This window comes from Aythya fuligula, chromosome 5 (assembly GCF_009819795.1).
Source record: "Aythya fuligula isolate bAytFul2 chromosome 5, bAytFul2.pri, whole genome shotgun sequence".
NCBI lineage: Eukaryota > Metazoa > Chordata > Aves > Anseriformes > Anatidae > Aythya > Aythya fuligula.
Genome location: NC_045563.1, coordinates 26,569,974 through 26,640,136, shown reverse-complemented (window position 1 = coordinate 26,640,136; position 70,163 = coordinate 26,569,974). Strand labels below are relative to the sequence as shown.

The following is a 70,163-nucleotide window of genomic DNA, read 5'->3' as shown; positions in this document are numbered from 1 at the left end:
TCTAGAAGGTTGTGCATCTACATCTGCTCCGTTGGATAACCCAGCACATGGCTCTTCTGGAAACCCCACAGCCTAACCTTTATTTGTGGGGTTACTGTGTGCACTTTGTGAACCCCTGTCCTGCTGCTCGCTGCAGAGCCAAAGAGTCAGAAGTAACGTTACAATTCTGGGGATTTCTGGGGTTTTGATTAGGATGTACCATTTTATACCAGGATTGAAACTAGATCTGGTAATTAAGTCTGAGCTGTGAAATGGTTTGGATGACCTCTGATCACTACCGACATTTAATGGGAAAGCAGTGATGATATGGTGAACGCAGAGCACAGTTAAAACAGGTAGGAGTTTCATGTTTTAGGGTCACTCCCCTGGTTCAAGAAAATCCCTGCAGTGTGCCCTGCCAGGCAGGTTACCTGGGATCCTCCTGGCCTCTGAGGCTTCACCAGGTGGGCACTGTCAGGGCTGGACTTCACGGACAGATATTCCCCCTCCATCTGGTAACCCTGTGCTCATGTTTTCCGAAATTTTAAGGACGGAGTAGATCATCTTCTGTAGCTTTTTACATAATGCAAGCCCTGATTTTTATTCAGCTGGGATACACCCTATTCATTTTCACTTTCAAAGATAATAAGGATAAAGTATGTCTTTGCACAGTCCTAGTATTTGGAGCTGGAGAAGCCCTAATTGGTCTCATTTCATATGTCTCCTGGGGACTGGCAGCGGATCGTTTCCTTTACAAAGTAAGTGAGAAGTTCTAAATGATTCAAAAGATGGCATTTCCGCTGCTTTCCTGGAAAAAAAACCCTTCTGCATCAAGGTCTGGCTTAGTTTCTCCACTATTCCTAGTGTTAGCCCTGTAAACACCACCATTAAAACCTCTGAAGATGGTTTCACCTCAGTAGCGGCCACCAGCTTCCTTCACCCAGACTCTTGGCATTTGGCGCGGCTTTTGTGTGCCTCCAAATTCACCTCGGTCTGCCTTTCCCATACATTTCTGGGACCCAAATCCTAAACCCAGACCCTTGTGTCCATCACTGCCTCGTTCCTTGGCCGACCCGGCATGTCCTGGCCCTGCTGAGCGCCGTGGTTCAGCGCCCATGAGGCAGCGAGGAGCCGGCACAGGCCCAGGCCTCGGCATGGCGGCGGCCAGAGGCTGCTGCCGCCCGCTGGGCCCATCGGAGCTGGAGATACGGTCTCCATGGCGACGTGGGCTTCTTGTTTTTCTGGTGAACAGTCGCAAAGAAGAGGCAGAGCACATCTGGAGCTGCAGTATCCCTCTGCCCCCCCCCCCCCAGCCTGATGGAGCCAGCAGGCTGAGGGCCAGGAGACAGGAGAGAGGCGCAGTGCTGTGGGGTGTGCTATTTACCCGTGGGCTGCCCTACTACTGCCACACGAAGGGCTTCACAATGGGAGTACCTAAACCTCATCAGCCTATGTTGTCTGCCTGCTATATGCCTTGGCAAACATTAAAACGACGAATTTTTCTGTCCCTCATTTGTAAAGCCAGAGTTTTTACATGCCCCTAGCTCAGCTGCACATCTGAGAGGGTACAGAGCGATCACCTCACCCTTTCTGGTCAGTGCTTTGAAGAGGTTCTTTATGTATGTCACAGTTTTATTTTTCAGTGTCTAGAGCTAGCAGCAAGTGCCTTGCTGCTGTTGCTCATTAAGCACTAAAGCCTCTCGTTGCAGCACTTCGGGCTTATGAGATACAGTGTAGGAGAGCTGCTTCTGCCATGGGGCTGTACATAACACATTCTGGGCTCTACTTGCTTTCTTTAGCTTCTTTCATTCCTCCCAGCATCTTCTGTCAGGTAATTGTTGGCTCTGTTCTCGGAAAGCAGAGCAGATGATGCTGTTCCTGCTCCGTCCTGTTCCAGCTGTTGCACGCAGCCATTTCAGCCGACAGTTTACAAAGGAGGTGATACTGGCTGCAGGCATCCGTCACAGGAAGAGGCAGAGGGATCAGGCTGCATGCCATCAACCTCTAACTTCAGCAGGCGGGATGTGGGAAAAAGCAAAGCCCAACCCCAGCCAAATAAAGCTGGCCTGCAAAAGACCTTCATTCCTGAGGAATTTTTGAATTAAATACTGGCTAGAGCCGGCCAGATTCCATTGAAAATGACTATGTCAACTGGTTTTAAATAACAGTCTTTCATGTATATGTTTTTTATGTTGCTTCCCATTGTCTGTTGATTTCCCTGTAGACACTGGGAAATTAAATCTTTTGCTCAACACGTTTTTGTTCCTTCTCGCTTGGCAAACGCAGCGTCCTGAGCTGGACTTGGAGCACGTCGGCTGGCCGGGCACCGCTCCCAGCCGGCGGCCCGAGCGGTCGGCAGGAGGAGATGGCACCTGGCCTTTCTGGGCATCCCACACCACCAGTGCCTCTCTCACTTTTTTGGGATGCCTGCGGCTGGTTGCTGCAGCAGCCCATGGCACCACTCCTGCTGTGTTAGTGGGACTGCTGGGGGGAGCCCCGCCGTGCTTCCCGGGGGGCGGACCGGTCCTGACTTCACCACACTTCCTTTGTAAACAGAGGGTCATCGCTTAGCCTGCTCCTAAAAAATGCCATCTCCAGTGTGCACCGGTAGCTACAGATTGCAGAAGTGTTTTGGTAACTTACCTACTTCAAGCACTGGGCCAGGAAATGAGAATTAGTCCCTCCTGGGGACACAGTGCCCCTATTACACTGTTAAAAAGAACTCAAATTTCTTTGGAAAAAAAAAAAAAAAAAAAGGAACAACTAAAGCCACCTGAATCCCTCTGTCTGGAAGAAAGCCTGACAGAGACTTGGACAGGGTAGCTGCAGTATTCCTTGAAATTACTGAAAGCAAATGGTAATGAGGAGCAGCTGGAAGGAATGAAACCTTCCACATGGCTCTATGTGCCATCCATACTGACCCAGATTGTATGGCTGTGGCCAGAAAGTAAAAACAGATCCCTTACAAGCCCCCTGCATTCTGTACAGTTGTTACACTGGGGATTTATTTTTAATGGTACTCAGAAGTGCCACGAGAAGCACAAAAGGCTGCCTCTATACAGCGAGTCTGTTGCTATTGATGTTACTGCAGCACTTAAGAGACCTGCAGCAGACTCCTCCTGCTCCTGGAGCAGACTTCTCAGGGTCACTAGCACATGGTGCTGCTGTTAAGCCATTTCTGTGATACTGGAGGCCTTGAATATGGTTGGTTGTCTTCTGTCTGTGTCACTGCTTTGATATGTAACATTAGGTGAGCAGCACGTCCCCCTAGATGTGGCTGGCAAAGCTAAAATCATCTTCCTCAGCTCAGCTTGGGATGGGAGCATCTACAGGGCAAATCTGAAGCCCCCCTGCAGCCCAGCCCAGCCTCTGGTTAGCAGTCTTGGCCACGGACCAACTTCGCTTGGTGAAAGCACTGCAGTTGTGACCTACTGTTTGAGGTGATGATTCATTTCGGCAACTTGGACTGAAGTGAGCAAGAGGGGAAGAAAGAGCCAGAGCCCATCCCACCACCCACGCCAGGAGCAGGGCAGCTGGGGTCAGCTACAGCAGCCCCAGGCACTGGGCACCTCCATGGGGACAAGGACGGTGACAAGTTGAGGGCAAGGCTGTGGGAGCTGGAGACCAGCATCCTACAGCATTGCTGGGGCAGGGACTGATGGCCCCGGGGGCTGAAATGGGGTCCTGGGCCATGGGCAGGGTGGAGGGATTCCCAGGTGAGGGATCAGGGCCCCAACAGTCAGGACAAAAGCACCACGAGCCGTTTATAACCTCATCGGGATCCTTTGCCTGGTGTGGGGGTGTCAAGTGCCTGAGACTGGAGCTGGGTTCACTGACAATGCTCCCACTCTTCCTTTATGCTGAGTGAGTTTGGTCTGACTTAGCTGATTGCATTTAAATCTTTTATGCACCCGCTTTGTGTAACTTCTTTGTAAATCCAGAAGGAATTTAGCCTCTTCTAAGTGATTGCCATCCAGACACAAAACGTGCTGCTGGCACCCTTCCAGCGGAGAGAGCCACTGGTGATGCCTGGGTAGCACGGAGCAGTATCATCCAGAGATGTTCAAATTAGACAGGAGAGCCGATTTGGGTCAGAAAGAAATGTACCAATGCCGGGTGCGTGCGTTTAAAAGCGAGGGTAAGTAGTCCAGTGAGAGAGCTACATGAATGCAGCTATATTGCTTTGGGTACTAAGGCTGATTTAGATGCCTCTTAACTGCACGATACGGCGGACATCCCTCAGAGGCTTCAGTTTACTCTCCTGGCTGCACACCCCCCTAGGATGCTGTAAAGTGCTTCTGGCACAGAAGAAATATTCCCTTCTGAGTCACCCCTTTCACTTCCACAGGGCCACAACCTCGAGCCCTGCGTGGGGACACCGGGGACTAGCGCAGACTTTTCAGCAGCAGCCCCCCAGTGAATCATTACTGTGGAAATAGCCAGAAATCGTGTGTGACATTTGCAGAGCTTCAGAAGATGCATCCTGAAATATATTGGGCATGCACAGATCTGAGTTTGCCACGCTCTTCTGCCCGGGGTGCCATGTCTGTGAAACTGGGCAGCCTCTTGTTTTGACTGGAAGAGGCTTAGCCAGCTGAAAACTAAAAGTTGCCAAAATTTAACTGTCAGCATTAAAATATATATATATATATGTATAAAAAAGTAACTGCTAGTAGAAGAATATAAAAAATGGAGCATGTCAGTAAAATATTTTGGCATTTCATTGGTACAAATACCCAGACTCCCTAAGCACTTTCAATACATAACGTAGATTTACTGCCTTTTTGAGATGGCTGAAGTGGTAGATTCTTTAAAGCTTGACATGACTGACCATAAGCATGAATTGTACAAATCCAGAGTTACAATTTTACAGCCTGTGTGAACACTTTTAGCCATGTGCTTTCAAGATTTATTGAGGTTCTCAATGTTTGAAGTGCTTTTGTGAAGAAAATTAGAATGTCAGTTAAAAATGTGAAAATGACCCATAAATTCTCGTTGGTTTTGGGAGGTCGAAGGAAAAAACCTGTTGGTTTGTATCTGAAAGAAAGGAAGAAAGGAAGAAAGGAAGAAAGGAAGAAAGGAAGAAAGGAAGAAAGGAAGAAAGGAAGAAAGAAAAAAGCCCCCCTCAAAGGAAAATAATTTTTCCCCTCATCTTCTCTCCTGTTTTTTAAAGTTGATTCACGTGATGAAGCTTACCAGGCCAAGAAGTTGAGACCTGGAGGATGAAAAATGCCTACGCTTCACGCAGCCAGGAAAATGCAAGTAGCAGCAGGACAGGCTTCCCATGTGCGCTGCTCCCCAGCCAGGGCATTGTGGCTTTCATTCATGCAGCTCTCAGCTTCCTAGGCTGCTACCTGAAAATAGCCAGCAGCTGGATGGAAACCCTGCAGCTGATGGCAAGAGCCACAGTGTGTCATGAAGACCTGAACCGGTGGCTTAAATCGAAGCCACGTCTACGTCCTTCCAGTGCAAGGAGCCGTATTTCAGACCTGACTCAGCTCATCACTTCCCACCCTCTTTGTCTCGGATTCCTGCTGAGGCTGACTGCAGTATTATGCAAACAGCAAGACAAGGCGTTTCGTGTTGTATTTCTGGTATGTGAGGGAAAGCAAAGAATGAGAAATGTCAGGAGTAAAGCCAGCCTTAGGAGATATCCTCTTCCCAGACAAAAGAGATTTGGAACTACAACCACCTTTATTTTAAGGCTTTTTTGAATAAAACCTCTGAATCTCTTGATGCACGGGCCATCACTAATGTGATCAAATCATATTCAGTCTGTCTGTGGATTTCTAAAGCACCTATCACTGTCGTAGCTGGGTGACAGATTACGAGAATTAGAAGAGACATCACTGCGGTTCCATTTATACCCTATTCTCTGTCCCCCCTAAGGCATTTTGAGATAGATTCTCTGGTCTCTGCTAAATTTGCTTTGCAGTGCTTATGGAGCATAGAGAGAACTCAAACAGGCAGGAGATTCCCACAGGAAAACTCCCCCAATACAAGGGAGATTTGTGCCACTTGTATAGCTGTCTTGTCTCTGCAGGCTGTCCCTCATCCCTCTTCTCCCAGCAGGAACAGGATGAAACAAAGCGCTATATTACAACACATCTTTCTCTGGTATAAGGTCCATTACCTTGTTTATGCTGCTGGTGCGAACCGGAGCCTGTGATTTATTGTTACAGCTTCCAGTTGGATAAGGCGGATAGGATTTGGACGTCTGCCTCTCTGGCATGCCTTAGTCAAGGGTCAAGGTCTCCCATTCTGGCTGTTTTGCAGGACAGCCACAGGGAAAGACACCCACTGCCTGTGTGACACTGGCTTTACAGGGAAGGGTTCCTGTGTGCAGGGCACCACATATAGGTCTCAGCCCGAGGTCAGGCCGAGCTGTTATTCCACCGGAGAACACGACAAGACATTCCCATGGCTGCTTTTCCTGGCTCATGAAATCTTTTTGCCTCTGAGGATGGCAGAAGAGACCTGTGGGCTTCCCAGCCTCAACCTGCTTGCAGCGAAACCAATCATCAATTCTTTTCTTCTTTTCCCTTGTGTACAGCTTCACACAAACTGGTCACAGACTCTTCCAGGCTGTTGTTGATATTCTCCTCCTGCCCCCACAACCCTCCCTAAGTGAAGCCAGCCAGCACAGCCATTGGAGAGGGGTTAGTTTCAGGCTCCAGCTTGACCTGGATTGATAATCTGCCCCAAATACAATGAAGATTTGGTTTAAATTTCCCAGGTTTATTAGTCTTCCTGTTCTTCCCCACCTTGCTGGCTTTGGTTAGCCAAATCTCCTGCACTTGGAGCGGCCTGCAGAACCTCAGGGCATTCCCCTGGGCTTCTGGTCCAGCTCCTTGCTCGCCCAGGCAGCCATATCCTACAATCATTGCAGTAAATGTGTCTGACTCTTAAAGTCAGCATGGTTTTTGGCCTCCCTAAACCCACTGGGAGGCCTTCACAGAGCTTCAGTGCTCTGAGCGCTAGAAACCTGACAATCCTCAGCCTAAATGTATGCATGGCTAGTTTACACCCATTTGTTCTTATGCCAGCATTGTCCTTTATCTTTAAATAGCTCTTTCCTCCTCCCCATGTGTTCACCCCCTGAAGTATTTATTTATAGATAGCAATTACATCCCCCTTTGCTAGGCTAAACAAGCCAGGCTCCTTCGTTAATTAAGCTCTGGTGAATGATGCAAGGCCAAGCATCATGGATGCCCCAAATCTGCCTCAGTCAGGGCTGCGCGAACAGATCGGCGGGAGCCAAAAGGGACACGCCTAATTTTACAGGAGCTGATTCGAACTGCCCTCCTACTTCATGTGAGGCTTCTTAGTTCAAGCTGCGATCAAGGCCTCGCTGGCTCGTCCTCCGTTTTGTCTTTAAGGTAAGGCAGGTGTGGGGCTGCCTTTGGTGCACTCTGTTCCATCCCGCTTGACATCCCCAAGCAGCTGGGTAGCCTGTACTACATTACCATCACATCAGGCTTTATTTTTAAAGCAGAATTAAGAAGTGGAAAAAGTGGGAACCTCGGTTGCTTGCTTGTTCAAAACACGCCCAGACAGAAACTGAGGAAATGCGTGAGAGGCAACAGTCCTGCATCAGCTCCAGGAGATGGGCTGGAGGAGTTAACGGGGCTTTTCCATCCCCAGCCCGTAGCACTGCTGCAATTCATCACTTCTATAGCGCCATAAATTAGGTGGCACTCTGCAAACACAGAGGCAGTTCTTGCTTCCTCAAAATCTATAACAGGACTCTCAGGATGGGGTGCCTGGCTGAGGCATGCTCTTCCCCAGAAAGGCTTCCACTGTGAATACTGTGCCTACAGGACTGCGACAATGCCGCACCATTGTCCCCTTTGGAGTGGGAGTAAAAAGGCTGGGGAAGGCAGAGAGCTTTTTTCCCAACTCCCCCATATCACAGCTGGACTTCTTGTCTCTCCGTGGCCTGTTTTAGCATTGCCCGGATGGAGAATAGGCTGCTTGGGGCTTTGATTCAGCCTGGCTGTCCTCCAGCAATATCCACAGTGCTCCCTCCCCTCCCATATGCTCTCCATTAACATCCTCCTGTCTGCTGAATAAGGCAAGAAGAACTCTCCCAGCCCCAGTCAGAGCCCCTGAGCCAGGGGAGTTCATCAGTCAGACTGGTTTCTCCTGAACCCAGAATAGGCCTCGTTAATGGGCCAGGAGGGGATTTTATTTTGCCTTTCAGCTAGTGGCTGCCCTGCGCCAGGAGCAGAGTCAAGTTACTGTGTCCGGGAATCTCAGCTATTCCAAGAGTAGGAGCAAGTGAGCTGCTGACTCAGGAGGTTTCCTCGTATTTTTAAGCAGGGCTCAGGCCTGTCAGAGTGAACTGAACCGTCGGTCTTACTTTCTTCTAGCCCCAGGACTGGAATTAGCAAAAGTCACAGCTTATGGGAACAGGCTGGGGAATGGACCTGGAGCAGGACTCTGCATCACACCCTTTTCTGGCATGGACACAAGTCCTTGCAAGGACACAAACTAGTCCTTTTCCCTTTTTAACTCCTCTCCTGGGAGTGCTGTACAGTATAGCACAGACATTCACAAGCTCCGAGGCAGCTCAGCTTTATTTGCACCATTTTCTGAAGGCAAGGAAAAAAATAAGAGGGAGAAACAGACTTGCTAGACAAAATGTTCCTTTGTTAATCAGTGTCAAGAGGGAGGCTGCTGTTCAGAAATCCCTGCCTCTCTGCACACTGACATCAGCCAGGGACCACCCTGCTTCCATTTTGTGCAGGGATACAGACGGGTACCTCCTGTACAGCTGAATCTTCATTCTGGGGCTTTCCAGAGCCTGGAACAGAGTCACAGGCTGTGTTTGGGACAAGCAGTTAGACATCATACTGAGTTCAGGAGTCTCATCCTCATTTCAGGTCTGACTATGTGCTCTTGTCTCTTCAGCAGGATCCAGTTGCTAGAGGTTAGCAGAGAAGATGAGGCTACTAAAGCAGTCCTCTGTGCTCACCTCATGTGAAGCAGCTCGTACTGCTTTTCACGGAGGGTGAAGTCACCAGAGAGCATATGCTTGCACGTTAGCACCTCTCCATCTCCCAGCACTGCTATGACTCCATTCAGCCTGTTATAACGTGTCTCCCCTCAGCCCCTACAAACTTCTGTCACCAGAGACAGCCCCAGCTCTCTTCTTCCAAGTCCTGTTAGTCCTTTCTTCTTTGCTGCCCCATCTGTGGGCTGTTTTCTCTTGCCGTTTTTGTCCCATCCTCAAACTCACCCCAGCAATGAATAACCAGCCCAGTAGGGAACGGGCAACTGGTACTTATAAAACAGGAGGTTTCTGTCTGCCTGCTGATATTCCCAGCCATATCCACTGATACTAGGGCCTGATATAGGGGCAAAGATGGGTAAAAGCTTCTCTTTCCTTCACTCTTGAAGACATGAAGGTCCCTGGTCTGAACAGCTAAGGAGCCCTTGGCCTGTGGCCCAAATGCCACCTGTCCCTGCAGCATGGCCAGACGGGTAGGATGCCTCTCTTAGCTTAGCATCTTACAGAGATTTCCCTATGTAAGGGGAATTTTCAGCTACCTTTGTGAAGCACTTAATATCCCTTTAGAGATGCCTGTCATTGCGAAGGCGACAAGCTGCAGGCTGGCTCTGGCCCACATACCTTTGGCATGCTGCGTGCTTTAGATCATGAGCCCTGCAGAGGTCCACAGATGGTGCCCAGGAGTTGTGACGAGCACAGGGAAGCAGCAGGGGAGGAAGGGCACAGGCTGGGACATTTTCTTTTCTGGGAAGCTGACAAGTGCTGATATTTCGCCATCCCCTCTTCACACGCTATTTGGCTCGGGGAGTCTTGCCTACAGAGTTTGTCCATTAACAATGACCCCACTAAGTCCAAGTGGCGTCCTCCAAAATCTTGCAGCTGGGGGGACTGGACAGTTTTGTTTCAGCTATTTGGACGTGAATTAACCCTGTGGGTCTGGGATAGAGTGAAAACTAGCAGGAGAGAGCAATCCTTATAGGGACAGATTTCATTTGGCCCGTGTGCCACCTGTGAGACAGGGTTCACTGCAAAAAGGGCAGGAGAAACCTGCTCTTACAAACTTGACGAGGAAAAAGAACTTGTTCCTTGGTTTGTCATCTAGTTCAGTGAGTCACATGTTGTATCTCTAGAATGTCACCATGAAGTAATTAACTTAGCATAATACATGTTTACCTGAAGTTTTGTTTCATATTAACAGCAACTCCAACTAGGTTTGCATGACAGTAAAGTGAAGGGGGCAATTACCAACAGGTGCCTGAGAACAGAGCACTTATAACCCCTTTGTATCCAAGATGTCTAGGAAAAAGTCTGAGCCTTTGTATTCGTATCAAGGGCTTATATTCCAAAAAGTGATAGAGATGTGATAAAGAAGACACCATGTTAGATCATATTGGCTAAAATAGCAGCAATCCAGGCTGAGGGCAAAGGATAGGCACAGACTATGGGGGTGCCCTGAGCAGGATGGCTCCTATCTGGGGACAACGTTCAAGAAACAGGATGATGCAGTGAGCTCCAACTCTCCAGCTTCAGAGACAAAGGCTGTCTTGAGGGTGTCTGGATAAACACAGCTAAGCTATCAAGATGCTTTATCTCCTCAGAGGGAGGGAGTCCAAATGCTGCAGTGTTGCAGGCAGCCAGAATAACATGTGCTGTGTGACGTGAAATATTTAAGCACACATGGGCTTTGTGGTGGCTCCTGCCAATCTGCAGAGTATCAGTGACTTGTACTGCAAGGAGCTGGGTTAAGGAGACGAGTTCCGTGCGTAACCTACAGCCGTCCTACAAGGGGCATGTGGCTAAAAGGCCCAATTTGGCTATGGGGAGACCCTGAAGTGGGTCTCCGTCCCTTCCAAAAAGATAAAAGTATCTGCCCCATTCACAGAGCCCTGGTCCTTCTCCTCCAGGTGCACACCTGAGGAAACAGAAACACCTGGGCTGTGCAGAGCCGTGGCTGTGACAGGGAGGAGTACAGCAGGCTGGGGCTGTGTCCTGCGCTGAGTCCCTGCCCTTCCCTTTGGATGACTTCTCCCCCACGCACAGAGGTGAGTCCCGGCTCGGCAGCCCTCCAGCTGCCTCCGGTGATGCACATGTGCCCGCTTGACTCTCTCCTGGAAAACCTCACGCCTTCTTTAAGGGTTGCTCACACCCATCCATATACATACACATGTAAACAACACGATACCGCATTAACGCAGTCGAGACCTATGATAATGGCAAAGAAACATGAAAGCTTCTCCCCTCTGCTTTGTTTTTCTGGTTTGAAAGAAAGGTGCAGGTCCTGCTGTGGGATGGGAGCGGGGTAGGCGCTGCTGCTGCCCACCTAGCGGCCCTGCTCCAGCATTGCCCGGCCCAGCGCTGCCACGGCAGCTGCACTGCTACTGCTGGCGTGCCAGCAGGAGCTTCAGGACACTTCTGACCTGGGGTGGTGTTTGGTGTCCCTGGTAATCGTTGCTTCCTTACACAAAGCAAACACAAAGCCCTGCTGCACCAGCACGATCACCTGCTGTGGTTTACCCAGGGGGCAAGGAGTGGGTCCCACGGGCTGGCTGATGCAAGAAGAGCGCCGCACGCTGCTCCTCCGTGCCATTCGGGGAGATTAGTGACATCCAAAGCCTTTCACAGCCTGCGTCAGCCCAGCTTTCCTCTCCCATATGCGCACACCCCACCCTAAACATGGGAACCGTCTCCCTGCCGCAGTGCTGGGGGGCTTGGAGCACAGCAGAGGGGTGCTGAGCCCTCTCCCCTGGGCAAACCGGGGGGCGGCTGGAAGGGGCTGCCCTGGGTAGGGAAGCTGGGGGAGCCGACCACCCCTGAAGGTGAGCAGGCACCACTTGGTGGCTCCTTCTCCTCCCAGCCCCGGGATCTGCTGCAGCGGGAGGTGGCTGCCATTTGCCGAGCAGCCGGGGTTTGGGGTTTGGTGGCCTGGTTTCAGCAGGGCCAGCTGCCGCAGCCACCCTGCCACCGAAACCTGAGCCCGCCAGCAGTTGTGCTGGGGAGGGCTCAGCTCTCACGTTTCTGTTTTGTTTTGGAGCCTCCGATAAGTAGTGGGCTTGCTTTTTTATTTTATTTTTTCTCCCTTTCTTTTCTTTCTCTCCCTCACCCTCCCTCCCTCTCTCTCTCTCTCTCTTTTTTTTTTTTTTTTTTTTTTTTTTCTGAACGTATTTCCACAGCCACCGGGAATGAATTAAAAAAAAAAAAAAAAAAAAAAAAAAGGGTTCTGGAATGGGAACAAGTATGTTTCAAATTACAGAAAGGATGTTAAAGGTTCAAGAATTTGCGATCTGACTCCGCCTGTGTCTGTCTCCACCCCCCCAGAGAGCCGCTCGCCCCGTGGCTTCTCCACCGCGCTGCGGGGGCCGGGGGCGGCGGGGAGGGGGGCCCCTGTCGCGACAGGGGCCCAGTCGGGATCGGGGCCCTGTCGCGACAGCGGCCTTCGAGGCCTGCGCCGTGCCTGGCCGCCGCCCCCGGGGCTGAGGCGCCCTCAGCAGCGTGCTGCCTGGCGGCATTTCCAAGGGGTTCAGGGCGGCTTTCCTCAGCGCGCAGTTTGTTTTCGTCTTTTTATTTTTTATTTTTATTATTTTTTTGTCTCAGGGTGTGTGTGGCTGTGTGTGTGTGCGGGACTTTTTTCCTTCCAGCGGTTGGGCTCCGTCCCGGGAATGTGTTGGGCGGCCACTGCTGAGGGCGCAGCGCCCTCTGCTCGGTGGAAGCGGGGGAAGAGGCGGCGAGGTGCCCCAGCAGTTCAAAACCGCGTCTCCTTGTCCTGTCACTCCACCCCCTGACAAAAAGTCCCTCCCCAGCTTTCCTGGAGGCCACCTTTAGAGACTGGAAGGCCACAATGAGGTCCCCCTAAAGCTTTTGCCTCTCCAGGCTGAACAACTCCAGCTCTCTCAGCCTGCCCTCATAGGAGAGGTGCTCCAGCTTCTCGTCAACCAACACCCGCAGGTCCTTTTCCTCAGGGCTGCTCTCAATCCATTCTCTGCCCAGCCTGTATTTGTGCTTGGGATTGCCCCAACTCAGATGCAGGACCTTGTTGAACCTCATGAGGTTCGCACAGGCCCACCTCAAGCCTGTCCAGGCCTGTCTGGATGGCATCCCTTCCCTCCACCATGTCGACTGCACCGCACAGCTTGGGGTCATCGGCAAGCTTGCTAAGGGTGCACTCAATCCCACTGTCCGTGTCACTGACAAAGATGTTAAACGGCTGATCCCAGCACCCTGCTTCTATTTCTTGGCACATATGTACCTGATGTAACCAGCTCCATCATCTCTTCAGATTCTGTAAAGTTGCTGTGATATGTTCAGTTGGGGATTTACTCAGTGAGTAGACGGGGAGCTTAAGCATCTCAGTCACACGGTCCACTGCAGTGTGCACTGCATGCTTCCAGTCCCGTGATGCTGGATGTTGTGCACAGCTGCAGGACACCCCTCTGCACAAGGCTTATCTCCACTGATAAATGCAGAACATCTTTTGATATACTCGTTAGATGGATGGGAGGCCTTTGGAACAAAGAACTATTGATGCAAGCTTAAAGATGAAGACTGGTATCAGTGTACACACTTCTGCAGCTTGTGAGATTTCTTCTTTGAAAGAAAAGCCAAAACCCTTTCGGCCAGCTCAGCTAGACAGATCAAAGATCTTAAACATGAACAAGCTGAGATAACTGCATGTAGCATTAGATTTTGTAGTTACTCAGAGATTTCCAGAGATTCTGATTAGCAGTGTTTTTTTTTTTTTTTTTTTTTTTTTTTAATGCGATGCTGTGTTGTCATAGTTGTTGCAGTGGCGGTAGGAAATCAATCCGAATTGGGCCTCATTCTGCTGTGTGAAATCCGTAACAGAAATATGATTTTCCCTGTGAGATCCAGAGATTCATCTAAACTAGCTAGCACATTAAATACCGTGGTGTGCATGCTGTGTTTTCAAAACATGTTACTTAATGGTAGTTATTTGCTTTCTAATATCAAAGAGATCTGAAAATGTTACTCAGCTGTGTCACTCTCTCAGCCCATGGAATATGCAGAGATTTTGTTCTGCCAGCTTTCCACACTGCCCAATTTTGTGCTGGCAGGCTGAATTCCTGAAGTATGTTAGATGAGTCTCAGAGCTGCCTTAATTTATGGCAGCCAAAACATTTCCTTCTGCACCATTTCACAGGTGTGGGATCAACCGAGCAATTCATGTTCCACTCCCAGACCATCCCTGCTCAGCACCTACCTCAGTTCATCCCTGAAATGCCAGCACGGGGACAAATGCTGCCACCAAGCTTAAAAAAGCTTTATTGATCCAAGAGTGTTCAGAGAGACTCTGCAACACTGCAACCACATCCCTCCCCTGCACTGCTTGCTTGCATGTGAGTTTGGAGAATTAAAATTTTCACTGGCACTTACAGTTTTTTGCTATTTTAGTTGCATCGAGCCACACAAAAGGACATAAGGTTTCACCTACATCCTCCAGAGAGATTCATTTTCTTTAGATTTTGTGCATTTGGTGAAGTAGATAATTTTAACTTATCTAAACCCTTCTGGAGCTAGAAATTTGGGCACAAATTCATCAGCTTTCTCTTTCTCTCTTTCTGTGAAAGAAACCATCCAGTCTCCCTGGAGGTTTTCCGTGGTGTAAAGGTACAACCTAGCTGCCACATCATTGTTGAATCTGGAGTTTAAGTGGACACTCGAATAAATAAAAGTCACACCTGCCGCCGGCCAGTACCCATCTATATTTGATTATGTTGTTTTCTTACAGAAGACTGTGTTTTTGATGGCTGTATCTAATCTAGAATCTCAAGGGTGATAATTGGACAAATCAGTTTAGTTGGGCAGCCAGTTCTGTGCAAACCTAAGCAGAATAGTAATGCATGACTAATACACAACAGCACTGTGCATGAGATAAAGATTCATGTGTAACATATGCAAGACAAACCCAAGATGCTGCAGGAATAAAAGATGAAGATATTTCCTAGTATATACGTGCTACTCCCTGCTCAGAAGTGCACCCTTGAGCTGCAGAACAAACACGGTGCTCTCTGGACAGTGGAGCACAGCCCTCACTCTCTGCTGTCAGTACCCAGAAAGCCAATCTTAGTCTTTTTTTTTCCACACAAGTCTAGAAATGGTGAGAAACTTCTCACCTCTGATCCAGCTTAACTGACTCATAGAGCATCTGCGTGCTGATAAGCCAAGAGGTTCATTTTGGAAGAAAATCTGGGTTTTCCTAAATCATCATCTCTGTGAGGTAACAATGGTTGCCAGTCATGAAAAACAAAAACAGAAAACCACTATTTTTTGTACAGATTCAAATTGTTAGCTGCCCCCAAACACCTGATAGCCTCCAGCCTTAGTTCTCAGCCTGCACATTTTGGTGTTTGTAATGTACGCCTCTGAGGCTGAAAAGGAGACTCAAAATGGGAGTTTTTGGGGTTGCGGGGAAACGAGCCACATGGATATTTTACACTGGCAGTGAATGGTGACCACTTGGTCAACAAGCTTGGTGCTGCTGGAGAAGGGCTGAGAAATGACCCGTGAGTTTTAAAGAGCAGCCCCTCCAGAAATGCTGGGCAAGCGCACCCGGGCCTGTGGGCACCTGCAGCAGCCGCAGCGGGGCCGAGAGGGACCCAAACTGCCCTGCAGCGGGGACACCTCCCCGTGCACACCAGGGCGTGAAATTTAGCATTATTTTAGGAAAGAAGGCAGGGAGCCGTTTCCAGAAGAGGGGCTGAAAATGGCCTCCGGCCGCTGGGTCTCGGGGCCTGGCGCCTGCAGGGCAGGGAGGCCCCGGGCCGCGCTCCCCGCCCCAGCGCTGGTGCTGAGGGGACATCTGGTGGCCGGCGCCGGCAGTCGCAGAGCCCTGCAGCAGGAGCGGTGTCTCAGCAGCTCTGCCTTAGGAAGAAGAAAGTGCTCTTGATTGTAAAATGGCAGGCACGCCGCCCCTCTCCCTGCTTGTCACGTAGGAAAGGGTGGGCTCCACGGTGGGCCTCGGTATTCAGGAGGAAGATGCTGCAGGTCTGGTGTGTGGTGCTGTGGAAGCATGCCTCAGTGCTCAGTAATGGCTGAGGAAAGCTAACAGCATGCTCGGAATGATTAGGAAAGGAAAAGAGAACAACAACAAACCCCGCCGTGTTATGTCTGTGCAAACTCCCCAATGTCCTGAATGCTTTTTGCATTTCTTATTCCCATGTATTCCATCTGGGAACGGTTCAGAGAAGGGAAACAAGGACCATCAGAGTCAGTCCTCTGAGGAATGATTGAACGGGTGGCATTCTTCTGCTTGGAAGAAAGACGTGTGTGTACAAGAAGTGTCCATAGACTTGTGAGTAGCTGGGGGATTGTCACAGACAGCAGAGGACACAGACTGGCTGCGGTAATGAGATAAAGGCTAGGAGTCTGTCGTGTATTGAAGATGACTACTGAGCAGCCATAGCCCACCCTCATGTCAGCAGTCAGGCTGGCTTCTCGGGAGACACTGGAGCCACCTGAACTCTAATGGAAGATTTTTTTTCCAGTTGAGAATTCATAGAATGAATCATAGGATGGCTGGAAGGGACCTTAAAGGTCATCTAGTGAATGGATGGAGAGTGAAAAGGGTGTAATGAATGGGTAGTGAAAGGAGTTCTTCTGTTTCCTCTCCTCTTGCTGGCCAACATGTCTCAATTCTCCTAGTTTTTTTGTGGTATAGTCTATGTTGGAAGTTGCTCACATGGCAAAATGTACTTCCTGTGGATCTGCTCATCTGCACATGTATATACTGGCCAACCTGATCTAGTGAGTGGCATCCCTGTCTATGGCAGGGGGTTGGAGTTAGATGATCTTTAAGGTCCCTTCCAACCCGAGCCATTCCATGATTCTCTGATGATATTTTTTATCATTTATTTGTAAATATTAGTATATGCAGGGCTTTCATTACTTCTTAAGGGTTGGTGAAATCTTTCTTTGTTAGCTTTTTATGTTGATTTTAAAAAAGCAGTTCAGTATCTGAGCCATTTAAAATCAGTTATGGATCCCACCCTTCTAGCATATCTTTTCCCATGGAGCTATTTAATAAAATTCCTATTACCCATAACTTTTTAAAGCAGCATTAGCTATAGTTTCACATTAATTTAGTTCTTCTTGCAAAGGTCTCTGCATCAAAGCAGCTAAGTCTGGTAGGGGCCGTCTGCAGGGCACTTGCTCCAGTCTTTGTCCATGTGCTTTCCTTCTAAATGGGATAATAACAATATATGAATTTTCTTGGTTTCCCCATTCCAGCTTTTGCGCGCTGTTTCTGAAAATAAGTTCAGCTTTGTCAGCATGCAGAATGATTTGGTAACCAGCCAGTCTGTTCTGCTCCCAAACAAAAGGACCAGACCTGCTGTGCAGTGGAACACCAACTTTATTTCCACAGTCAATGACTTACACTATCAGAGCTCTCCAGCATCAGACCTCCCCAAGCCCAGGGCCACTCTTAGCTTTCAGTGTTTTAGAGTCAGTGTTTCTCCTACTACCTTTCACTGGGTGACACCTCCTTGCTTCATTTTTACTTATCTTCCTTCTCTTCTTCCTTCATTTTCCCTTCCACACGGTTCTGTGCTGGCTTCTGCTCTTTTAGGTGACTGATTCAAAAGAAAAAGATGAAAAAATATTGATCTAGTAAAGTGAATCTTGCCTGTCAGATTCTTTAAGCTGCTGATAGGACCCTGAGGAACCAGTCTGAGGTGGGCACAGTAAGGACAACAAAGGTCACAACTCTTCTGACTCATCTACAAAGTGATTACCATTAACACACATGCTACAGTGCTAAAATGCACATAAGGAGTAGAAATCTGTATTTTTTTTTCCCTACATATCAGCTCAGCAGCATTAATGGCACTGAATGCAGTCTTTGTCGTCCACTGGGTTTCAACAGTTCCTGGTTTGCTTACTGCTCAGCCACAGTTCTGTAGTTTGTGCCTAAAGTAACTGGGAACCCCATGTAACCTCTGATTCAAGATTAACCAGGCTAAGGCCCATGTAGTGCCTGAGAACAGATGCTTCTAGCACAGCACCAACAGACGCAAAGGAATAAAGACTGGATCTAACAAAGTCATTCGCTTCTCAGCTGCTCTTTGAAGACGTTAGGAGGCTAAGAGGTGAAAAGATTTGCAAAGCTGACCCATTGCTTCTAGCCTTAACACTAGACTGCAGCACACATTTAAACCCATCAGTATGTAGTGAGGGATGGGAATATTTGGCCACAGTTAACAGGGCTTTCAGATGATGAGTCACATGTCAGAGCTGACTGCAAATCTAAGGGGAAATTTGTGGTCCAATGACAAACGGCTTAGCCTGCAGCGACTGACAACCTCCAAGGAGTTTGCTGCTGACTGCTCAGACTCTCAGAACTTGGACATGATTGCTACAGGCACTAAGAAAGATGCACTTTCAAGAGATTGAAAAGTTCTGTAGTTTGAAGGTGGGTTTCCAGGGAAAACTAGGTCTCCTAAGAAGAAGGATCAGAGAGAAGGAAAAAATAGGAGTCCCCGAGGATGGAGGAAAAGGTCTGAAGGCACAGATATGCTGTCTTTGCAAATCGTACTGTAGCTTCGGGGGGAGAACAGTGTTGAACTGATGCTTCTCACACAGGCTTATGAGCGTGAATGAAAATGCCATTCAGCTCTGAGATCCGTGCGCTTGCACAGCAAGTTTATAGAACAGAAAAGTAATACTGACTTCTAGCTTGACCCAGTGGGGCTTCTAAGCATACAAGGTGTTGTGTGATCTGCCTTCCACTTAGGTAAGTGATGTCTGGTCACGTTGCAGGACAGGCCAAAAACACATGTCCCTTCACCTCCTAAAGTGAGTGAGGATGTGTTTACTTGGTATTGTGCCAAAGCAGAAAGGAAACACAGGACAGGACAGCAAGTGGAGTCACTCACTCACCTGTAGTCCACAATCCCTGTCTGATTCCGGTCCAGTTGTCGCACTAATTCCCTAATTTGGACTCGATCCAATGGAATGCTTGATTGCTAAGAGAAGAAGAGAAATGCTAGCAAACCTGGGTACGTTAAAGCAGAAAAATCCTCCATGTCAGACTGGGACCCGGTCGTCTTTTAATAGGCGAGGAGATAGCCTGATTCATAGAAAAAAATGGGATGTAAAAATCCAGAGTGATGCTGGGGAGAATAAAAATAGCTTTTTTTTTTTTTTTTTTTTTTTTTTTTTTGGTAAGGATGTAAAATAACATCATGGAAAGCTGACCAGTACTACTGATCCAAGCACCATAGTGGTTTTGGCAGGAAGAAACTTGTTTACTCAGTGTGCAGGGGCAAGGATTTAAATGTCTCTCATTCACTTTCCCATAGCAGTAAGACATAATTATCTTTCAAGATCCTGTAGGTATATCCTATACAAACATCTGAGCTCTGTTGTTACAAGGCTTTTGTGATATTCTAGAGGTGATCCATAATCACTGATGCCCTCTGCAGTATTTACTGGATGTCACAGCATTTCTGTTGGGTCTTGCTGAGGGCTCAACTTTGCAGTGGGTAAATTTGTGAATTTAGCCTTCTAGTTGGAACATCACCAGCAGGGCTGACTGGTGGCTGTGGTGCCGCAGAGGGGTTTCCCCAGAGCAGTACCCTGTCAGGAGAGCCTCCTGGCCATGCTTTCTGGGGCACACCTGAATCATGGCTCTCCGGAAGGCTGTCACAGGGATCTTCATGTTTCCGTCCTTGTCAATTTTCTGAAAAAAGTCCCAGAGTCGCAGGTTGTGCTCATTCAAGTATTTCTAAGAGAAGCAGAGAGAAAACACAGGCACAACCATGAGCTGAGACAGCTGCTGATAGGTGCCACAAGCTCTTCTCTTATTCCTCCGCCTGTCACCCTGCCTTTACTCAGCCCATCCCTGGTATAAATGAGTCCTTAACTCCTTATGCAGGCACCATCAGAAGAAAATACATTTACTCAGGCTAATCCCATTCTTCTCAGTTATACCCTCTCCCTCGAAACAGGTCACAGTAGTAAACCTATATCCAAGCTGTGCATGCTTATTTGGTCCTCATCCCACCAGCACCACTTGGCTAGGCTGTCCAACCTACAGCCAGTCCTTCCCTGATCACTCGTGCTCTTCTCTAATTCCTGTCTGCCCAAAGGAGAACATGTCTGAGTGCCGCAACTATTAAAAACTGCAAAGCATGCTAGCGTGTCGCTAGCCGTGAATGACAGAGGCACTGTTTGATGTGAACTAACAGTCCAAACTTTTACTTAATTTCAGCTGAAGCCATGTCTACAGCAACGTCTCACCCAATTAGCTGAAAATCTGCACAGCAGCTAGAAAAGCACAATGAAGCTGGTAATGCAGAAGTGTTACTAACTCAGCGGTGCTCCAGTGCCTTCCAGCAAGGAGGACAGCACCATCTGCTGCTATTCGTAAAAATTACAGGCCTTAAAAAGCCAAGCCATTTCTGTTTAGAGCAGGTTTTGTTTATATAACCATAGTCTATTTTTTACGAAGCGCATTCATTCGGATGCTAAATCACAACTACCAGGAAAGGGTCTGTTGTGGTGGGCTGGGTGAGCAGGATGCACGCTCCTTTGGGTCAAACCCAAAATCCATCAATTTGTTTTCCGCAGCTAGCAAACATCTACTCAGACAGAAATGGCAGACAATGCTGTTCAGTGATTACAGCAGTTAGGGTTTGCTTATATTTTCATCTTTGCCATTGCTTTTTGAAACCTGTCAAACTGTACAGCTCCTCTTTGTATTCTCAGCTGTAGAAGAAATAATTTGGATGCGCATTTTAAAGGGAACTATGTGGATGAATGATGTCATACAAAGGTATGGGATGATTGTTACTAAATCACAACTATGCAAATCAAAAAACACTTTTTTTTTTTAGACCAGTTCCCTCAGATCCCAAGGCATTCATCTTCTGAGAATCAAAGGATTTGCTTAGTCAATCTGCATGGACTAAGATAAATGAACATGCAATAGTGATTATGAATATACTTTTCTGAAGGAATTTGACTGAATTTCCCACATGGAAGAAAGCTTACCCCTTCCAACCTCCCTCCCTCCAGGTGCTTGGGGCTTGTGTACTGTGCACAGGGGAACTGCAGACAAAGTTCAGTAGCTCACCTGAATCAGTTTCATAGGACTTGGGTGCTGCTTGGGGATCTTGGAGATACGGCCTTCAACTTCACCATAGATGACATCTAGTTCAGGACGTATTTGACATACAAAATCCAGCAACTTGATAAAATTTTCATTCACCAACACATTCTGGTTCATAGGAGGAAGGAGATTGCAGTCAGCGTGCATGCCCAGAGAATGACAAAGATTTGCTTTCATTAACAAATCCATCTACAGTCAACAGTAAGCTTTCTCTCCTAAGGGTGCTGCCATTTCCCATCTCTACTCTTCACTTTGAGGAATCCCACAGAAGCCCAACCCTAAATAACTGTTCTTCTTCCTTCTCTTTTCTCATGTTTGAGTTAGAAAAGGATCTATTAATTTGTGTAGAAATTAATTTGACGCAAGGAAGATGTACATTAAGTAAATGTCTCCACTGAAGACCTCTTATGTTGGGTGATTCTTGTTCACCACTGAGATCCCTATAAGACCTCAGACTCAGTTTTCTGTTTTAGTAATTACAGAATGGGCAGCAGCACAGCGTCCTGTTGTAGATTTTTGTGAAGTTAGAAAATAAGCTAGCAATGAAAGTATTGTTGCCACTATAACTTATTCTTCCAAATTTAAGTTATAACAAATTTACTTTCATCTTGACTGATATTTTGAAAACATAGCTTAGATTTTGTTCATATCTGTGATGGTAGGAAAATATAATTGTTCATATATTATGTTAGTTACATATTTAATTGTGGGAAATTTCAAGGCAGTTCAGTATCAGGAAAGTCATGAAAGCTTCTCTTTTCTGACACTGTAGGAAGTTCCCATGCCATCAAGCATAGTATTTTCCCCTGAAGTATGTTTATAATGTATCCCAATGAATTCTTACAGCGTCTTTTTAGCTGAAGATTTCTACATTGCAGTGAGGTCTTGATTGCAATTGCTTGAGGACAGTCTTGAACTAGTCTGGGTCTGGCTGGGCTTACTGGCTTTCATTCAGAATCAACTCTTCTATGGGTGCAGAGTGGCTCATTGATGAGCTCCCTGCAGAGTGCAGGGTAACAGGGCATCTCAGTCCTGGGAGCCCAGCACACGCTCTGCCTGCAGCCAGCATTCTCCAAGGCTTACCAGCCTGGCCAAGTCCCCAGCAGAAAGCCAGCAGACCACCAGTGTGAGCTCAGAAGATGCACATAACAGCAATGTGCCTGGCCTGACAAACCTTGCTGGGGTCACCTGGAGGGAGCCAGGCGGTGGATTTCTGCATCTTTGACACAGTCAGCCAACAGCTTGGAAAAAACAACACACAGGCAGCTGCTAGGTAATGGCATTTTCTTTTGTACTATGGTGGGGAAGATGGGTACGTTAGCTGCTTTGATTCATGCCTCCCATAAAATATTTGATAGCCAGTAACTGCAAGCTGAAGCTCTATAAAGAGTAGATTATGGAAGGAATGTGGGGAACAGTTGTGCTTAGAAATGTTGTCAGAAACAATAAATTACATCATTAAAAATGTGCCTTTCTATCGCTTCACCTTTGCTAACGCTGTCAAACCCATGCAGAAGTTTCTAGATACGATCCTTATTTGAAACTCTTCTTACAGACACACTAATTATTCATTCTTTGAAAGTCAAGATAAACTTTTATCACTGGGAAAAGGGGCAGAAAAGGCTTTTGTTTATGTCTTCCCTTATGTTTCCTGTTAAAGATTACAACCTTTGCTAAATTCTTAAAGGTTTAAGACAGCAGCAGATCTTTGGAGATGTGTATTTGCAGATATTCTGAAATGAAATGCAAGACTTCCTGCATCACAGCTGGAAGGAAGTCTGCCAGAGAGATGAGGCATTTACCTACAAACATTTGATTGGGATCCTGTAATGTCATCATCAATTTATGCCATCAACTATTTATCTTAAGAAATGCCAGGTAGTTTAGACTTTTTGAGGGGTAAGGAGAAGAGAGCATCACTTAACCCTGACAAGCAGAAATACGTCGTGAGATTTCTGTTGTATTGAAGACTCTTTATGTTAATTAACTCCTTGCCTCAAAATTTCTCGGGTGGCTCCATTTAAATAAATGCATTTCAATAATTTGATTGCTCAGAATTTAACCAAAATATCTTACTCTTTCCAAGTTGATGAATTGTTTAGATTATTAGTAACTGAACGAACAGAACCATGGATACTATAATGAAGTCTTTTATCTACACACAGCCTGTTTTAGTTTTCTTACGTAAAATGAGGCCTGACTCCTTGCAGACTTGGCAAATAATTCTCTTTCATCTTAATTTATGCAGAAAAAAATGTCTGCCCTAGAGGAATACCCACTCTTCACTCTTTCTGTGTCTGTCATTTTGGAAGCAGCACATGAGGTTCCGACAATATGTCACACCACCATCCAGCTCCAGAGGGAAATGCATACTAAGGTTTGGCCTCTCTGATTTTATTTTCATTCCACATTAGCTTCTATTTATTTATTTATTTATTTATAATAAAATCACTTTGCTTTCAGTGCATCTTTCTGCTCCTCTACATCGTGACAGAGTATCAAAGCACTTTATGGTATCTACCATCTCAGGTTACCCTGGAGGGAGACAGAATTCATCCTCCACTGTGAATTCATTTCTTGCTCTTGCTCTGCTACTGCAAAATGGGAGTGAAACATGGTGATACTAGAGGTACATCTCTTCAGAGCTAGGCTAGAGTCCTATAATTTCCATGTGGTTCCCAGAAGGGCTGTCGTTTTTATCAATGGCTGTGCATAAATGAAGCAGGCAGCAAGTCTCAGAACAGTTTTGGAAGGGGGCAGCTCTGGGATTCATGTAGTTCCTAAAAATGTATAGTGTATGGACTTTGAGGCTTTCCAGCACATAAGCTCTTACTGAGATGTTGATCTCCTCCATCATGGAATTGGGGTTCTTTCTGACAGATGTCACTAGCGCAGTGGCACCCTCCACGGTCAGGGGATTATTGGCCATCTGTGGGAGAAGAGATGTAGACAGGCATAGTAAGAGTGAGGATTTCATGCAGGAGGCATGCTGTACCCTTAGCAGTGACTCTTTCTTCCTGTCCTTCAGTAGGTCTGTAGAATAACTGGTCCCTTGTGATGGGTTTATTCTTTATTTCATGACCTCGTCTCTGTCACCCAAAACTCTGCACTGCAGCCTCCCAGTGGAGTTGCCTTCTCAGCCTCCATCTGCCTCCACGTGTGAAGATTGCCATGTCAGGTCCCTTACATCTGTTGCAGGGGCGTATTGAAGTGGGTTGTGCTCAGCCATGTGATGGGGAGAGGCTGAGGCAATGGACTGCATTTGAAGATGTGCTTGCTATTAAAGTTCATCTGAATGGGGAATTTGCAAGGATGGTGATGTTAAATTTGGCTGAGAATCCAGCTCATAAGCAAGCTGACTTTTCTGAGCTGAATTCCTACAGAATGATTTTGGATTGAGAAGACATACTAGCTTTCAAGCTTAACCTCTGAAGCTAGTTTGGCTGTTCATTCAGCTTTGCCCCCTTTCAGGATTATTGATCCCTAGCTTACTAGGAGGCAATTTTGACTTCTTCCAGGACTTGATAATACTCCTTGGGGATAATACTACCAGTACCTCAAGGTAGTGCTGTGGCGTTGCTCTGGTGAGGCAGTGGAAGTTATATATGAAGAAATATATGAAAGAGCCCTGCCTGGGCTTTGTTTTACCTTCAGGACTTCGAGTTTTCCATTGACTTCAAGGCCCCTGCAGAGCTTCTTGGCTCCCTCGTTGTTGATCTGGTTGTTGCTGATGTCCAGGTGAACCAGTGTGCTATTGACTTTGAGAGCTTCTCCCAGGGCCTGTGCTCCCTCATTCCCAATGCTGTTCCAAGAGAGGTTGAGGATTTTCAGTGCACCATTGCCCTCCAGGAAGAGAAGAAAGATCTCAGCTGCTGCATGCCCACCATGTGTACCACTCTACCCTTTCTTGCCTGGATGAGACAGAAGCATCTCTGAAGTCACACCCAGCCCAGCCCCAGTGAACCCAGCAGCTCTGCAATGTCACCAGGGTTTCTCCATCCATGGGAGTCACCCGTCCTACTCACTGCTTTAGTTCTTCTCCTGGCACTGACTCCTGCTGTCAGTAGGATGAGCCTTACTAGAGCTACTGAACCCCGCTCAGACCTCAGGGATGTACGTTCCCAGTCAGTGTCTCAACCAGGGTGTCACAAAACAGGAGTGTTCCTACCTTGAGACCTGTGCCAAGTGCCACAGTCCCCTTCCTCTTCAAGTGGTTCCAGCTCAGGTCCAGAATCTCCAGTGCTGTGTTGTTGGCTAAGAGAGAGAAATGGAGGTGTTAGCTCCTGAAGAGTGGTCTAGACACAAATGCTGACCCATAGTTAGGGGCTAAGAGAAAGTTTGCAGGGGATTCAGCCTTGACCTTCATTAATTGCTGTAAGAGGAACCTGTACATACAGAGTCTTCCCTTCCACTGCATCCACAGAACAGAGAGTGGCTGCTGGTCACAAGCAGAGAGGGAAGACAGCCTTTTCCGACTTAATCACAGAATGAATTATGAAGTAGGGAGGGAGGAAGAGAGTGGAAGGATTTCTTCCACCAGTAGACACTGTCTGTGTTTCCCACTGTGAAAAACGTCTGGATTCTCCTTGCCACATCTAAAATACCAAGACTTGCTCTGCCTGTGTTTGATTAGCAGAGGAGAGGAATTCAGCTTCCTATAGTAGCTGTGCCCAGCTGTATATGTGCCGGTGCCAATTCACATGCAGAGCACACCTCGCAGTGTAAATTCCACTTAGAGCAGGGTATGTGCGAATTCATTCGGGCCTGCTGTGACACTGGGAGGGGTAGGACTTGCTGCCAACGCTTCTCATTCTCAGACAGAATTTCTCATCCAGATTTTCCATGGATGGGAGGATGGACGGAGGCAGATGGTGAATTTAGCTGGCTTAAAAATATTCCCTTAAAAGAAAAAGGAACACAGAAAAGTAACAGATTCTGCAATAATCTTCGCAGCTCCTGCCTCAAGTGAGCTGGAGGGAATGAAAGAAGGGCCGTAAGGCCTTCTGGTTTGGAGATGCATTTTTCTGGGCTGGGAAGGTCACGAGGTTTAGCACTGATGCTTCAGTTCCCTGCAGGCTTGTCCAGGGCAGGGGCACAGTGCCTTGTGTCCCTCACCGCAGATTCATCTTTTAAAGACACTGACTGCAGTTAGAAGCAGGTTCATATCAGTGGGAGAAGGAAAGTGCTGATTAATCTGAAGGCTTTGTATTACTGGAATGCGTAAGGCACACAGGATGCTCTGGTCACAGGCTTGTGGCTGTTACAATAGCAGGTGTGTGAAAAACGGTAGAGCATGGGACTCTTAATCCCAGGGTCGTGGGTTCGTGCCCCACGTTGGGCGCCAAAAAGGACTGTGGTGGTTTTACCGTGCTGGGCAGCTAAACCCCACAACCGCTCTCTCACTCCCCCTCCTTTAGATAAGGAGGGGGAGAAGTAAAGCAAAGAACAACTCACGGGTTGAGATAAGGATAATTTAATTAAAGGGAAATAATTATAATAATTAAATAAAGACTACCATGAACTAAACAATTTAACTAAGGGGAAATAAAAGGGAAAGGGGAAAAAGGGAGGAAAACAAAAAAAAAAAACAAAATAAATGAAAGCTATATGGAAGTGCAGAGGAAAGGAATTACTCTCTACTTCCCACAAATGAGCGATGATTGACCACGTCCTTGAAGCAAGGCCTCAACGCACGCAGCCGGTGTTCGAGAGGAGGACCGACGTCTTCGGGAAGAAATACCATCAGATATTCCTGCAAGGCTTTCCCAGTGCACTAACAGCACCTGAGATTCCTGAAAGACTTTTGCTGTTATTTTTCATTCCCTCTCCAGGGCTACTACACGCTCTGGAACTTACTTTGACCAGCTAAATAAGGCAACTTTATTTTATTTCTTTCTGATCTGTTTCCCTTGCTGCTTGCTGTACAATGACTCAAGCTATTAGGGTTTGGGCTATAAAAAAATAAAATATCTTCTGATATAGAAGTCAAATGTAGTTGCTAGTCACCTGTGCTGATGAGGGTGAGTAGGGGGACCAGCCAGGAAGCCCTAAGTCCAGTATTTTGCACTACCCACCAGGTCATGGCATGGGACATTTTGCTGGAGAAGGAAATACGTGTTCACGGTGCTGACCCCATCGTGTCTCCCAGTAAGCGTGCTGGCAATCCTGCCTCTGGGGGACTAATGGATTAACATACCGAGCATCTGTCCCAGGAGCTGTCCTCCCTTCTCAGAGAACTCATTGTGGCTGAGATCCAGCTTCTTCACTTGGTAATTGCCCTGAAAAGAGACAAATGTGCAGGGAGAATGAGATCTTCCAGCCAGCTGCAGCCAGCTGCCGTGCTGAGGCCCCCACATGAGGATGAAACAGAAGGATATCAAACACATTGACATCTCCAGCACATGGGGGTTCATCAGCATGGAGACGGCAGCACTGTGTACCCCGAGACAGAGCTTTGCCAGGCATATAACATCACAGCAAGTATCTTTCCAAGACAGCAAAAGCAATGGGGCTTTGTGTTGTGCAAACTTCCCTTACACGGCTCATGTCTGGTCTGCAGCACATCCTGCAGCTGTTCCTGCCCCCTATTTCACTCTCACCACTGCATCCCAACCAAGAGCACTTCCTATTATTAGTCCAAAGCTTCATGGCAGCTTCTGGTGGTGCCAATGGAACTTTGAGACGGGAACTAAGAAGAGAAGTCAAGCTTCTTTTTGCTGAAGAATTGCAAAATGCTGTGAAGCCGGGCTACTTATGTGTCTCAAAAATTTGGTATCACCCAGATGTTCTTCTGTTGTTGTTACACAACCCTGAAGGTTTGTTTCTCAGCCAGACTCATGCAGCTGTCCTGAGGAAATGTTAATTCAGTCTATCCTTCTCTCTGTCCTCCCAGCCTCCCTCATTTCTGAATTAAGCAAGAGGCACTTAGCAGAATTATGCCAGGAAATCATATGGGCATTGCCACGTGAAATCATGCCAAGTGAACAGCAGCTTCAGGACAAGGAGTCTGCTACACAGCCAGGGCTGCAAATGACCTTGGATTGCAGGTAACTCACCATCAATGCCTCAGCAAGGCATGATGCAGCCTCCTCTCCGAAGTTGTTTCCTGGGGAGGAAAATGTGTGTTAAAAATGTGCTGATATTTCCCTTGGCATTGTGTTGGGGTCTACAGGAGGTGGAGCATCCAGTTAATCATGGCCCATATCAGGCTTTGATAAGTTAGTCATTACTCCAAACCACAGAGGAAAATTATCCCAAGATGTAAGAGAGACACAGCAATTGTCTAAATTTCTCACACAGGACTGTTTTTCAGAGGTGCTGGAGGTTTAGCTGGCCAAATATTTATTTTGATCACATCACAAAAATCTAGATTTCCACACTGTCACTCTGGGTTCCTGTCAGAGCCATAACTGAGAGTCTGACTAATGTTCTTGGGATGAGAGACTGAAATGAAACACACAGTATTTCACTTCCACTGCTACCACTGGCTGCATGCAGCCCACCTGAGAGCTGAAGAGCATAGAGGTAGGATGCGTTGTCCAAAAGCAAACTGGCAATGGCTTCAGCTCCTTCTGTGCCTAGGTGGTTATTGGAGATGTTCTGTGAGGAAACAAGGAAGGATAAGGAGGATAAGCCCAGAGAATGAATTAGCCTTATTGTATCTTTAATGACCAAGATATTAAGGGAAAAATGCAAGATCAGCAAAAAAAAAAAAAAAAAAGAAGTGCCAGCCAGGCAGTAATTAATAAAAGTTACAGGTATGTTTGATCCCTGTTCATTCCTAGCAGGAACAAAGTCCAAGAGCCATCAGTTTCACATGGATCATTGTCTTCAGTGAACCAAGAGGCATTTGGCCAAGGATCTTTTTTTCCAATGTAACACATCCCATGGCCTAATAAAATGCATTTTGCATACCCCAGATTCAGAGTGAAGGAACATTCCTAAGGATTTATATCTGAAAGTTTTGCATTACTCCCTTAATCTATTTACAAAACTTTCCCCATATCATGCTGGAGAATAAAAGTTCCTGACCGAAACATATTTTCCATTGGCTAAGTATGACCTAGAAAGACCTAGTTCTGGTAATTATTGTCACATCTGCTAATGAAAAGAACAGTTCCAGGCTCCCAGGCTCTGGGAGCCTCACCAGGCTCATCACATGCACGCTTCCGCTTTTTAGAAACTTGCACATTTTAAAACTCCATGAGCATAAAATATGACTTTCAGAATGTGAATCTTTTTGCATGGAAGCAACCGTTATTTGGTTCAAACTTGGAATGGGATGAATTGGTTTTCTTTCATGAAATTCCTCAGATGATTGAACTTGGTGAGCAATACATTTGGCTAAACACTACGTCAGGTTGGGTACCAGTTCCTGAAGGGAGCAATTCTCTCGTAGCATCTCTGCCATGTATATGGCTCCTTCTGCCAGAATGCCGTTATCTTCCAGCTCTAGGTGGGTGACAGTTGCATTGGACTGGGAAGACACAAAGGTAAACAGAGACACACAAAAGACGCATTAAAAGTGACTGAAGTGGGTAGTTTCCTTAGTTCAACAGACACTGGACATTTCCTCCAAACCCCTCAAGGTGTTGCGGGTCCTGAGGAGGACAGTGGTCAGGAAACATGGCATAGCTAGAGCAGTGGAAGATGGCATACAAAAGAGGGACCCTTTTTTGTTGAGGCCTTGAGTAGATAGGACTTTCCATTGCTTTTTGCCACCATGGAGAGCCAGGTTCAGATCCAAGCTCAAATTGCCCAGAGAGGCATCCTGGGCCTGTCCATTGAGCAAAACTTGGGGTAACTCCAGCAAAGGCCAGCAGTTGCCACACAAAGCTTTCCTGTGCAGGTGATTAGAAATATAATGGAGGCTCGGGGTTCCCTTGTGGAAGGTAGGTCTTTTTCTCCCACACTGTGTATTCAGTGATGGCTTCCAAGGCTGAGAGAGGCCTAAACTGCCTACTGTCATTGGCAGCAGTGGTCCCAATCTTACTAGCTACTCACCACCAGAGCAATAGCAATGGCTTTGACACCTTTGGGTCCTAGACCATGATGGTTCAGGTTTATATAAGGCTTGGCCAAGTTCTGAGTGAAGTGCGAGACAGGCACCACCTCCATCAGCCTGCATGCTTCCAGATACAGCTCTGCACCCGTAACACCTGCAAAGGCTCTCCCAGGATCTACAGAGAAAAAATATATATTGATGAGTGGTGCATTCAGTGCTTGCCCTCCATATTCTGAGGTTGTTTCTCCCAAGCACTTGACTCCCTCTGGGTTCAGAGGGTCCCTTGCACAAGGAACAGCTGACAAGTATGAGGGAATAATTCCCCAAAGCAATCACTCTCACACAGGTTTCTTGGCATTTCTGTGCTAAGCACAGGACTTGCCCCAATATCTGTAACACTTCCTGATGCAGGAAAGTTGAGATGAGGAGCAGAGATGTTCTTACCTCAGCATCCACGACAACGTGGGAGATGGGGATAGCCTGCCAGTGGTCTGCAGAGAACTAAGCAGCCACCTCAACTGAACTCTTACTCTTGGCCTTCACGAGAACCTTATTTTTTGGGTCTTGATTCATGACTCAAACTGAACTATCAACAAGCTGTGCCAGACTCATTGCTTCAGGCCCTAGGTAAAGTTTTACATGGTGGAGCCAAATTAAGTAACACTATGCAACAACAGAAGGGTTTCACTCTTTGAAAGTTATCTTCCCTCTGGTTCTCCCCATCCCTTCATCCCACACCTCCGTGAGTTAATGTATTCTCCTTGCTTCTCCATTTGGCATCTGTAGCTTCTCATCAGTCTGCAATATGACTAAACCTTTCTTGGTGTAATTGAGAATTTCTGACATCAGGCAAAAACATTTTCATCATTTTTTTTTTCTTTTAAATTTTAATTGAAGCATACAGCTGATATTGCCAGCAGAGCTAGGGCAGCTCAGAACATCTTGGCTTACGAACAGCAGAAAGAATCCCAGCATTCGCAACTTGGCCACTGGGTGTTGTTGACACAGCTGCAGTGAGACATATCAATGCAGCTGGCGGCTGCCTTTCCATAAAAACCTGTCATTTGGAATTCCTTCATCAAACCCCATACTTAGAGCTCATATTTCTCCATGTTGTTATATGCTTCCAATGGTCTGACCTCAAGACAAATTCTCTTCTCGTCAAAACCATTTTTCCAGTTCAAACTGAGGCCTCTCACAAAAGTTTTTTTCCTTGCATTCTTATTTTATTTTTTTAAATTTTCTTCCATTTATAACAAATCAGCAAGCACTCATCCTAAATTATAGGCAAGTCCTACTGTGACAAAAATGAGTGCAAGACTTGTTTAGCCAGAGGACTGACTTCACTGGGCAGCAGATAAGAGCAACCAGCACAGTCTAGGACAATCATGGCAAATCTGTGGCATGCAGACCACAGCTGGCATTCAGCATTTCATCAGGAGCACACAAACAGGGTCTGAGGCCCAGCCCTGGCTTCAGCTAGCTGGTCTGGTAATGCTGGTTATTAAGGACTAGAGGAGGGAGGAAGGCACAAAGGAACAGGCCTATATGCAGGAGTTGAAGGAAGATGCTTGGTGTCAAAGGGAGAGCTCCTAGAGGGAAATTCATCCCCCCTGCCTTTCTCAATGGCCAGATAAGGAGTGGATGTCAGGTCATTTGTGTCTGTGGCCTCCACTTCTGATACATACCTGTTGGTAGGTGCAGCACTGACTGTGAGGGGAAAAGCTAGTGAGGGCAGATGAACGGAAAATATTCACCTTTAACTTCTAGGTCAATGTCAGAGCCTTGTGTGGCCTTCTCTGCTGGGGCTTCGGGCGGTGACAGAGGCTCTGGAGTCTCACTGGTGTCTGATATCTCCTCATTCTGATCTGCTGCGAAACCAAGCAGATTCATTTTGTCAGTGCCAGCACATTTGTGACTCCCAGCACGTGACAGAACTTCCCACTGCTCCCACTGAAGTCTGCACCCCTCTTCAACAAGCTGCAAACGAGCTCCTGCCCCAGCACAGCTTTGTGCCCACCGCTCCCCGTGCTGCGTACCCACACGGTGCTGGCTCTGGTGTGGGGACGGGCTCACGTCTTCACTCCCCATTGAGCTGCCTTCCTCCCCTTCCGCAGTTTTGGAGTCTGTCAGACAACAGCAAATTTCCCCTCTCCATCCCACTTTCCCACAAACCTACAAGCCAAAGCCCTGCCAGCTCCTTTCAGCTCTCCTGAACTGCCTCACGCTTCCCCAGGCACTGGCAGGACACTTGGCTGCCTGTGCTATCAGGCTGGGAATGCTTTGTTGTACTCTTCAAGCAGGGCAGAAGTGTTTGAATGCTATTGTACGTTGGGATTGAGTGTAACCAGACCCACTGGAAGTGGTACAGGTCATAATTTATTTTACACTGAGAGAGAAGGAGAATTCGGAAAATTCCTCTTTACGAGGAATAAATGCATACCAGAATCAGGAATGGTTTTGCCAAAATCATTCCTGGTGAATAATTACACTTTTTCTTTCTTCACCTACTCTTAATCTTTACTTGATTCCCTGTCACTGCTTTTACCACCTTCTTCCCTTACTCCTTACTTCCCTTTAGAGCTCCAGGCTGTTGACCTGTTGGTTTGTGCCCTTCTGGGTGTCATTTAGGATTGATGTATGACATGGAGCTCGCAGTTTGGCTGTTCACTCAGACCTGCTTGAGGGAAAAAACTGGCCAGCTGGCACCCACATCACAGCATTTCAACCAGCCCTGCAGCTCCTTCATTAAGGCCTTTTCCTTCTGCCAGACTTTCTTTGTTCAAAGAAAGGGGTTTACTTTAGCATGAGAAATGCAAAAGAAAAGGTAAAAATAGGTCTAAATCCCATGTAAAGAAATCACCCAGATTTGGAATACTATGATAGTAACCACAGATCCTCTTTCCTCAAAGACCCTACGATGCTGGACATCCACAAACTTCCTAATCTGAGGGGCAGACAGCCTGTTTGTATGCTATGCAAAACCCACCCAGACTTTATCATCTGATAATGGGGCTGTCCTGTGTCCAGCCAACCCTGCACTGCATGGTTTGAGCCTTGCAAGGTAGATCCAGAAGTGGTCCCCTGATTCCTGTGGAGCTGTAGGAATTAACACTGATTCAGATATTTATACCGGCAAGGGGTTATTCAGGCAGATACTCAAAAAGCATTGACTCTCACTCATCATTGTTAGAATCAACGCAGAGAAAAGAGGCAGGGCTGGAGATTCATTATCACCCTCTCCTTTTCTGAGGCGTTGGGGCTGCAGGCACATCTTTCTGGTCAGCCTTCTTCAGGCACAGCTTTGACCAGTGACGAACCAGGAGCTAGGAGGGGAGGTCACTCCATGGTTTGATGCAAGGCTGATACGGGATGCATCCAGATACCTGCAAAACCCTTCTGGTATGCTGGACTACCAATGCCTATTCTCTGGGCACGTTATTTTATTCCGTTCCCTCTTGTGTTGTACAAATATATGATAAATCCCAGTGGCAGCTGATGCTGTGATAGTAAAGCTCTTTGTTGAACATCAGGCAGACAAATACATCAGAATAACAACTCAGCAGGAGCAATGAAAAATGGAGCATAGCATTTTGCAGCATGCAGACAAGATGATACGAATGTGAATGCTTAGATTGAAGCAACTTTTTACATTCATTAAGTGCTGCGCCAAACTATATGGCTAGACACTAAACTAGGAGTATAAAGTGTTGAAGCAATCTATGAATAAACTGCTACAAGATGCATGTGATTTTGTACGTAAGCAAGTTTTAAGCAAAGTATTTAGGAGCCAATCTTCTAAAAGTTGTCAGTTATTGAAGAATGAGTAATGAGGCTTGTGTCCTGGTTTGGTCATCTAGCCAAGGTTATCAACTTTTTATCTCCTATTTTAGGTCATGCCAATGTGGATATCAGAAGATTTCTAGATAAATTATAAACATATGTTAGATACTTGTGGGAAAATATAGATTTTTTTTTTCCCCTAGTGTGAATAGTTTAGGCCGCCACCACCACCAAAAGACACAAAGCAAAACAACCAGAAATTTTGACAACATTTTGCCTATGGAATATGGCAGGATTAATAGTTATACCAAGCTCTTCATGGCTTCTATCAGTCAGATTCAGCCAGCATTTTACCCAGAATTATTAAATGCCATATGTAAGGAAAAACAGCAGCCAATTGTTAATTGACCAGATATTTCCTAATAATATTTTTGAAATTAATACTGTCCAAAAAAAACAGAAGAAATATTGACTTTAATATAATCACTTGAGCTTGATAGCAGGTCACTAATTACGTCAGACTCCATTTACAGAGTAAAAACTTCAGGAGTTTATAGCCAAGAACAGAAGCCTGGTTTGCAGAAAAGCTATCTAAAAGGGCCTAATCGCACACATATAGTAAATTATTATTGCTGGATCAAAAAACAAACAAACAAACAAAAAACACAAAACAGATTATCTTTATGGAAAAAGAAGAACAGATATTTAGTCAAATGCTATTCTGAAACAGTGGAAGACATCCTGAGAAAGGATCTCATCTATTACAGCAATCATCAGGGAAAATGACTACATAACACTTGAAAAATTGTTTTATGTTCTATTTAAATACAAGAAAACAAGAACCAAAGAGAGTTGTCTCATACATTTGATTATTTTAAAGTAATTGTATTATGAAGGAAAATAAGAAATTAACTTGTAATGACTAAGTGACAACACAAAAAAGGCTTTGAACTTTGAGAAGAACTTGCTGGTAGCATTGGCAGCACAGTAATTACTGGAAGCAGATGTGTAATATCTGTTTTAAAAAAGTCCCGTAGTATTAGTGAACACTCAGAACAGCGTATACAATGGATGAGCATTCCCACAGGTACTGATACTGAGAAGTTTTGCTTTGAGATTTGAGAAATATAATTACTTATGCAATTAAAGAAGACAAAAGGATTATTAAGGCAATTACTGGTGTTTCTATGAAGAGTTTGTATTTATTAATAAGGAAAATGCTTAGCACTAGCATAACTAGTAACTCTTGGTGCATACTAAGAAGACCTCAACTGCTTTTCAGTATTTCTTTGCTTTACTTCAATAAATCAACTGTACCTTGAAAGTTATCAGGGCAAAAAGCCAGTTCCCCTCACATTGTGACAAAGTCGGTCAAGTATAAAATTTGATGAGGGAGCAGTACAGGAATAGTCACGCTAAGCTAGAAAATCAGGCCAAAATACTACAGACCTAGACCTTAACTCCAGCTAGCACATTCACAGAACTATCTTGCCACCTTCAAAAGTCTGCCCATCCTTCTAGGCAAGGGAGGGTTGAAATAGGATCTCACCTCACGTGGTGCTGAGCTCTGACATCTGTGGAAATTAAGGGAAATGAAGGGCAGCTGGCATAAATGCTGGGAAGCTGGTAGTGGCCAGCTTGCTTAGGGTGCATTTTGTTCTCCAAGCAAGGTGCCAGCCTGATTGTTAGCAGACAGCTCCCAGATGGCAGCTGTAATGTTTGGGCATTGGTACCTTGGGTCCATACTCACTCCATTTCTCTGTGGTGGTGCCTCCCTGCTGCCTTCCCCCCCTTGGATCCTGCTGATCCACCTTTGCCTACTTCAAACTATTTCTGAAGTGACTTAGCAGGTAAGTAAGCACCACACCTGTGTCCTTCTCAGACTCATTCTCCATGGGTACGTTTCCTTGCCAGCACCAGTGAGCTGAGGGTTTATTTGCCTTTTCTCTTCTGTCAGCGAGGGGTTTGCAGCCACCTCCTAGACCCTACCATTCCCTCTAAGGTGTGCACACAAAGCACGGCTGCTCGGCTACAACTGACAAGCCTCCAAGAGCAACGGTGCTAGTTGTAAGGTTGACGTTTTGATTTATACTGCTCACGAGGATGTTTTGTGTTGGCAGGAGCTGGCTGGGTGTTAAGAGAACCCCGGTGCCCTCAGCTCTTCTGTGACCTCACCTCCGTATCCTGTCTGCAGGTTCTGGGTGCCTCGGGAACCAGCGCTGCTTGGGCTCGGATCGCATCAACACCCGGTAACGGAGAAGAGAGCGGATGAGGTTTTGGCTGTGAGACCCCCAGGCATATCGAGAGTGGTGCCAGGCTTCTGGTGAGAGCTCTCCCTCCCTCTGGGTTAGCACTGCGGTTCGTACAGCTTCACATGAGAACATCAGGCTGGAGCACGTGCAGCCTTAAAGGAGCTTAGGGTAAAACGAGTGTATCAGCCTCTTCGTCTTGAATGGATTCAGGCTTCTCTGCTGACAAGTTCCCCATATATTCTGTAACAGTGTGGCTTGTAAACATGTCAGTACTTAACGGAGCCTCGAATCATGTATTCATTCATCCCACCAGCTGATGTTGGTGCTAAATTTGCTCAACACTTACTATTTTGCATAACTTACACTGAGGTCTCTGTAACCTTTCCATTTTGGCTAGAACCAAAATTGTAACACAAGAGGCTTTCTGATAAAGGTTGAGCAGAACTGGTAGATACATTTATTCTGTTTCCCTAGAGATGGGGTATTTTTAGTGTCTTTGTTTCCCTAGGTTCTACATAAACCTCCCAACTAGTCCAGTCATTAGAGGCCATGATAGGGTTATTTTATATATAGAACAAAACATGCTGCATAAATCAGTGGAAGGTTTGACCCCAAAGCAAACGACTGCTGTCAGCTTTGATTTTATTGCCAAAGTTTGTAAATATTTTTCTCTAGCATAGGCCAAACAACAGTGGCTGTCGAGATGCTTGTCTGTGGTTCTGGCCAGTGTTCTTCTCCCATTCCAGTCCAATTAGGCTGATGTGGGCTGGGCTGGACCTTCAGATGCTTTCTTTGATCTTTCCTCTCCCAGCACAGCCTTGTTTTAAATGCTCTGGTCACTTGCCCTTGCTGCCGCATATCTTTCCTCTGGTGAACATTGTCTGCTCTAGGCAGACACCAATGATGGTTTCCAGAGGTTTGCTTCCCACAGCAGGATATGGGAGACCACAGTCCATTGCTGTGCTTTGCCAGAGACATCTGTGGATTTTGGGACAGGTCACTGCTTCTGTGCCTCAATTTCCCCCTCAATGACACATTTGGTCCTAACTCAAAGAAGCAGAAATAAGAAAGTGCTCTGATGCCACTGCACGGTGATCCATGTAAAACTCTGGATGCAGGTATTGGAAATATTGCTTTGCCTATTTGAAAAAGACACTATTGCCTTTCTGCTTTGAAAATACCCCCCAGAGCAGAGCACCTCATTGCAGTAGTCAGTGTGCTTCTTGCTAACAACGATCTGTGGGGTTTTGTATCTGCAGATTTTAGAATGACATTGGCTGGATTATTATTTATGTACTTAATTACATCAGCTCAGGTCCTAGCTGGGGGTGCCCTTTGTACTGATCAGAATACACAAACAGTATTAGAGACAGAAAATGTTTGAGGATAACGGGAGAGACAACAGCAGGTGACCATCAAGGGCACAGTTTGGCAGCACTGGTCGGCACAGCAGGCAGGGGTGATGGGTGTTTTGTTGAATTTCTTGCAAGAGCCCATTGATAAGAGTTTGGAAGAAGATCTCTGGTGAGATCACCCTCCAGAGGTGTGCTGTGTGACTTTCCCAAGAAGAAGGGGAAACACCAGAGGCAGCACAAAGGTTTTGTCTGAAAATATTAGGAGGATTAACATGAAGCAGAAATCAGCCTCTAATAAGTAAGAGGTACAATGTATAGGATTGAAATGCTCCCTAGCAGGTGACAAGTGTGATTTTAAAGGTAATTGTAGTTCAGCTGAGTTACCTTTTACCATTTTGTATATTAGTATAAAATAGTAAATATGTGTGTTTGGTGCGAAGAGCTGAAAGGGTGCTCAGTTTATCCGTTTGCCTTTGGACGTTGCGCAGAGCAAAATGCGGAAGGAAGCAAAACACGAGAGAGGTGCACTTGAGGTGGGACCCCTCCTTTCCCCTGAAACTGCCCCGTTTCAACGCGTGGCAGGTTCAGCTTTGAAAGCCTGTGAGGGCGAAGCCTTTCGCTTAGAAACCCGCCCCCGGGCCGGCGGGGTGAGGCGGCCGCCGCCTCCCGGCCCTAACGCCGCCACCCCCGGCCCGGGCCAGGCCGCAGCGCGTCCCGGGGCGTTGTGCTGAGGGGCCGGGGCGGGCACGGTGAGTGCCGGGGCCGAGCCGTGAGGCCGGGGCTGAGGCGGGGCCGAGCCGTGGCGTCGCCTCAGCGGGGCCGGGCGGGCGGGCGCTATGATCGGCACGGTGCTGTGCTACGTGCTGCTGCCGGCCGCGCGGCTCCTCCGGGCCCTGCGAGGTAACGCGGCCCCGGGCGGGCGGGGGGCGGCGTCGTGGAGGCCCCGGGGGCTCCCCGCAGCCGCCCCGCGGTGTCGGGGCCTGCCCCTGGGGCGCGGGGCGGGTGTGGGGGAGCTGGGGGCGGCCTCCTCGGGAGCCTTCCCGGCCCTCAGCCGCCCCGCTGGGCCTGGCCTGGCAGCACGGAGGTGCTGCTGGCCCCCGGGTGTGACTGCTCGGGGCGGCTGTCGCAGGGAACCTCAGCGAAAAAAGCCGTGTGGAGGAGAAGGGAGTTGCTGGTCTGCAGCAGGGAGCAGTGTTTGTGTGTAATTCGTAGCAAGAGAGCAGTGCGGCATCTGTGATGGCCATACAGGTGAAAGGAGCCCCCGGCTCTTTCTGTTGTGCACCACTGATATCAGCATATCCAAAAGTGTTACGTGAACAGCAGGGATTTTTTTTAAATCATATATCAATCATCAGGTGTTTTTAAATCCTTATCAGGATTCCTTCTGTGCGTATATTCTCTCTGATAAGGCCTTCAGTTGTTCACATCTGTCGCTCTGCTTCTTTATTTTTCACCTATTCATTACAGAACAGTATTTTAGCACATTCATATTTTAAATAACTACTTCAAGGCCTCTTACCTTACCGTTTTCACTGAATCCCTGGAAAGACACTTGCTCCAAGTGGTCATCTACAAGCACTCGGCTTCATAACCCACGTACCCCATCAGCTAACTTCTACAGACTGCGCCTTCATGTGTTGTTGAGAGCAGGTACAATTTCCACAGCACCTTTTAACCCGGCTGGCTGTGGCACTGCCTGAGTTAGAACTGCGCTCTGTGGCATTGGTAAAGCCATTGTTGTGCTGTACAATTTCAGTGACTTTGACTAATATAACTAGAATTGGACTGTGGCCTAGCATTAAGAGGCAGGGTAAGTTATTTAGGCTGTATCTACTTTTCTTCAGGGAAGTCACTTGTTTGGGTTGTCACGCGGAATGGTTGTATTGCACTGAGCTACAGCAAATGCACTGGGGGAAAAAAAAAAAGGTGAGAAAGGCTTTTCATCTGTATTATGTTAATTAATTTATTTTCTTAATGGCAGATGCTTTCTTTACCTGTCGAAAGAATGTGCTTCTGGCGAAGAGCACGTCCACCCAGATAGAAGGCATCTTTGCTGCAACCAGAGGAAATTCGGTCCAGGAAGAGCAGGAAGCCCTACTCCAGCAGTGGCTGGAAGAAGGAGCAGGGAATCTGCCAGCCAGTGAGAGTGCTCCAGCAGTGGGGAAAGTATCAGCTACACTCACTAGTGACTGGTTAGAAGGTTCAGAGCTATTGATGAGTAGCCTTAGCGACCTGAATTCGGCTCCAGAAGTCACGTGGCGTGCCGGTCAGCAGCTCACGGAGCTATGTGCCTTGGCTTCTTCAGAACCACAAGACCACGCAGTGACTAAACTGGAAAAATTACCAGCGGAGAAGACAGTGGCTGTAGTAGGCAGCGCTCCGTGGGCAGCTGTGGTGCCACAGACGGATCACCAGATGGTTGGCTGTGCCCCTATCGGTGTGGGAGGGCAGCACGAAGACCCGGCCGTGCTGGCATGGAGCTTAGCAGGTGGTGCAGAGATGGTGCCAACAGAGCCCCCTGCCTGGCCTGTTCAGGATGCTGTACAATTTTGTCCCCTCCTGGAGGAGGTACCCTACCACGGTCAGTGCCAACAGCTCTGAATCTAATGTTTAGTTGGGAATTTGTTGGGAACCTGGTTAGGTTGTAGTGTCTGGGTGAGGTGAATGGGTCTGGGCTTCCTGGCTGTACCACAATGATTATATCAGTTTGTATAGAATTGACAAGATCTGCTACTGAAAGCTACAAAGTAAGTTTTTGCTGAGGCAGGGCTGCTTTCAGCTAGTAATCTCAGTGCTTCTAGATTGTCTGGATATTGATATGTTAATTCAGGAACTGTGTCTGAAAAATACAGAAAGAACCCAAAAGTTGGTAGAATTTTTCAGTATGCTCAGTCTGGTCTTCTGTTAACCCTTCCTCATTAACATATACACAAATGAATCCAAACAAAGCACCCAAAACCCAAAGTGGGTGAGGGTTTGCTCAAGCCTAGAGAATGTGATTGACTATATTCTGGGTCTCAGGGAAACAAAAGTATCAGGAGGGTACCCAACATGGCTGTAATTTGTCTTTTTTGTCACTTGCATATAGAAATTTTATGGAGAGACTGGGAGGATCTTTCTGTCCAGCCTTGTGAGCTAGAGCAGGCTTCAAAAAACCCTCCTCTCTTTGAATTTCGAGTCATGTCTTACAACATCCTGGCCCAGGACTTGGTGGAACAGGGCCATGATCTTTACATACATTGTCATCCAGACATCCTGAACTGGGACTACCGCCTTCCGAACATTTTACAGGAGATCCAGCACTGGGATCCTGATGTGAGTATGACTGAGCCCCTTCCACGTTGGTATCACCAGAATTTTAACTTCTTGTTTGATCTAACAGCTTGTTTGTTTGTTTGTTTAATAGGGGTGGGGGAAGTCCTGGGAAGATGCTACTTGGTAACTCAGTGCTGATTCCTCTGAGACTAATTGAGGCTTCAAGTACATATTTTTTGGGTGCCTGTTTTGTTTGGACTGTGTTTCTGTAGCAACTAGTAATACTTTGATAGCAGGGGTTAACTTAGTAAACAGCAGAAGTGGAAGAAGAGGTAATGCATTTTTGGGAGAGAAGGACCAGGCTTGCAGGGCAGCATAGGAGAGGATTTCGTGACTTTCTCTGTTGGTGTGATGAAGGATCTTTCACCTCATCACTGGATAACTGAGTGATAAGCTAATGTGACCCAGACAGTTGTCATTCTCTGGCTGGGAAGTACAGGACAGAGGTGCAGTGATGGCCTTTTTGTTTGCAGGGTTAGTATGTGAGTGCACTTTTGCACTTCCTTCCTTCCCCAAAACAAGGTAACTGGCAAATGCTGGTGGAGCGAGTGAGGTCTCTGCCTTCCTTCCAGGTTCTGTGTCTCCAGGAGGTGCAAGAGAACCATTACTGGGAGCAGCTGGAGCCAACGTTCAAGAAGATGGGTACGTCCTCTGTCTGTGTGTCTGTACCTCCAACTCACGGGACTGGCCAAGCAGTTCTTCCTGCTTAACGTCTTCAAAGCACTCAGTCTTCATAGAACTCTTCTTCCTTTTTCTCTGAGCAGCTGCTGGCCCTGCTTCTGGGCTGTCTGCCTAGAGTTTCACCCTTTCTTTTCTAACTGATCTTTCTCCTATTTGACAGATCAGAGTAACAAAATTGAGAGGGTCCTAGAAGGACAAAGAGAGAAAAAACTCACGATTGTGAATAATAAACTGCGATTACTGGGACAGAATTGGGTATAATGCTGTGCCCAGGGCATTACAAAAAGAGCAATTGTATTGTACAAAATGTTGTACCCAAAGGAACAGAGGTTGGAGTCCATGCCTCCCAAGTAATGAATCCTGTTATGTGCCCCAACATTGCTTATAGCTAGTGGGAACTGAGACCTTAAGGAATGCTGACCTGGAATGTAAAATGTTATGTAACTAAGCAACCAGGTTTTCACAAGTAGGGTTGCTTTATTGGCCAGTGACAGATGATTTTTGTAGTTAAGCCAAGTTCTGTTGTAGAAAACAGTGTGAAAATTAGCAAGATAGGATTGTGTAGGGATTGGAGAAATCATCCTTCTGGACGGGTCTCCCAGATTGAATTGCATTCTCCCAAAATTGTAGTGGGAGCTTCTTCTACTGCATAGACTTGCTGAACTCTCCAGTGATGGAGGGAGAGCCTAAGGTAGTGGCCAGATCAGCTTTTAATGCGTGATGGTTTCTTTCCAGGCTTTGATTGCTTCTATAAACGGAGGACTGGGAGAAAGACCGATGGCTGTGCGGTGTGCTTTAAGGACAGCAGGTTCCAGCTGATCAGCGTCAGCCCCATAGAGTATTTCCGTCCTGGCCTGGACGTCCTCAATCGGGATAACGTGGGCTTGGTGTTGCTGCTACAGCCTCTGCTCCCAGAGGGCCTGGATCTGAAGGCAGTCAGTCCTCTGTGCGTGGCCAACACTCACGTGCTGTTCAATCCCCGGCGGGGAGATATCAAACTTGCCCAGATGGCCTTGCTCCTAGCAGAGATCGACAAGATTGCAAAAACTCCCGAAGGCAGCTACTATCCTGTCATCTTGTGTGGAGACCTGAACTCTGTGCCTGATTCTCCACTTTACAAATTCATCCGGAATGGTCAGCTTTCCTATCATGGGATGCCAGCCTGGAAGGTAGGTGCCAGCCAGAGCTCAGATTGTGTAGCTTCTTGCTGTGTGCTGCTGAAGAAATGCATGGCTGTATTTCTTTCCCTCGTGAGGAAATAGTCTCGATATTAAATTTAGTTATTCAGGACTCATCCTCAATGCCTCAAGCACTGCCGAGGAAAGAAGCAGACAGATGCATGTGTGCTGTTTCCAACTCACCTTTTCTGGTTTCTCTTGAGGCAAGCCAGTGATAACAGACACTTAATTTCAGGTCCTGGTTCTCCTTTGCTATGGGATTTTTGTGCCTAGGTGACTAGAAGTGTAGGCAAGTACAACTCCACCGAGACATACTGAAATTTTATGTAGATGTTTGATATGAAAACAGTTCTGCTCATGAAATGGACCTATGCTAGACTACTCCTGTGGGAATTTGTTAATGTGTATCCGCATTCAAATGTGATACTGGCTTTTGAGCTAAATCTTCAGCTCAGTAATGGATGTCTGCATAATATATTCAGTCATGAGAATTTTAGTTAACTGTATCCATCCTGCAGAGCTGAAGGTTTTTAATGTCTGAACTACATTCTAAATGGCTTATTTTACATCTTTCCATGAGGGCATTCTCCTGTGTTGCTCCTGGTGAGTGTGTATACATGTATTGTCTACAGCTTGCAACTTGCAAAAGTTCTGTTACATGTTACTGACGTTTCCCCTCCTGTTCCTTGCCTCCTTGCAGGTGTCCGGTCAGGAAGACTTTTCGCAGCAGTTGCATTCTCGGAAGCTGGTGGCCCCTCTGTGGCCGTGTTCACTGGGTGTAACAGACAACTGCCAATATGTTACTCGGTGCCAGCCAAAGAAACAAGGTGAGCTCCGGTGTGAACCGAGAACATGAGTTTGCTGAGGCTGGGGAGTCTGTGGGCATTGCTGACTCTCTGCATAGCTGAGGCATGCGTTGCATGAGGCAGTCAGCAATGATTCTCTTCTATCCTTTTCCGTGATATGTGAATTAAATTTAATTTTTCTGGAGTCTATCACAGCAGCCCAATTTCTGGCATCTTTCCCTCGTCAACAGCTGAATGGTCCCTTACAAGTAACGGTTGCCCTGCATACCTCTTTTATAGTCCCACATTTTAGCTTTTGTGCAATTGGAAATGATCTTCAGCAGCCACAGCTTTTAGCTGCATGTGTTTGTATGAGCAGTTTTGGGCAGTGTTTACACACTATTATTAAGAAATCACCAAGAGCCCGCTTTAAATCAATGTGTTCCTGACTGTTTCTATCGAGGATTCAAAAAAAAATGACCCCATGCTAAACAGCTTTTGTTGGAAGCTTGACTATGAAACTTGCATTCATCCTGATCTGCAGAAACATGCTTTCTTTTTAGGCAGACTTGAGTTTTCTCAAGTTGAAAGCTAGCCAATCTGTCTAAAAGTCCTTTGAGCTTAGGACCTAGAGTTTCAGAAAGGACATCCTTAATTTGTCTAATCATGATGGATGCGTTAGCTAAATGCTCTGTTCTTCTACACCGATATACCTGCTGTGATGTGTGTTTAGATTAAGTGATTCTCATGGCATAAAGGTGCTTGGGCTCAAAAATCTCAAACTAAAGAGGTCTCAATAGTATGTAGATGTCCCCTGTAGATGTGGCTTTGCTGCAGACACTTTATTCCCTTCAATTATATTTCTGTCTGCAGGCAGACGTAAGTACAGCCGGGACTTCCTGCTCCAGTTCCATTTTTGCGATATTGCCTGTGAACGACCACCACAACTAGTCCTCTTGGAAGGTGTGACAGATGCTAAACCAGGTATTAATGCGATATTTTTCAGCTCATGACTCTCCTAGCTGGATTTTGATGAAAAATGGAATTGGAGGTGATGCCTGGTGAGAAAAGGTGAAGATGGAAGGGTAGCATTTTGTGGCTGTGTGATTATTAATGGATTCCACGAGAACTCAGAGGACAGTATTGCTGTCCTCGTATAGTGAGTCTTGCAATGTTGTGTTCCTTGAGATGCACGGAGATTCAGGCTCTTTAGGAGGCTGTTTCTGACAAAGGCATTTTTTTCACCACCTCAAGGTTTTTGTTGCAGTAGAACAAACCTGAAGACCATCACATCACAATGGCTGCAACATAGATGTCTCTGGATGCTGGTACCCAGTAGGCACTGTTGCATCCCTGGGCTTTGTGGCATAGCTGTTTCTGCTCTCCATTTCTGTTCAGTCTTTCTTAGTTGCCCTTTGTGTAAGCTGTAGGCTAAGGCAAATGAACTTGAGATTAAAGGTTAAACTACCCTGGGCTTTGATAGTATTAAATGCTTTAGGGACATGCCCTTACCTTCATAGGACAGAATATGACTTTTCAGTTGTTTGCAGCAATCTGCTCTCAGGATGTTCCTGTTAGTCTTAGACTGGGATTTCCTTTGAATATTTTCCTGTATGGTGCCTTTGACTAGAAGCTATTGCTCTTCTTGGGCAAAAGAATTTGTTTGGTCTCAGGAGAAACTTCTCAGACTTGGGATGAGCAGCCTCTTCCAGTATTTATGAAGGTTTGTCTGGAATCTCTCTGCTCTCTTGCAGATCGCCCTGCATACTGGCCCAAGCACGCTGCTGTAGTGAATGACCCCGATCTCCAGCCACTCATCCCAAGGTAATTGAGTGCACCTTCAGTGGTCCTGCTCTTCAAACCCTGTCTCATTTTCCTCAGTGCTGAAAATCTGACTAAAGTCAAGACTGAAATAAATGTGCGGGTGGAAGAGAGTAAGGAGGGCTGTTTGGAACAGCCAGATCCACCTCCCCCCAGGGTTGTCCCAGTAACTGGGCACTGTCCTGTCAGCATTGGGTCGGTGAGGCCAAGAATGAAGGGCATAGACAGGACAGGGTATTGGAGACAAGGAAGGTTCCTAGTCTGCTCTGTCTTCAGTGCAAGGGGAGTGAATATCTCAGGAAGGCTGTCTCTCTGTATGTGTTCTCAAACACACAGATGGTTTGGAGGGTTGCATCAGCAAAGGAACATCCAACTTCAGCTGTGACTGCAACACTGAACGCTGCATTGTCCTCTTTCCTTTCTCGGTAAATTCTGGCTGTTCATGTGCAGGTCTTCAGGTGTTATCCAGCATGGCCTCAACCTGACCTCTGTCTACAGCCACTACCTGCCACAGAGGGGACGCTCAGAGGTCACAACCATGCCCATGGGACTTGGTGCCACCGTTGATTATATCTTCTACTCGGCAGAGCCTGTGGAAAATGGGAGCAGAGGGGGTGAGTGCGGCAATGCAGGGGTTATCCCTGCGGCATTGGGAGAGGGCTGTGAGGTATAACAGTGCAGCTCTGTGCTGGGCAGAACAGTTCATTGGTCTGGGGTAGATCTACAGGGTGTGACTTTGAAGTGGTGCACAAAGGGGAAGCAATATCTGTTCAGGTATCTAAGAAGACAGTATTTGGTGTGGAAAAACTGAGGCTGCTCAGAGGAGGTTCATGTAGACTTCTAAGGAAGCCAGAACAGAACGCATTCTGCTTCCTTTGTCTATCTATCTACTTGTGCTCCTGGTAACAGGCAGTGCTGAGTCCTAAGTTCAAAGCTCGGACTTTAAGTCTGACTGTGACCACGCACTGTCCTTAGAAGGAGGTGACTCTTCTTACGGTGACAGTACGTCTCTACTACCTGACACAACAGTTAGTCTAATGAAAGACTACATGTAAATGCATCCAGGAACTGCCTCTGACATGGTTTGCATTATGTCAGAGTCAACTTTGAGGAGGAAGTGAGGAGTGAAGGGGAAAATCTGAAGCTATCTCTAGGATTTATAGGAAGCGCCTTTCATTCCACTGTAAGCAACTGCCTGCTGAATTTAACATATTCTTGATAAGCATATGAAACCATTGAATTGCAGTAATGAAACCATTGAATTGCAGTATTACAGGTTGCTCACTACTTTCACATCTAGACCCAAAGGTGCATGCAGTGTTTGTGCAGAATGTCTTCCTTTATCGGGAAAAGGATCGGAAACCATTGACAAGCATCCCTCTGAGAGTCTGTGGAGCTAATGTTCAGCACCAGCCTTCAGCTGATGTTTCTTTCCACTTTGTCAGGTCGCAGGCTGTACCGGGATGGAGTCCTGAAGCTACTTGGCCGCCTTTCCCTTCTCTCTGAAGATGTCTTGTTGATGGCAAATGGCTTACCAAATCCTTTTTGTTCATCTGATCATCTCTGCCTGCTGGCTAGCTTTGGCTTGGAGGTCTCCAGCCTCAGAGAGGGTTAGTGATGGTCCCCTTTCCCTAAAGAAAAGCTGTTTTGAACGCAGCGGTTTGAGGCTTTGGATGCACAACCTGCTTGCAAGAAAACTCTTATTTTTGTCATGCCCTCAGAGTCCTTTTCTCCCGTTACACCCTCATAAAAACCAGGGATGAAAGAGTTGGAGCCCTTCCTGTGTTGGTATTTTGTGGGTCTCTGCTTCCAGTGGGCTTCTGGTTATGTTCAGGCATTGTCATCTCTTAAAGGGATCCACAGCTTCATTTAACAGATGTGTTAGTGCTGCAGGAACCAACCTCACTCCCATGTTTATTTGTCCTGTGACAAGATCTTCAGGGACTGGGGAAATAGGCAATGCTGTCCACTTCTGTTCAGTTCATTTCTACCAAGCAGCAGGGCATGTATACACCAATATTTTTTTCACACCAAAACAATGTTTCTTTTAATTTCTGGGTGATAGGTTATGGAGCGTGGTCCTTTGGGAGCAGTGGTTCTGCTAACTGCTTAGAAATTGCTTTTACTTAATTATAAGGGCTGAACTGCTGTCAGAAAAAAAATGTATAGTTGAGCCGTTTCATCAAGAAGCTCCCTACTGTGTCTAGTGGTCCAGGGAAGGGGATTGCTTGGAATGGAGGCAGGGGTTCTACAGAGCCACCCACAGGAGCTCTAGATCCACAGCAAAGGCCTAGAGGCCTTGGGAAAGGCTCCCTTCCTTTCTGGCAGTCTTGGAGTGGTTCCTAGGAAACTTGTGGGGAGAAGCTCATCCCAGTGAATGTCAGATGAAGAAAACTGTCCTGTAAGACGTAACGACCCCAGGAGTCTACAGCTCCCAAAAGGGAGGTGAAAATGGAACGTGTAAAGAGGAAACAGCCATCGAATGGAAGAGCTGAAGAGATTCTCGCTTGCCCTTCTTTTTCTGTGTCCTTCCTGTTCTGTTTGGCTTTTTGGGACAGAAAACCAACCTATGGCATCCTGCTGGGCCAGGCTCCCAGCTTTCTGAGCTAGCCACGTTTAGTTAGAACCCATAGGACTGACTCCTGTCTCTTGACAAACGTTGGGAGGGAGGGAAGGCTGTGTCCTTGGAGGCAGTCACTCGGATCCCAGTGTACCTTTGATGTCCTGTTAGTGTAGTTTTCTCATCAGTATCCTGGACAGCACAAATACAACAGAACTGTACCTGTTCCTGGGGCAGATTCCTTAGTTCAGCATGACTTCTGGTGCTCAGTTTTGCTGTAAGAGATGGGAGCAATATTGACAGAAACATTTCTAACATTCTGTTCACAAATGGGGCTGGGAAATCCCATCCTGCCTCAGTCAGATTTTTGTGAGAGCGTACAAAAAGACTTTAAATACCATTTCCTCTTTTTGTGTCACACTGGGGAGTTTCATATTTTAAATGTTACTTTCTTTATTGAAAAATAAAATGTTTCTAATTTAAGAAAAAACAAACACAAAGTAACTGCAGCAGCTTGTGCTCCTGGTAGCTAAACTCTTTGAGGACTTGCTCAACAAGGCACTTCTGGCTAGGGTATGAAAGAGGAGAACATGAATTAGCTACACAAGACAGTAATGATGGGTGATGAGAGGGAAGAAGTGGCTCTAGCTGTTGTCTCCTATTGCATCCTCAGATCCCAGAGGTGGTCTATTTAGCCTCAGCGGTTATCTTGCAAAATGGGTTGCATTCAAGAACCCTTCCCCTTCTTCCAAAAAAAAAAAACCAAATGCTGCTGATCTTTCACAGCTGATTTCTGTAAGTCACAGGAACAAGGGGTGGGGGCTGTGTGCTGTCCCCATATGACTGCATACAAACTGCATATCCTTGCCCCTGCCACATGGTGTGGCATTTGCTTGGTGACGTGTGGATGGCTTTGGCTGTACCAGCTGGGATAACGTGTAGGAATCTGTGTAAGTGAACAGAAATCTGGGGTGAGTATGTTTGCAGCTTTATTTGCCCCAAGTTTCACAGGTAATGGCTCTCATCCAACACCGGTGTGCTTGTGCCTGGGGAGGGATGCAGAGCTGTGTGTTTCTGTGGATGGTTTATTTTGAGAGTTGCACTAATTTGTGTAGGTATTTTAACTTGGATTTTGTTACTGGTTTTATTTGTGAAAGGAGGGGAGGAAAGGGAAATCTGTGCAACTAGGAACTTTATTTTTCTGCCAGGCTGTTTGCAGGTTGCCAGAAAGCAGCCTGGTAGCAGATAACTCCCACCAGCTGGTAACATTGGAAAGGGAAACTGGGAAGACCCTGAAGGTTTAAAAACAACCCATCAAAAGCAAAACAAAAAACACTGTGACACATAGTGCTGCCACTTGAAATGTTAACCTTCTGCTTTGGTTGTAGCTGCTGGCCTGGTCTGATGGTCAGGTAATGAAGGGTGGGAGGGGTGTGTGTGTGTGACAGGCCTGCTGCCCCTCTGCCCCACATGCACCGTATGCTGTCAGATGAGCTGGTTGCCCAAGCACCCTGCCAGTTTTGTGATGTGGCTGAGGCATAGGAGCTGCGCTCGAGCATCACAAGTGCTTCTTCCATTACATTTAGACCAAAGACTTGACTTTTCTTCTGTGTATCTTGCATGAAGGCATCTGTCGTGAGGCTTTAAGGTTCCAGATATATTTTGTTGGAAAATCTGTTTCACAGGTCAGCCTAACACTTTTTTTTTTTTTTTTTTTTTTCCAATACATGAAATTGTATGGTATGGACTTGGAATGGTTAAGCTGCTGAACACTGTGGATATAGAGCCATATGCTTAAAAAACCCAGGACGATGCCTGCAAATCTTCCATTTCTGCTTTCTGAGGATTAGAAAGCTCAATCTTGTAGCTCCCAAAGCCTTGGCTCACGTATGTTTCCTTGGGCATTTGTGGGTGAAACTTGCAGAAATGCAGGACCATTACAGTTGATTGCTGTGGTTGTTTTGATTACTGTCCCTGTAGCTCTGCTGTAGACCCTACAGACTTGCCCTGTTTCAGGAAAGAAGAATAGCTGCTCTAGAGCAATTCAGAGTTGGGAGACCTGTGAGTGCCTATGGCTACAGACTGTAGGGGGAGTTTGTGGGTGGGATGGATGGAAATAGTCCCTGCCACCAACATGGCAGCTATTACATAGTTGTAGGAGGAAAATAATGCTTTTTTTCAAAATCAAAGCTCTGACGCTTTGAGAATATCACATAGTGATATAATAACAAACTGTGGTAATGAGCAACTGGAGGTGGGAAGCAGAATTAAGAGATTCCAGACTCTTAACACTGTTTCTTGACCTAAATGTCTGAGTATTTGCAATTAGCATGGCTTTCTGATAAATTACAGAGAGGCATGTAAACAGTTATGAACAAGAATATCTACAGTCGGAAAGAGGTGTTATAGAGGTAGGTTCTACCTCATATTCTCAGTAGTGATGTAGAGAGAGCTCAGGGAGATTGGTACTTAGGGAAAGGGATGCCAGAGACCACTGGCAGCATGCATACCTACCCTATAATCAGTCTCCTAAGCTGCAGGGACATGCAGCTGTAGAGGCAAACACAGATTTGACAAAGTATCTTAGCTAGACAACAGCTTAAATTGCACCACAGCTGCTAGGCTGTAATTAATTACACCATTTAGATGGAAGTCCAACTTCTTTAGCTTTCTCAGAGTCTTAAGTTTGTCACTTCACGAGGATGCCCTTTATAATCAGTTCCCCAAAATATGTGGGATGGGGGAGTGGTAAACAGTGTAATTGCTCTAATTTCTGTCCTTTTGTCAATAAATGAACCTTGGCTGCTGCTTGAGGTCTTCTTTCTCTATGCCTTTTCCTTATGAGGTGTCTTTCTGGCAGCTGTTTTCCCATGACTGCCAGATCCAATTATCTTTCTAAGTTAATGGTGTTTATTTATTTCTTCATTTAGAAGCTATGGGTGAATTCTTTAGGGGTAAGTTGTATTATAAACTCAACATTTTAACAGTGTCAAGCCATAAGATAGTGAGTTCCCCATCCCTCATCTCTGAAGAGTTAAGTGGGAGGGATGGGAGCTCTGAAACCAACACTTAGATAGGAATAACTCTTGTTAAATAAAAACAAAAACAATCAAGAAATCAAGATTTGCTGTTAGTGCCCTTCGTGCCACCTGCTTTGTGAAGCACAGGAGATCAAAGGACCGTAGTTCCTCTTCTCTAGAGTCTGCTAGATGCTCCAAGAAAAATTGTGCATCTCAGAGATGCTCTTTCAAGAGCAGATCAAGGTACTTGTTGGGCCCCTAATGATTTTTGAGAGTGATTATCTTAGCAAACAGTCTGCAGGCCAGGGCTCTGCTAGACTGCAATTTTTCCTCCCATTGTTACCACCTTACTAATGAAGGTTTGCTGAATGTACAGCTAGGACTGTGCAAACATTTAGGGTTCATCCAAATGCAGATGAAGCCTTTTTGTGGCTCATCTAAAGGAGGAGCGCACAAGCCTTTGTAGGATACCATCTCCTTTCAGTAGGCTTCCCGCGGTGCGAGTTAATTGAATTGCTGTCTGTGACCTCTTCCCTACCAGACTGTAGCTGCCTGGGTTGGTTGTAGTGCTTTTTGTGTCTCGGTCACATAGAGATGAACAAGCTGGCCGATCATTGCCATCGGAGGTACTGCATCATGTTTCAAAGCGTGATGCTGAGTTTCTGCAGCGAACTTGCCTGCTGTAATGCTAACATAGATGCGTGTTATGCCTCAAGCTCCTTCCTTTTGTCAGTTGTACAAGTTTGGCTTCTCCTGTTATGGTAAGTTATCTGCCAGCTTCCACTGAAAATTCATTCTAGTCTTGAAGCTCTTTTCCCTTTTATTTATTTACTTCAGTTCAAGCCTGCACATTCTTGTGCTCTAAGGGAATAGGAATGCTGTATAGTGGAGCTGGAAAACTCGTCTTAACTTTGGTTAGACACACAGAGCAACTTTCAAGGTGCTGAGGTGACAAATGGGTAAAAGACTGGGCTAGAAGCTGGCATGTGCTACAACAAAAGATGCATTTGTTCCATGCAGTCTTTCCTTTTATACACAAAAAAAAAGACTTGACATCAAGCCTTAGCAATGTTACTTACTTCTTTTTTTTAGTCTGCATTGCTTTTTCTCTTTGTGGATGAAAAGCTTTCTACAGCAGCCTTAAGTTTATTTAGTTACTGTGCACTTTCAGGTGTTGCTCCTGCACTGGGAGTCAAATGCAGTTGTTATCCTAAAGCTATTCTCCTTCCCTGGCCCTCAAAAAAAAAAAAAAAAAAAAAAGAGGTTGGAGTTAGGGTAGAAATCACTCTGCCAAAATAAAAATATAAATCAGGAAAGCCAACTCAACTATTTTAATTAAGTCTCTAATGGACTGCTAGCTACAGCATGTCATGTTCCTTTGCTTTCCGTACTCCTGCAGTCCCTGCATGGATAGTGCTCTTAAGGCATAGTCCCACCTTCTCACAAATGGATTTCTATATGCTTCTATGCATGTGAGATCTTTAAGTTTTGCAGTCTTGGGTTTCTCAGCATAGTAGCTGACTTTTTTATTTATTTATTTTTTTTAAATTACTGTGTATCTTTTCCCCAACAAAGGTTTTTCAGTGAGGTCCCAGTAGTGTAATCTCTGACTTAAAAACCTAGAATTGCAGGAACTGTCAGTATCAGGGGGAACGTCTGACCTAAGAGTGAGCAGAAAGTCTCATTTTAATCTCAGCTGTATCCAAGTTCTGCCTCTTTCACTCCTTTGTCTAGCAAGCAACCTGACCCATGTGTCTACAGAGATTTTAAGAGTTACCTAATTTTTAGTGAAATCTGTAAGACATGGGGCAGAGGGTATTTTCAAACAAGCATTTGAAATAGGTTTATAGAAATTGCACCACTTCAGTCTTTAAGCATTTACTAAATGCTTAAAGATCAGTAACAGGAGAACATGGAGCAAGAAGCCACCTTCTGTTTCTGTATTATCTTCTGGGCCTGAGCACAGACCTCAAAGTCTTATGATGTGGTTACTTTCTTTGTCCCTTCATACCGCCTACTAGGTACTGTGCAATTACTTTCCCTCAAGACAGAGGCTGCTTGTATAATTAACTTGGCTAAGAGGGAATACTGCATGTGCCTTACTCTTTGGAGTGACAGGGTAGGGGATGTTTATTCCTCTCCTCTACAGTTGCATATGCTGTAAGCTTGCCTACGTCCTGGCCTCAGTCCCAGCTATTACTCACTTCCCTCGAGGGAAGGGGTATGCTATGCCTGAAAGATGATAGCCTGAATAAAGTTGGATCCCCCTTGCTGGGGGAATACACTGAGTCTTGCAGCTGACTGTCCTTTATTAACCCAGCATTTGTCTGAGGAGTCCTGGTGAGGTCATTAGTCTGGAAGGTCACTAAACTACAGTGCTTAAGCAGAATTGCTTTTTTGGCCAGGAAAGGAGGCTGGATCATATGCTGAAGAGTAAGTAGATAGTGGAAGGAGAGGCTCTTGTTAACCCTTAGGAGTATCAACTCAAGACAGACATTTATGTTCTTTCATCCACTGGCTTTTTTCCATACAGCCTGGCAGATGGCTGCCGAGGAGGAAAAGATGAGTTTTACCCTTTGCTGCACAGCCACATGCATGCTTCTTACTCTCTGGCAACTGCTGTGTTGCGTACGGACATGCTTACCTGGTCACATGCTTGATGGACAATGAGGGTTCTTCCGTGTCCTTTTTCCATAATGCTGCAAAAGTACAGGACATCTATACTTAATCTGTCTGATACCATCATGCAAGGCTGTGCTTTTGCCTTCTCAACTGACTAAGGGAAAGTTTAAATCAGAAAGAAAGACAGTACAGACATCTTGTTTTCTCTGCACAAGCTGAGAGCAGTACAGAGGGAATTTTATTGTCTAAGTGTCAAAGGAAGCAGGAAGAAGTATCAACATGAGGGCTATGGGGAGTGCAGTAAGAACTAATTCTAAATAAGGGTTCTGTGCTGGCTACATAAAGACACAGAACCACACTGATTAATTACAAAAAGACACACATGATATAATTTTAAAAGAAAGAAACCTTCCATTTCTTAAGTTAGTTCTGAGCTGTACCAGTGATAAAGATGTCAATGGTTTGGAGCACCCTATCAGTGCTAGAGTAGAATACTGATGTGCATGGAAGGGGACCGCTTGGGTCCCACTAGCACCATCTCAACCCTGACCTGGAGGGAAACTCTGCTCTGCAGAGATCACAGGGGATTCAGTAGCCTTCTGGGCCTAAACTGAGTTGCTTTTGAGCAGGCAGGGCCAGGGCATCACTGAAGGAGAGTGGTTGTGATACAGGTAAACACCTGCTCAGAAAACAGACAAAAATAGTAAATTCCCTAAGGAGTTCAGCTTGGCTGCAGAGGGACCATCTCCACCTTGCTCTGGCAGAGTGAAAACCAAGCTAGAATAGCACTTGCTTTCTTAGGTTAAGTTATAAACTCCATAATGAAGATCTTAATGTTGACAAGACAACAGTGTCAGACCACTAGGATACACGGTGTTATTTCAGCTACTTACACACAGTACACATGGGACACAGGGCATCCTATCTGCTCCTATCTGGCACCTCATCACTGGGACTGCTTTAAACACTTGACTTAGAAGGAGCAAGTGGTTAAAGCAACCACCTAAAGTAATTAGCCAGAACCACTTGAGCAGGGTAAAGCCCATCTAATCCAGACTCTTGCCCTTTGGCAACCATAGGATTCTTCTGTTCATTATGGTTTCTTAAAATCTGCAGTTTTAAGGACAGTCATGTTTCAGTCTATACAACACCACACATGAGCCCACCTTAAGGGGCAGGCACCTGGTTAAGGCTTTCACCTGAAATACTTAAAAAATAATTAAAAAAAAAAAATCATGTTAAACAGGCAACAGCAACACAGCTACTGTATGAACACAAACTATGTTTCAACCACAGTTCTGGAGTCATTTATTCCAGTAGGCATCCAAGCATACTCTGTACTGACCCATACAGTGGCACACAGGTGAAACAGTCATAGTCAACTGAATAAAAGCACTCCACTCCCAGCTAAAACACTTGCTAACATACCTTAACTTCCTAAAGATTCATTTAGCTCATAACATTAGAATTAAAAAAAAAAGCTAGTGTGTCACAGGCTGATGGAGTCTTGATCCTACTCCACAGTATATATTGATGCCAGTGTGACACCATAGCAGAAAGTTCTTGGTTTTGCTCACTGATGCTTTTATCCATTCAAAAAAACCTGCAATTGGCCAGCTATCAAGGGACCTGTCTACATAAAATATAAAGAGAAATTATTTATTTCAAGGTTTATGTTACATTTAAAATAGTTTTGCTAGTAGTAGGCCAGCATTTGTTGAAGTCGAGTCTTTCAAAGCTGACCTAGACTTCACATACAACATAGGCAGTGTGTATCCATTCTCAGTGTATGGTCACTATGCCCTTGCAAGGGGTTCAGAAGGGCTCATGCTGCAGAACAGATATCAGATGAGACCTACTGAATAGTGGAAGTTTACAGGCCAGAGCTATGTGAGCAGTCAGGTTAATATTTAACATTAAATAATTAATAGGACTCCTCAAGAGCCATCTTTTTTGTCCTGCTGGCACTATGGAGTACAAGATACACCCTGCTTCCTTATTTTCATTCCTTCTCTGTAGCTCTCAAGACTGCAAAAGTGAGAAGGACATGCCTTCAGCCTTTCTTCTCACAGTTAAAGGCAGACAGACAAGAAGCCAGGCTAGCTGGATGAGGGAGCTGAAGTGCAAAAGCAGGGTTCATTTTTCTTTGTACCCACAAGTTTCTTAGGGCAAAAAAATGGATTGCACTGATTCTGTGTCACAGGGGAATGCTGTCTTGTTCGTTAGCAAGGAAGCTAAGCTTTGTATTGAGGCTATTCATCGGGGGTAGAGCAAGAGCAAGGAGGGGAAAACTGGTCATTTTCCATTTCTTTGCACCATCTGTTAAACTGGGGATACTGAGACAGTAAGGGGCAGAACTTCTTCCACACAGAGAAAGAGAAGAATGCTTGAAATAGTAACCCTAGCAGAGGGCTGTCTGCTCCTGTGTCCATCTTAAGAAGTCAATACCAGATGCGTAAGAAGAATTAAATGCCTCCTAATGTACACAATTGTGCAACTACATCTCAAAAGAGGATATTCTTGTCTGGCTACAGGTGGTGACTGCTGAGGATGTAGATTAAGAAACCTTGAACTCTACCTGTCATTCATTCCTTAAACATCCACTTCCTTTGGTTTTCTAAACTATTGGCCTCAGTTACATCCTGCAGGAAAGTGCTTAATTACCAGGCCAAACAAAGCATTTTGTTTTAAGCCATTCTGCCCTGCTGATCCAACACTGTTCAACGTCCCTTTTGCCCTGCTCTTAAAAAAGCATCATTAACATGCAGCTGACCCCTCAACACATTTCTCCTCTGCAGCTAAAAAGGCTTAGGTCTGTCCAGCTATTGAACGTGCTCTGTATGAAGCTACTGACTATTCTCAAGAGTTTTCCAATTGCTCTGATTTAACTAACCAAAATCATGGTGAGGATGCATCCCAGTTTCATGTAAGTGACTATTACATTTTTTCCCCATCTAGATTTCATCCACTTTAATGAAGCCTGACTTGCAGTCTCCTTTGCTGCTTGCATTTTTTGATATGATTCACAGTGGCACCTGAACTTTCAGTCTGCTGCATAGCAAGCAGTACACAAAGGCAGTTTTTGGCTTCCAAGTCACCGATATTATTTAAAGTTAGCTGCGGTACCGTTACAGCTAACATCATTGTTAGCATTCAGACACTAAATATGTTCATTTACAGCCACAAAATTGATCAGAGGATGCATTCAAATGGCTGCTTGGCTTGCTACTGACATCTAATTTCAAATTATTGCATGTAGCTGGAGTGCAAGGGAGGGGACAGGTGTTGTACTGCACTGTGGAAATAGGCTGCTTCTTTTGCAACTACCTTATCTTAGGTAGCCTAACTTGCTGTTGATCTCCCTTTGGATTGTCCTCCTAGTCATGTAGCATCGCCAAAAACTAAAGATAATTAAGAGAGCTTGAAAGGACAGACTGCATGGCATGGATGTAGCTCCATGTGTATGACAATTAAGGATTTACAATTAAGAACTTGTAAGGCCTCATTTAAATCGCTTGTGGGTGGTGCTTCAGTGATTAATACTGCTTTAACTCTACAGAAGAGATGATTTGTGTGGGGATAGGAGCCCATTCTCCGCCACCAAAATAGCACTGCTTATATGAGTATGGCACAGCTATACCACAACAAAAAGTACTGATGGAGCTAAGCTCCATCATGTTTCTAACAAGTCCACAAGAAAGCATAAGCCCAGTTCTAAGAAAATTAAATACTCAGTATTTCAGAAAGTTCAGCTCCTTGTCAGTGTTGTTATAAAACAAGACAGTTTCTTTCCAGGACACCAACTCCCAGGCTCAGTTTTTGCATCCCCTGGATCTATGTGTCCAGATCACTTTGAGGCCACACTGTTCTGATTTCTGGCAACCCCAGTGTCCAAGCCCTAGGCCTCAAAAGAAAGGCCTGACAACACTCCAGATTTCTGACAAGCATTACACAGCTTAATCAGTAGTACAACACTCCTGTGAAAAGAAGGGTAGGAAGAATCAAGGCTGTAACCAGGCAGAGAAGCCCGGCCCAGCCCTTTGGGGAAGGCTAGTGTAAGTGGTGCTGTTAAATACTGCGCAATTGGAAGAGCCAGAACACAACCACAGCTCTGGGACTGGGAGGGGGAATAACTTTCAGGAGGCTCCAAGCTGAAGTGGTAAGAAGGCAATCTCCTTGAGCAGGGCTTCCCACCAACAGGTGCCTGTAACTCTAGCACTAGCATCAGCGAGAGAGGAGAAAGACCCTTGTGGAAAGGAAAAATGCTTGTAAAACCTGTTCAGATCTTCAAATCCTTATTAGCTATTCACTCTTACAACTTACACCTTGGTGACTGAAATGTCTTCCACGAGCTTTCACAGTAGCAATCACTAGAAGTTAATAGAAGACTGATGAAGGGGTGACTCAAAGTTCAGGCTACCGACCATCCCCTGCCTCCCTCTGCCTCCACTGCTGAGATGATTGATGTCTCTGTGCCTGTTTTCACATGGCAATGGCATGGGCATATCCTGACCCACTTTACCACAGAAGGACATATTGCAACAGCTCCTCAGCATCACAATGGGTGGAGAGGATTGTCATCCCACCATCTACCACCTCAGAGTCAATGAAATGCATTGAAATAAGCAGGATCAAACACACAAGATATGATTACCCCAGATGAGAGGCCCTTGCATGATCAATACATCAGGCTGAGCAAATTCTGCCTTCTCACAAGAGCAATGCTAAACAAAGTGTGCAGAATGACAAAACCAGGAATTTTTGCACAAGACGCAGGGGCCATCCCATTCCAGCATCACTCCTCCCTCAGCCCTGTGGGCCTTGCATGGGCTCGAGACTTCTGTGCAGACAGGGAAGAAGTACTGTTGATGAGATGCTTCATCTATGTGCTGTCAACCCAAAAAATTTGATAACAAGTCCGCTGATCCCACTCATTTCCTATTCTCCCTGCAGCACACTCCCACGAATGTACAGATCTTTTTATTTCTTTTTAAAAAAATACTCGTTTCAGTGAATTAAGATGGACACCTCTCCCAGAAACAGGCAGGTGAACCCTATGGGACCCATGGGATCCAGCTCTGGGACTGGCCCACTCGAAGTACCTGGGAAGACCAGCACTCTGTTCCATTCCTGCTCCCCTATCCCCTTTGTCAGAATTGCTGCAGGTGCAGGTCCCAATTGTGGCCAGCAAGAAGTCTGTGGAGCCAGGCACACAAGGCACAGCTCTCTTCACACCCGGATTTGGTACCCGTTGAGGTCTGGCATGGCTTTGGAATCAGTAGGCTTCTTCTCACCAGACGGCCTGCAAGCAAAGAGGTTAAGAACTATTAATAAACTGTTCTCCCAGTCAGAAGAGCCTGCACATAGAGAAGCCAGCACAGGAGAAGCAAGCAGAAAAGCTTCAGACTTATCCTGTACTACTGAAGGCAGGATTATTCTGTAACATTCAATAACTCTCCCAGCAGTCTCCACAGGAAGAAAACATAGGTCAGGGAGAATAGTAAGTCCACACCAATACCCCAGACCATTTTCAAGAGAACAGTCTAATTTGTGGAATCTCACAGGTCTGTGAGATATATAAACTCAGACCCCTAGGCAAGGTTAAGTACCAGGTACCATGATCACTGTTTATTTAAGCAGCCTTTCTCCTCCCCACTTAAACAAAACAACCACCAAACACACACACAAACACAGATAAACAACAGCAAAAAAGAAACAACAGCCACTCAAGCAGCGATAAACTCAGAAAGACACAGACTGGGGAAAAATGCTAATGCAGGTCTGTGAAGTCTTCCCTGTTATAAAGAGCCCCGGTAAGTCATCAGAAAGATCCCCAAAAAAACAAACCAAAACAAACCAGGAAACCCAGCAAGGCAGTCTATCAAATAACAAAACAAAACAAAGAAAGCCACCAAAAAGCAGATGCTCTTGGTAAGTCTCCTGACCAGCAGCCCCACTCACCGTCGGTCCCCGCGGCTGTTGCGCCGATGCGGACTGGCCTGACCTCTTTGCGGGGAGGAGACATCTTTCTTTCTGTCCTTGGTAGGAGATGGTGGCCCTGTTCCTTTGCCAATCTACCAAAGAAAAAAGAGTACCATAAGCAGGAAAAAAAAATACTAGTAGTAACTGGAAAACACAAAGCCTAACAGCTGTTAATTATATGGGAATAAAAGAGAAAAAAGCAAGGCAAGTGAATCAAAAACTTAGAAGCCAAAAAGCCAGAAAATAGAAAACAAGCTACAATCACAGCTACGGCTCCAAGAGGCTATACAGTGCAAGGTATCACAACAGCAGTACTGCGTGTGTGCCCATTAGTTAACCAGCCTGAAAACAAAGCAGAAGAGCCTCCAATTCACCCTCTACTCCACCACCTGCCACTGCCCCCTGCCACTCGCTCCGCCAGCATGCCACAGGCCAGGCAAGACAGCGGATGCTGCAGTGAATTACTGCTCCACCCTCGCCGCTCACCTTCAGCCTCATGTCACGGGCATGCCTCTCAAGGTCTTTGCGGAAGTCTTCCCGGCTTAGTTTGTCCAGATCCAGGATGGAGTGCTTCCACTCGATCTGCTCCACGCTGTGCGGGTCGTGGGACACACAGTGGCCCAGCTTCACCTTTTTGAGCGTGTGCCAGCAGCGGCGATACGCCTCCTCAAAGTCAAAGATGAGTTCGCTTAGTGTGCGGAAGACGGGTGCTTTGTACATGAGCTCCTCACGTCGGCTGATGCCCAGTGCCCCATAGCGGCCCCCAAAGTTCACCCCCAGCACAATGTGTCGGAAGTAGTTCCCTGAGAAGTGGGTTTTGAAGCTGATGGGGAAACGGTCCAGCGTGGTCATGTTGTTGGTGAGGTAACTGCCAGCAGCCACTGTTCAGGAAACAACCAGCGATACCGTTTGTGTGGCAAGAGATTTCCTGCCTGCTCCAAACCCTGCCGGCCTGCTCAGCACACTCACCGCCGATTCAGGCATCACATTGACAGGGTTTGTTCTCCAAATCAACAGTCCAGCTCATTGCAAGCTGTCCTGCTTTCATGGGGAAATCAGGCAGTCAGCAATGGGGAGTTAATTTCCAGGTAATTTTGTGACACAGAAGTTGCAATACTAACACCTTGAGTGTGCTATATTCTCTAGTTACCTAGCTGCAATACCGTAGCATTATTCATCAGTTTGTTTTGATCTGTTTTACTAGCTGTTATTTCAAACAGAGACTGAGGAACCTCCAGGACAAAGTACTCATCAGAGCACTCTTCTGAACCATTCGCCATCTGTGCCCCTCCCAGTGGTTTTGCCAATGTGCACCAACAAACCAGCCCAAGTGACGTAGGTAATGCCTAGAAGGTAGCTGGGAAAGACATATTCTTTAAGAAGGCACAAGCCAAGAACTAATAAAGGTATTGCCTAAGCTGACAGGCAAGAAATCTGCATGTTGGACATAATACTGAAGTGACATACACCATAATTAGATGTTGGGGAGGATCCCTAATTTATCTTAGTGTAGAACACGTGCAGGCAACACTGCAGTAAGGGAACAATGTTATCCACAGAGGACCTCCTGACCTAACTCTAGCTAGTATTTTGCCCCCTTTACGTGTTCCTTAGATCCTTTCTTTCTCTTTTACTTGCTTCCAGAGTTTTCCAGAGCAGCACCACCCTTCTTAGGGAGGGAAGAACAACTCTGAAGAACTAGTTTGGCTATTTCAGGGGATTGCTTGGATTTGGATTTTATTGGCAGTGGTTTTAGGGAGACCTCGGGAGGGAAAACGGATGTGGGGTTTGGAGACATTATCAGCAGTCTCAAAGCATGATAAGAGAGCAGAGGAGGAAATGCAGGGATGGGCAGGCATGCACAATTCCAGGAGGAAAGGATACATTCCCAGGATCACAGCTTCCAGGCATTTGATTGGCAGGGCCTCTTTGGTCATTTCTTTGGCCAGATCCATCAGCCTGTGGAGTGGGACAAGGGAAAGACGAGGAGAGTTAGGAGGCTTGCACTATGCAAACACGGCCAGTTCGGCTCTTTTGCATATATGCAAGGTGGGTTTCCAGGAGAGGCAAAGGCCCATCGAGGACAGGGAACAGGTGTATATCTTGCTTAGGAAGCTGTGAAATCCAAACCCACTCTCCACCACTTACTGTCACTGCTTACAAGTTGCTCCTTCAGTGAGTTGCAACAAAAAAGCTGCCTATATGGCCATCCTTTTTCACAGGGAGACAGCAGCTCTCAGCTTATTAAGTTCTGGGTGGACACCTATGTGACCACAAGCAGCTCAAAGGACCAAGGGCCAACAACATTTGCCTCACAAGGCTCAAGGGCAGTGAAGGCCTCTTCTTTGGCGTCAAACAACCCTGCTCTTCATTCAGCAAGTACTGTGGGGGAGACATTGCACTGACTACAACACAAAACATCTGGGGTTACATAAACCTATGGACTAGACCAAGAGTAAGAAGCCAGTCTTGGGAGAGTCTCAATATGCTGGCTGATAAAACCAATGAACATCTGGTGCTTATCTCCAGAAGCTTATCATGTGCGGTTCTCCGAAATCTGCGGTCAGAACTCCCCTCCTTCTTCAAAGTATAAACTTTTTGGTTTATACTGCAGGAGTTTTGCAAGCCTGGATACTGCAAAGGCACTCACAAGTACTATGAAGTTAGCCCTGTAAAGATGCTTGGCTTTTACAGGGCTCATTTAGGGCAGGACCTAGCTTCAGAATCCATCAAGTTCATGTAGTTATACAGCAATTAAAAGCAGGGCAGGATCTGTACATCTTTGAAATACAATTCTGTTATTTTACTGGATTTACTGATTCACGACAACAAAACCTACCCTTGTCCTTGAGACAGGCCAGACGCAGCTCTGTCCAGCCATACCCCAGGCAACAGACAATGAAGTCAGCTAAAGCAGGATGGAGCTGCAGCACTGAAAGCACTGACTGTCAGCTAACCTTGGCCAGTGGGTACAGCAGGGCCCTAACATTTTAAAGCAAGGATTAAATGTGGCAGAGGCTGCCAGCACTTACCCAGTCAGAGGTCTGCTCTTCTTAATCTCAAAGAATTGTGTCCCAGTGTGATTGTACCTGGAGGCAAGACGTTAAGGGCTTGACAGCTTGGAAAGGAGAGCTTGAAGAAAACCTTTCTGAAGAACTTTATTTACTTACTATTCTCACAGCAGTCAGGATGCTACAAATATAACACCAAAGCAAGACAATTCCTTCCTCGCTATCCTGCATTTCTCCCATTTATAGTCCCTCCTTACTCCTGTATTTCTTTCTTGTCTGTTTTTCTCTCCCTCCTCAGTGTATACAGGTTTCCACTCCATTTCCCAAAAGTCCATGGTGACAGCCCACACGGAGGGGCTGGATGCCACAGACACACAAAAGCAGGGTTGCCAGCTCGCCTTTAAGACAGTTACAGAGACAAGTGCTCGAGTAGGATGACCCGAGAGGAAGTTCTCCCTCCACCACAGCTCACCTATGCCTTAGCAGTGAGGTGACACACTGCAGTCCCTCTGAGACCTGGCTCTCAGCGTCTCTGACATGTAGTAAGGTAACAGTAAAGGATACTGAAGCTCCCTGATGTAGCGCTGTACAGCTTCCAGGCGCTCAGGGATGGGGGTGGACGGCTGGAACGCAGGCACACTCGGTATGGGAATCTGAAACGGGAAGCAGAACATCAATCACCGCTTCCAAACCTCTCCTGCTTCTCACTGAACTCAGTGTCATGTAGTTACACAGAGTGTGTTCCTCTAAAACCGGCCCCTTTTTGCTGCCTGAAGCGGCCACACCAGGTAGCTTTCTATTCCCATCCTGATAGCTGGGCATGGATTCAGAAACTGGCAACACCACTGAGCTGTCAGAGAAACCACGTGAAAGCGTCCGGCTCTTCGGCAGCATCACCAGGGAAGAATTAGATCAATTAAGTGACAAGGCAAAATGTCAGACAGCAATGCCATCAGCCAAGAGAGCTCGGGCTCGTTTGAGTATGCAAACCGGAAGGCACAACACAAAAACAAGACGGAGACAGAGGGAGGCAAAAGTTGAGAATGAATTTCCCCAAAGCCACTGGAGCACGGAACAGGCTTGTGAGCAAGGGCTTACAAGTCCCGTACTGCCTCCTGGCACCTCGGGTGAGTTGGCACTGACTAAGACACAGGCTTGACAGCATAATGACTCCCCACCTTCAGTGTCTGTTGTCTTGAATTACGTAGTCAGAGAATGACTTCCGAAAGTTCCCCATTCAGGCTGCTGTCCTATTCTGAGGCCTCAGCCTTATGGGCCCAGTCCAATTTTCCTCTCCATTTGCTCCACATGGGATAACTGCAGCTTTGTCGGCAGCTGAGAAAATGTGTCTAAGGAGGGAGAACAGTCCTGTCTGCTCAGCTACAGTGGACCGGCAAGCTTGGATGGCAGACAGCCCTGACGACACATCCATTCAACAAATATAATGGAAAAGGCACAAATTTGGTGCTACTGACGGGCTTGAAGAAAGAAACCGGCACCTTCCCTCTGAAGGATAGCTCCTGCCTTTCCCACATCCGTCTGATACCAGGCTGCAGCTTTCCCCAGCACTTGGCTTTTGAGCATTTCAGTTCCTGCTCAGACTTCCCCCAGAGATGGGCTATCCCCCACCTAAGAAAGAGTGAGTCAGAGCCAGCTCGTCCCCTGGGGCCTTCCACGCCGCTCTGCACTAACTGTTAGCTGCAGACGTGTAGCCAGCAGCACTGCTAAGCCACTCATCACCTTCCACATGCATTTCTGTGGCCACTCATTTCCGTAGCCTCTTCCCCCGCCCTGGGTTGGCGGAGGTGGCCAGTGAACCAGCTGAAAGCCGAGCCAGCGCGCGTGGCTAGGTTTCAGTGCGAGCTGTTCCCTGACCCGCTTTGCCACACAGCCACACGCTGCTTGTGCCAGCGCAGCACAGGGGCTGGCCCTGCCTCTGGAAACTAACCTGTAAGTGTTTTTTCAAGCTATCTCCAAACACCATCAGCAAGTAAACGTTGAGTGTTCAGTCTCTATCTATTTTCTCTCCCCCATGTTTTTAACCCTTCTTTTCTTTTTTGGGGGAAAAGAAAATAGCATCATTTGGCTACTGGTACCCATTTCCCCAGCACTTTACCTGTTATTTCCAGTGCCTTATTTCCATGCCCTGCCTGGAGCAAGGGGAGGCATTTGCAGAAAACGGCACAAGAGCAGGGGCAGATATGAAACTGGGTTTGTTCAGCCACAGCAGGAGCAGGGAAGGCTCCAGAGAGCAGGGCAGGGATGGAGCCATCTCTGGAACTGTGTGAGCTGAGTCAGTTTGGATGCTGTGAGCTGATACACTGAGTCATAGGAAATCATTTCCAGGCAGAAACAATGAGAGAGGTATCAAGCAGGACAGCCTGACTATTTAACTTTGTTTCATTTCTTCATGGTGGAGACTCTCATCCTTTTTGGGTGGAAGCAGACTGATGAAGTGCATGTTGGCAGCACAGACTAATGACTCTGGCCAGGTACTCCTCCTTTCACTGCTGCAGCCCCCCAGATCCCCTGTTCCTCAGAGGACCACGTAGCACTGACACAGCGAACTGGCAACCAGTTCAGCAGGGGACTAGTTAATGCAGAAGAGCCGCCTGCACCTCAAGTAATTAAACTGATGAAAGTACAGCGTGCTCACTCTCTCTCTCCCAGATCTGGGCCTGCAGCCCAGACTGGGCTACAGTTTCTTTTGCATCAGGTCTACAGCATTTTACTGGGGCAAGAGAGGAGAGGAATAAAGTCTCCATCCCTCAAACCCACACAGATGGGATTGGACACGCTAACACATTATTCTTGCCCGGCACCATCCACTGCATATCTCAGAAGGGCTATAAATATTAGGCAGTCCTCACAATCCTCCAGAAATCAAAGAAGAATTAATTTGGAAGAGAAACGAGGGAAAATCACATCTATTTTGCTTTCCCTTTAGTTGCACTGAAAGCTGGAGAGAGAGCTAGGAAGAGAGCCCAGACTTCCCAGAGCACATACCTCTGCCAGGCTTAGCAGACTGCTTGAACGTGTCCTTGGTCCCTCATCACTTGCGTGGAGGGGCTGCATCACCCCACTCCTAGATTCATGCACGTGGACAGGCTGGCTGTATGCATAAGACTCTACTTTCAGAAAGGGGATCCAGAGAACAAGGGATTTTCCTGTACTAAATGGGACACACTGTACATGAGACAAGGCAGATAGGAGAGAGGAAAGAAGCTCCACCCTTATCCATATCACAGAGGTATGTTTTTGGCCAGCCTAGTTTAGCAACAGCTTCTGTTATGGTGCTTTTATGTATCTGAACTCCTCCCTTATTTCCCCTTTGTAAGCCACATGGGAACAATACCAATCCCAGTTGTTAGCCTGACTAAAGAACTTGTATTTTTTGCTTCTCCATCTATACCCATTAGATGCAATACTTCCTGTCTTTGCCCTCCTAACTACCACACTTAAAATCCTGCCTTTCTTGATGAGATGAGTGCACATCATTTTTTGTTTCCATTGTGCAGCTCCAAGCAAAGCAATACCACACCTTGTAGCTAGAAAGGAAACAACCTACAAGAGGCTGGCACTCACAAGCTGTGTGTGCACAGCCAATCGACTGCATCCTGCCAACCTGTCTCAGCTTGTTTGGTGGGTACCCCAAACCTACCAGAAGGATACCTTGGACCCCTGAGGAGATTTCTGAGCTCTCAACAACTCGGTGAAAGACACAACCCCTGCTGATCTGTGAACACTTCCATGTCTGATCACAGCCTCATGCCGTCATCATTTCAAGGCAGTAAGTTTAATTTATGGACAACTCTTTTAAAGAGTTATTTTCCCCAACAGCCAATACTGGCCGCTCTTCAAGGCAAAAATTTGGAAGTAGGCAAACCACAGTCTGACTCCAACACCTAAAGACATATTTGCCTTCTAGCATATGGACAGCGTTCACCCTTTCAGAGGAGCTGGCCCTGCAGAGTACACTCACTGCTCTAATTCTCATCTGTTGCATCAGCCATGCAAAGAAACTTAGTGGCACAGAGATGCATAGTGATATAAGCAAACCTCAAAGGTAAAAATACACCCCTAGAGGGGGAAAGGAGCTAGGATATCAGCTCATTCATCCTAGCTGTTTCCTGCATCCCAGCATCCTCTCATCTGTACGCCTGGTGAGCTCGGGCATGGCATCTCAGATTGCAGAGCACCGACGAGAGTTTATAGATCTGTTTCCCAGGGGTGCTAGCAGACACACACACACAAATGGACAGACTAATGTCATGTTATTCCAGAGGAGCTCGTACTGCTATGTCCCCTAACCGTAACCATCTGGCACTAAGACTGTATAAGACAGCTAAGTGAGAACAAAAGCAGAAGTACTTCACATTAAGACCCAAAGCAGAGACTGAGCACAGTACTTCCCTCCCCTCATGCACCATTCTGTTGCTTGTGAGCTTCTTTCTTCCCTTTCCCCTACCAAACCAGCCCTTTTGGTCAGGAAATTAAGAACTGCATGTTCTGACTGATCAGAAACATGCTTTCAGCCTTTGCCCAGGCTCAGGACAGTCCGAGGAGAAGAAGGAAATGTGAAAGGGAAAGCAAAGTCTTGTGGGGTTAGAAGAGGGACCATAATCAGGATTCAGGATTTGTTCTGGGTGCACAGCACAAAGGAGCTCAGATCACACACTGCTCCAGAGTTCCTCGTGGAGAGTGGTGCTGATTGTCTGTGCACTGTATAACACCACGGTTTCACTTACTTCAATTTTCCATCCCAAGGAATTAAGTCCTTGCAATAGGAAGCCTGAGAAGAAAATCCTTCATCCTTTTGTATTCGAATTTCCCCTAACAGCATGATGGGAACACTCCCCTAGCTGGTCAATGGAGTGACACACCAAGTGTTTGCAGTGCCTTTTGTTCACAGGATGCCAATGGAAAGGGGAGCTTTTTCTCCAGCTGAGGTGCAACAGCAGACAGCAGCTATGGCAAGGGTTTGGTTCACATGCGAATGATTCAGTCCGGCACAAGGTTAAGCGAAACGATCATCGGTTCCTCTTTTCACAGAGCGCTCCACAGCAAGGCCAGGGATGCACTCAGAAACCACATCTGGCCCTACACCAGCAACAGGCTCTGAGTGTTAGATAACTCCTCTTACAACTCCTGGGCATCAGGGGTCCCTTCTCCCACCGGCACAGCTCTGTGCAAGAATCCTGTCTGCAGACGGTCCCCAAACCCGGCTTCTTCTGCTTCAGCACCCCACCTGGCTTCTCACCCCAACTCTTTGGCCTCCAGCCTCACTCCCTCACCCCCCATCATCTTCCCGGCCCCCCGGGGCCCTGCCCCGAGCCTCCGCTCCCTCTGTACACCCTGCGGGGCCCGGGCCGGGCCGGGCAGCGCCTTGTGGGGGGGGTCCCCGCGGGCTCTCACCTTGGGCAGGTCGGAGGCACCGCGGATCCTCTGCGCCACCCGCTCGCCCTCGGGGTGGATCCTGGCCACATGCCGCCACATGCGCTCCCAGGTGGGCTCGTCCACCGGCAGCCCGCCGCGGTTGACGAAGAAGGGCACGCCGCCGTCGCGCAGATCCTCCTCGCCTTCCTCCTCCTGCTCCTCCTCCCGAGCCGGAGCCGGAGCCGGAGCCGGAGCCGCCGCTTCGCCGCCCGGGGGGCGCCTGGCGGCGGCCGCAGCGGCCCCGCCGCCCCCCGGCATCGGCATCGCCGCCCGCTCTCAGCGCCCGCCGCCCGCCGCCGGGCCCCCGGGGGCCTCGCCCCGCATGGCCCGGCCGGGGAACCGGGGCCGGCAGCTCCCCCGGGGCAGCCTGGCCGCCGGGCGGCTCCTCACGCCCAGGGGGCTCGCATCGGGCCGCAACGGGGCTGGGGGCGGAGGGGGCCGGGCCTGCCGCCGGGGCTGCCCCCGCCGCGCCGCCTCCCGAGCGCTCCGCGGGGCGGGCGGAGACAGCGGCCGCCCCCCCGGCCGGGGCTGCTGCTGCTGCCGCCGCTGCTGCTGCTGCATGCGGGGTAACAAAGCCGCCGCGCCCCGGAGGGGCCGGGCAGGGACCGGCCCCGCTCCGCCCAGCCCCGCTCCGCCCAGCCCCGGCGGCTTTCGGGGCCCGCCGGGCTCCTGCTGCTGCTGCTGCTGCCTCCCGGGGTGATAAGGCCGGGCCCGGCTGGGCCGGGAGATAACGGGCGGCGATGGAGCAAGCAAAAAGAAAAAAACAGGTGTTTTGGTCTGGTTTCACAGCCTGCTTGCAGCCCTCCCGCGGTATGGCAAAATACAACTCAGAGTGGGCTCAGCAAAATGCGGATCTGGGAGCCCCTCCGCATCCCGCATGCTGCCAGCAGCACGCTGTCCTCTTACAGACCCCATGGGCATGGGCAGGGCTGCTGGCCGTGTTTCCTCCCCGCCCGTGTCATATGAACGTCCCACATGTCATTAATGCGTTTATGGGAGCTCTAGCATAAAGGTGTTTTGTAACTTGGACACCAAGTGAAAGAAGCATATACCCAGCAACGTGTCAGCTGTTGAGGAACCTGCTAAAGGGCATCCTGAAATGTTCGCCTTTAGCAAGCCACACAAAGGGCTGTTGTTTGGCAGCAGGGTAGGGGATGAAGGAAACACATCCTGGGGATGGTTGCTGTGGGATCTGCAGTCCTGAGAACTGGGAATAACCTTTATGGAGACTGCCAGAGGATTTCAGAGTGAAATGCCACTTTTCCTGTAATGTTCTGTGGGCAGATGTTCGCATGAGATTATTTCTGAGGGCACAATACTTGAATGCAGCATCTGTTTTGAACTCAACATCGCCCAAATTGCCAAAAAGTGAATTTTCTCTCAGGAAAATTAAGCTAAATGCATGCCCCTTTTTCTTCCTTTCCCTAGCCTCCAAAACAGGCTACTAGTAGTGCTTCACGCAACCTATACTGACTTCCATAATACTTAACCCATACTTCTTCTCTGAGTGAGGATTTTCTATTGTGTGGGGACTTTGAGCAGTGCTGATCAATCATTTCTGTAAGATTTCTAGTGTTACAGTTGTCTTTGCCTCTTACCTGTGTGCAAGTGGAGACTGGTGGAAGTTGACTCCTTATACTAAGAGGCAGCAGAGCCTGTGGCAGCAGCCACTATAGCCCCTGAGCAGACATGTTTGGTCCAACCAGTTCACCATGCCCGTTCCACGATCCCTTCCTCCCCTAGCTCCTCCAAACACAGGACCAGAAGTGTGCCCAGCATGAGATGGCGGCTTAGTGCCATACTGGGGGTCAGCACCATTTTTTTCATGGAGTGGCAGGTGTAGTTGCAGTGACAGCACGAGGGAAAGGACAATGAAAAGCTTTTAAATGCTTCTGTTGGAGCTGGATTGCCTCCCCCGGCTTAAATTTAAGTATAGCTGCCATAGAAGCAAGGATGTAGGCTTCAGTTTTGAACTCTGTCACTAATTCATGGTTGGTCATTCTCATTGCCTTCTGTGCTTCAGCTTTTCCCTCTGTCAGAGGGAAACGCTAATAACCCTGACTTGCATCCAGAGATATATATATTTTTAAGATTAGTTAGCATTTGTGGCCCATTAAGAATTATTATTTTCTAAGAATTAAAATGATGTGCTATAATAGAAGTGAAATACTATCCATGTATCTTTAATGCCTTGAAATGCACACTCAGAGGAAATGTAGCTGATAATCTCCAGCAAGCCTCA

General features: G+C 46.8%; 3 protein-coding genes across 4 annotated transcripts; 1 reads left to right on the top strand and 2 right to left on the bottom strand.

Annotated features, from left to right (window-relative positions):
• Positions 1–17,519: 17,519 nt before the first annotated feature.
• On the bottom strand, positions 17,520–35,798 carry LRRC74A (leucine rich repeat containing 74A; the record flags this gene model as incomplete). Its single annotated transcript, XM_032187976.1, has 14 exons — positions 35,771–35,798; positions 31,878–31,991; positions 30,120–30,295; positions 29,485–29,592; positions 28,619–28,715; positions 28,172–28,221; positions 27,313–27,394; positions 25,285–25,370; positions 24,765–24,959; positions 23,950–24,045; positions 21,081–21,224; positions 19,623–19,730; positions 18,884–18,969; positions 17,520–17,577 (listed from the first exon to the last, which is right to left on the bottom strand). Coding segments are annotated over exons 1-14 (1,428 nt in total), but the record flags the coding sequence as incomplete, so codon positions are not given.
• Positions 35,799–38,190: 2,392 nt separating this feature from the next.
• Positions 38,191–47,055, top strand: ANGEL1 (angel homolog 1). Of its 2 annotated transcripts, none has more exons than XM_032188341.1 (10): positions 38,191–38,259; positions 39,492–40,091; positions 40,599–40,825; positions 41,398–41,467; positions 42,242–42,675; positions 43,385–43,511; positions 44,343–44,453; positions 45,224–45,293; positions 45,741–45,904; positions 46,736–47,055. In XM_032188341.1, the coding sequence occupies exons 2-10, from the start codon at positions 39,725–39,727 to the stop codon at positions 46,903–46,905; spliced, it is 1,740 nt and encodes a 579-aa protein (XP_032044232.1). In that variant the 5' UTR covers positions 38,191–38,259; positions 39,492–39,724; the 3' UTR covers positions 46,906–47,055. The 2 variants fall into 2 exon arrangements, with proteins under 2 accessions (XP_032044232.1, XP_032044231.1); XM_032188340.1 differs by lacking the exon at positions 38,191–38,259 and adding an exon at positions 38,347–38,410.
• A 6,634-nt stretch (positions 47,056–53,689) lies between these two features.
• VASH1 (vasohibin 1) lies at positions 53,690–68,185 on the bottom strand. The gene is made up of 7 exons (XM_032187809.1): positions 67,901–68,185; positions 63,050–63,138; positions 62,507–62,563; positions 61,359–61,433; positions 59,961–60,342; positions 59,454–59,566; positions 53,690–58,794 (listed from the first exon to the last, which is right to left on the bottom strand). The coding sequence occupies exons 1-7, from the start codon at positions 68,183–68,185 to the stop codon at positions 58,722–58,724; spliced, it is 1,074 nt and encodes a 357-aa protein (XP_032043700.1). The 3' UTR covers positions 53,690–58,721.
• Positions 68,186–70,163: the final 1,978 nt, after the last annotated feature.

What these genes read in the sequence shown, in the direction of transcription:
- ANGEL1 (XM_032188340.1), top strand. Translation starts at nt 38,347, where the DNA reads ATGATCGGCACGGTGCTGTGCTACGTGCTGCTGCCGGCCGCGCGGCTC. An exon ending in GCCAACGTTCAAGAAGATGG is followed by an intron (nt 41,468 to 42,241) that starts GTACGTCCTCTG and finishes GTTTCTTTCCAG; the next exon opens with GCTTTGATTGCTTCTATAAA. An exon ending in GTGCCAGCCAAAGAAACAAG is followed by an intron (nt 43,512 to 44,342) that starts GTGAGCTCCGGT and finishes TTCTGTCTGCAG; the next exon opens with GCAGACGTAAGTACAGCCGG.
- VASH1 (XM_032187809.1), bottom strand. Translation starts at nt 68,185, where the DNA reads ATGCCGATGCCGGGGGGCGGCGGGGCCGCTGCGGCCGCCGCCAGGCGC. An exon ending in CGCTACATCAGGGAGCTTCA is followed by an intron (nt 62,564 to 63,049) that starts GTATCCTTTACT and finishes TCTTGCCTCCAG; the next exon opens with GTACAATCACACTGGGACAC. An exon ending in AACAGCCGCGGGGACCGACG is followed by an intron (nt 58,795 to 59,453) that starts GTGAGTGGGGCT and finishes CTTTGCTTGCAG; the next exon opens with GCCGTCTGGTGAGAAGAAGC.